General features: G+C 35.7%; 2 protein-coding genes across 4 annotated transcripts in view; one reads left to right on the plus strand and one right to left on the minus strand.

The window, feature by feature from the left end:
* The window catches only part of LOC112030141 (uncharacterized), a 4,649-nt gene extending 4,557 nt beyond the window's left edge, over positions 1-92 (minus strand). The window contains exon 1 of the mRNA XM_024062827.2: positions 1-92. This exon is cut by the window's left edge and continues 170 nt beyond it. The gene's annotated coding sequence lies outside the window, so the exon portion shown is untranslated.
* Positions 93-25,782: 25,690 nt separating this feature from the next.
* On the plus strand, positions 25,783-57,602 carry LOC112009351 (ABC transporter C family member 2). 3 transcript variants are annotated; one of them, XM_024041682.2, is made up of 28 exons: positions 25,783-25,920; positions 26,858-27,322; positions 28,769-28,947; positions 29,315-29,354; positions 29,950-30,106; positions 30,515-30,629; positions 30,718-30,798; positions 34,243-34,267; positions 34,501-34,557; positions 35,682-35,747; positions 36,954-37,028; positions 38,745-38,852; positions 39,123-39,257; positions 41,441-41,547; positions 41,642-41,735; positions 42,180-42,347; positions 43,325-43,465; positions 46,142-46,342; positions 46,587-46,685; positions 47,168-47,320; positions 49,321-49,706; positions 50,628-50,808; positions 51,032-51,355; positions 52,025-52,781; positions 55,193-55,314; positions 55,577-55,822; positions 56,056-56,482; positions 57,195-57,602. In XM_024041682.2, exons 2-28 carry the CDS (start codon positions 26,990-26,992, stop codon positions 57,290-57,292), a joined length of 4,875 nt encoding a protein of 1,624 aa, XP_023897450.1. In that variant the 5' UTR covers positions 25,783-25,920; positions 26,858-26,989; the 3' UTR covers positions 57,293-57,602. The 3 variants fall into 3 exon arrangements, with proteins under 3 accessions (XP_023897450.1, XP_023897451.1, XP_023897452.1); XM_024041683.2 differs by lacking the exon at positions 25,783-25,920 and adding an exon at positions 26,148-26,168; XM_024041684.2 differs by lacking the exon at positions 25,783-25,920 and adding an exon at positions 26,446-26,465.
* The last annotated feature ends 14,487 nt before the right edge of the window (positions 57,603-72,089 follow it).

The raw sequence follows: 72,089 nt of genomic DNA on the forward strand, positions 1-72,089 counted from the left end.
TTTGCTTTTTAGTTCAAACACACTTTCAGCCTTTGGTCTTGGTAGGCTAAGCTTACCTTATTGGGCTTGGATTTTATTCTCAGAGCCCAACTTCATAATGCCTAGAAGCTGGACATTCTAATCTTTCTTTTTTCTTTTTCTTTTTTTGTGAAGATTCTAATCTTTATCTGGACAATGAAAACCAAAATAATAAGTCTGTGTGTGTGTGTGTGTGTGTGTAACATGATTTTCATGTGCACGATAGTCAGCTAGGATGATTAGACAAAGGAACTTTTCTAGCAAACAAACAAAGTTGGTCTCGTTGGTTATAGCTTCACTTTCATGATTGAGTGAAATCATTCTTAAATTTCCCGTTTATGCATGTGGGTTTGTGCATTGAATAACATATGAAGTACATAATAAGATTGTTGAAAATTGAAAGACAAGCAAACAGGTTGTAAGTCCTAGTACTAAGAACTAACACAAATGCCACCATTTTCATGATTTTTTGTGGTTGAGTGGGACTCACGTTCGTCACACCTAATCAAACTAATGTGGGAAATTGTATTTTGAAAATCGGTTTATATAGCTTCCCCTCGTAATATATGAGTCTCATAGGTCAACACGGTCGTGAGGAGAGTGTTGTATAAGATAGTGTCATAAGATACTTTCTCTTAAGTGAGTTACTTAGTGTTGTATGAGCTTACAATACATTAGTGTCTAAATTTACCTACATTAACCATTCATTGATAATAAGATTGTCCATGTAAACTTGGAGGAGTATGATGCGATTCAAAATGAAATAATTGGATGCCCCCCACCATTACACCCCCCACCCCCCCCCCCCCCAAAAAAAACCAATTTTTTTATAAAAATTAAAAAAAATAGTTAAAAGAATCAAAAAAGTGAGAGGTTTAAGGTTTAAAAATTAGATCGGATTCAACTATAAGTTAAATCATGGTGATGTCAAGTCTCACCTTGAAAAAAAAATGAGAGGATCTTTAAAATATATATATTCTTTTCTTTTTTCTTTTTTTGAGGAAAAAAAAAAGTATTCTAAATTGTTTATTCACTAAAAAAAAAATTATAAGTCTCATTTCGAAATAACGAGGAAAAGTGCTATAATTCTTCCTTTATAAATAGCACATTCATTCAAGTATTTTAAGAATTAATTGAATATATTAACTTTTGTCGAGCTTGTGATTCTAAAATTAGATAAATAGTTTAGTTCTTTTTTATCAATAATTATAATAATAATGCATGTGGTTTTTCTTAAGCAACAAACAAAAAAAAAAAAAAAATTTGGTCAAGACCATTTTAGGGTATGTTTAGTAACTGTTTTTTCCCATTATTTTCTATTTTCAAAAATAATTTTTTATTTTTGAGACTAAAAAACTTGTTTGGCATCTCAAAATGGACAGAAAACAAAAACTGTTCTCAAAACTCAATTTGTGAAGGAAACTAAAAACATGCAAAAGGCTGTTTCCAATTTCTAATTTTCAAAAGTGAATGAAAATATGCGTTTAATTTAGTGAATTTGTCTCATTTAGTGAGTTAGCATTAGAGTTCAAATCCTAGTAATAATATATTTTAGTATTTTTTTTTTTCTTTTTTTCAAAAAACTACATTTTTAATTTCAACTAACCAAACATATTTTCAATTTCAAAAATACAAGAATTTTTTTTTTTTTAAAATTCCCAAAAACAAGTTTTTGAAAATAGAAAACAAAAACTGTTATCAAACATAACCATAGATTCTTGGGATTAATTGGTTTTGATCCTTGGGCTTGACTGTTTTTCATTGGTTTTTATCGATTTTGGAACAATTTTTACAGTGGTTGGTTTTTAGTATTGGATCAATCTAGACATTAATTCTCGATTAATTCAATCAAGCTGCTGGTCAATTTGTTTGTTTGTTTGTTTTTCAATGAGTCAATTTGTTTTTTAAAACCATGAAAAAGTAGCATTGATAGTAAAGCATACACATCAATAATAAGATATCATCAAATATTCATATTACAATCACAATTCAATGAATCCATGAGGTACATGCTCGGTTGGGAGAGTTTACTTTCATCAGTTTATTGGACTAAAAAATAAACTCAAGTAAAATATTGCTCAAGAAAAAGGAAAAGATTATAAAAATGTGCAAAAACTAAATAAAACAAATGCTTGATTATTGTCATTGGCAAAATATATGACATTGTAAAATTGCGAATAACATGCATTGAGGTGGATGTATCCAATTTTTTTGAAGCAAGTTACTAAGTATTCATTTAGAATAGCTTATGTAACTTAAAGTCTTAAACTGAAAATATTTTGCTGAAAGTATAAAAAAAAATATTAAAAAATAAGTTGAATAGTATAGTGGGATTTATAAATAATATCAAATAATGCAGTTAGACTCATGAAACGTAACAAAAGTAAGATGAAAGTAGAGATAAGTTGAAAATTTTAGCTCATCTCAAACACACACTAAGGTTGTGTTGGGATTAGGGCTTAAAGTCAGCTTATTTTACTATTTAGTTTATTTTTACTACTATTCATGACTCCACTTCATTTTTAGTACTATTTGTTGTGTATGCTAGAGTGGTTGTGTTGGCATTTTTAGTACTCTGATACCATGTTAAATGGACAATATTATCAAACATAATGTGTTATACCATGTTGTGTATGTTAGAGTGGATGCGGAAGAGGAAGCATAGAATAGGAACATCAAGAACACGAGAGTTACGTGGTTCAGCCTTGATGGCCTACATCCACGGAGGAATCCCTTAAGGCCTACATCTTTATTGTATAAGAGTGTAGTACAAAACCTGTGTTACAATGAACCCTAACATGAGTATATATATGCGACTAAACCCTAGACTACTAGTACAAGCAGGAATGAGCTTGAGCCTACTACATTGGGCTAATATATGTTTAATATATATCTCTAACACCCTCCCTCAAACTCAAGGTGGAAGCTCGATAAAGACTTGAGGTTGGATAAGTATGAAAAGATCACTTGGAGATGCCTTGAAGAATGCCTTTGAAGAAACCAAAATGAAGAATGTGCCAATTGACCAATTTAGGAGTTTCAAATGAAGAAACGGAGTCCAAAATTGGAATCTACACGAAAAACTGAGCAGGATAGGCCATTTCAGAAATTTTGACTTTTGGTCAAAGGTCAACGCAAAAAGTCAAAGTCAACTGGTCAAAATCAACAGATCAGGGTCAAAGTCAACGGCTACATGGACCAGGTCGGTTCGGGTTTTTCGGGTAGGGTCACGGATCAAGCTGCAGAGACGCTGACTCATCCTGATGACGTGGTGCTGACTTGGATTAGGGCTGATGTGGACGTGCTGCGTGGCTGCTGACGTGGAGTGATGACGTCAGATGACATCAGCATCAGTTTCCGACGCGTGGCAAAGCGTGTGATGTTCACCGGCACGTGGAGGAGAAGCCCGAAATCCTAGAGGCACGTGAGGGCGCATTCAGGGTCAAATGGCTACCGAAATTTCAGGTTCTGTAGAGCGGTCGACGAGGAGGCCGTAGGGGCGGCGCGTGTACCAAGAAGACGATCTAAAATTCAGGAATCTGAGGCAGCGCATGGGAGAGTTTCGGAGTCAACTACGGCGCGTGGAGGCGCGTGGCAGGGCTTCTGGTGACCGGATTTCTAGGTTTTCCACACGATAGGCCGTGGAGCACGTATGTGGGGTTGATTTCTTCAGGCAAAGTCTTGATTTGCACAGATCTGATAAGGAGAGGCACAGATTGCTTGGGCTTGAGGATCTAGACACAGCAGTGGGTCATGGCGGCTACATGATGCCGTGGGGTCTGGATTTGAAGCTAAGCGGGGGCATTGTGAATCTGTGCTATGCATGTATGAATCTTCTTTGCTGTGTAGAGATGTTTGTTTGATACTAAAAATGAAGTTTGGCTCTGATACCATGTTAACAATATTAGCTCTGATACCATGTTGAATATTAGCTCTGATACCATGTTAAATGGACAATATTATCAAACACAATGTGTTATACCATGTTGTGTATGCTAGAGTGGATGCGGAAGAGGAAGCATAAAATAGGAATATCAAGAACACGAGGGTTACGTGGTTCAGCCTTGACGGCCTACATCCACAGAGGAATCCCTTAAGGGCTACATCTTTATTGTATAAGAGTGTAGTACAAAACCTGTGTTATAATGAACCCTAATATGAGTATATATAGGCAACTAAACCCTAGACTACTAGTACAAGCAGGAATGGGCTTGGGCCTACTATATTGGGCTAATATATGTTTAATATATATCTCTAACACTATTCACGGATCTCACTATACTATTTCAACTAGTTTTTACATTTATCTATAATATTTTCAGTAAAAAGTTTTCAGTTTCAGCTTAATAAATTGTTCTCCCTAAATATTTATGTAAGAGGCAACACTCATGTACACGATGCATAATATACCTCCACATATACTGGACCCAATAAAATGAGATCACATACTAAATATTAAACACTTGTCCACATTATACGGCCCAAGCCTGTTCCATTAATAAACGGACACAACAATTTTGGATTTTGTTCGTTATTAACAAAAAAAGAAAAAAAAAAAGAAAAGGTGTAGTACTTCATTTCCTTTCCCAAATATAGCCTGAGCCACAAAAATTAAAGATAGAATGTGGATAAATGGCACAAAAAGATGAATGGTAATTAAGAAGCCTGTTTTCAAATGATGATAGCAAATATCAATCTCTCAATTATATATCAAGACAACTGACAAATTCCTATGAGCTTTTCGTCTCATCTATATGAATTTTGTGAAGGCAGTAAACTTTGAACGGCATCCTTTCATGAGAACCTCTAAACAAGTCACGTTGTTTTTGTTCTTTTCCCCAACCCCCAAAAAATAATTGTCACACTCTTTCCTACTTTGTCATTTGAAGATTTATTATATATGAAAGTTGTAAATATCTATGTACTATAATCTATAAAGGGCACGTAGGCATGTACTATTCTTCTTTATATAAGAGATAAGAGATTCCATTCTGCAACTTTGAGATCACCCTTTAGGCAACAATTATCTTTTAAGTAATAAGATAGGAGTATAATATAAGAGAAATCTAACGTGCATGCTATTTTCACGACATTTTCATAATAAATTTTAAGTGGTAAATTGTTATTGGTTGTTATGGATGAGCAAAAAAATAATTTAAATTGTGACTTCAAATTTGAACCAGTAACAACTTACCATATATTATTTTATTGTAAAAATATTATGAAAATATTATGAACGTAACACTTCTTTTTAATCATCCAAAGTGCACAGTAACTTTAGTTCAAATAATGAGATGTAGAATTAACCTGGTTAATTTTCAAAAAAATTGTGATATTTTTATGTGTTTTAAACAAGAAGAATATACTAATATTTCATAGAAATTGATTACTTGATCTGAACCAAATTCATAAAAGGGCATTTTGGTTTACTAGTGGTGATCATTGCACTTTGAATAATCAAGAAAAGGCCCATTTGTAGTCCTCACTCACTACATCGAGTTTTGAATACAATAATAAAACAGGGTAAACTAAAAGCTTAGGTGAAATCCCAGTGGTTTTGTGATTATCTTTTAGCACAGCTTTAAGTGAGTCAAATCAAGCCGAATTGAATATTAAAATTTGAAGTTTTTTATTTAATTTATTTTGAATTTAATTCAAAATTTTCCATTCTTTCAATTTGTAGTTTGCATGTTTCTTTGGTGAGATAATCATATTTTGTGAGGGTGTTTTAAAAAAAAAAAAATATATATATATATATATATATAAGTATTTGAGCTTGTGCATGGCATGGGCCGCGAGGAGACTATTTGTATTATTAAAATGTGTCTTAACTCTTAACACATATTTTGTTTATGTCATGTTTGGAGCACTACTTCATGCTTAATAGAGTTAGAGGCCTTCTTTTTCTTTTGGTTTTTTGAACTGTTTGTAATTTTGAATGATTTTTTTTTAATAAGATAATAAAGGGGCAGATTTTATAAGAGTGTTAATTGAAAGTTGAAGGCAATGAACAAAAAAACATCATAACCCAAAGAAAAGCTTTAATCTTAAAAGATATTAAAAAAAAAATGGCTAGCATTTATTTAACAAAGACTAATTATTATTTTGACATAAAATTTAGCATAAATTTATGGTGTTGCAAATACAGTATTAGTACATTTTGATTAATATTTCCAAATACAACTCTCTATAAAGATAATAAAAAATTTATAATTAAAAAAAAAGGGAGAGAGAGAGACCTAGCAAGACACGTGCATTTCATGGTGTAACTGAGGGGTTGGTCATAGGAAAATGCATTATAGAGAGGGGGAAGACCATTTTTGTGATTCTTATATATCATGGAAGATTGATTAAGAAATGAAAAGACAAATCCATCTATCTAAACGTTAGTTTAGAAATGAATATAAAACTCTTAAAATTCCCAAATTCATTAATTGGACAATAAAAATAGAGTAGTTTAATAGTGAAATAAGTGGAATTCAAAAAGACAGAAAAAGGAGTAAAGAAATCAAAGCTATAAATTATATTGAAATCCGTTAATTGGTCTATAGGAGTAACTCATCCCCCTTACACGTGCCACATGCCTATCATTCGATCGTTGAAAGATGAAACTTAGCCCTATCGGCTGCAACCTCATTTAATCGAGCATTACATTGCTTAAAGTTACTTAGCCCCATCAGCTGCACCTCATCTAACGGAGCATGACATTGCTTAAAGTTACACCTAGTGTAACTTTAAGCAATGTTATACCAATCAATAGTTTTTAATTTGATGTAAATTTTGACAAATTCACTGTTAGATGACATTATCTTTGTATATTCTTCATGTTTGCAAAATTTCAAGGTGATTAAAGATCAATAACTATGTCATCAATCAATTGTTTAAATTCAAGTTTTTGTAATTTGACATAATACATAAAATTTTAGTTTATAAATCGAATGGTAAATTACATATGATTGGCATAAAATTTGGCATGTACATTAAGAACATATAGAACATGTAATTGAATAATTGAATTTTCGAAATATGAATTCAATAATAAGTTATTAAGTGATCTGTGTGTGTGTATATATATATATATAGATATTTGGTTGAGTTCAAATTATACTTAGCGTAATTCTAAATAATGTTACACTACTCAATATTTTTTAATAGATTGTTAATTTTGATAAATTCATCAATTGATTACATTATCTTTATATATTCTCTATGCCTGCGAAATTTCAAGGTGATTAAGGCCCTGTTTGGTTTTTTTTTTTTTTTAATTACTCATTACTCTTCACTCAATTTTCGTCACTCATCACTCACACTTAAAATACCCCAATTTCCCCAACCCCACCCATTTGGCACATGTTTTTAGCTTATCATCACTCAATTTTTTCTACTTTTTATGGGACCATACCTGAGCACCATGTCAGGCATTCCTGTTAGCCTACCCGTCTCACACCATTTCATCATTTCATATCACTCACTACCCAAATTCATTAATTGGACAATAAAAATAGAGTAGTTTAATAGTGAAATAAGTGGAATTCAAAAAGACAGAAAAAGGAGTAAAGAAATCAAAGCTATAAATTATATTGAAATCCGTTAATTGGTCTATAGGAGTAACTCATCCCCCTTACACGTGCCACATGCCTATCATTCGATCGTTGAAAGATGAAACTTAGCCCTATCGGCTGCAACCTCATTTAATCGAGCATTACATTGCTTAAAGTTACTTAGCCCCATCAGCTGCACCTCATCTAACGGAGCATGACATTGCTTAAAGTTACACCTGGTGTAACTTTAAGCAATGTTATACCAATCAATAGTTTTTAATTTAATGTAAATTTTGCAAAATTTCATGTTAGATGACATTATCTTTGTATATTCTTCATGTTTGCAAAATTTCAAGGTGATTAAAGATCAATAACTATGTCATCAATCAATTGTTTAAATTCAAGTTTTTGTAATTTGACATAATACATAAAATTTTAGTTTATAAATCGAATGGTAAATTACATATGATTGGCATAAAATTTGGCATGTACATTAAGAACATATAGAACATGTAATTAAATAATTGAATTTTCGAAATATGAATTCAATAATAAGTTATTAAGTGATGTGTGTGTGTGTGTATATATATATATAGATATTTGGTTGAGTTCAAATTATACTTAGCGTAATTCTAAGTAATGTTACACTACTCAATATTTTTTAATAGATTGTTAATTTTGATAAATTCATCGATTGATTACATTATCTTTATATATTCTCTATGCCTGCGAAATTTCAAGGTGATTAAGGCCCTGTTTGGTTTTTTTTTTTTAATTACTCATTACTCTTCACTCAATTTTCGTCACTCATCACTCACACTTAAAATACCCCAATTTCCCCAACCCCACCCATTTGGCACATGTTTTTAGCTTATCATCACTCAATTTTTTCTACTTTTTATGGGACCATACCTGAGCACCATGTCAGGCATTCCTGTTAGCCTACCCGTCTCACACCATTTCATCATTTCATATCACTCACTGTTCATTTCCTTTTCCCTTTAGCCCCCAATATTCTCCCAAAACCAAAGACTTCAACTCAAGCATTCCTTCTTTTTTTTTTCTTTTTTTTTTCTCCCTTCAAACCCCAATAAACACAACGACCACTTCAATTCTGAACTTGAAGCACAAACCCAAAAAATTCATTAGCATCCTTGAAGCACCCAGAAAATTCACAAACCCACAACAACCAATTCGTTGCCCCAATCGTTGATTTTTTTTTTTTATGGGTCTGAGATGAGAAAGGCGAAAAGGAAGAAAAAAAAGAAAAGAAAAAAGAAAGAACGAACTGAGATGGGAAAGGCGAAAAAGAAGGGGAAAAAAAAAAGAATGAACTGAGATGAGAAAGGCGAAAAGGAAGAAAAGAAAAGGAAAGAAAGAACGAACTGAGCTAAAGAACAAAGAAAGAAGAGAGACAAAAAGAAAGAAAAACGGAGAAAGAAAGAAAAAAAGAAAAGAAAAGAGAGAGTAACCAGTGGGAGAGAGAAGGTATGTCTGACTTGACAAGACTAAGTGGTCCCTTAGTGCGTGTTTAATTACCAAAATGCCATTAAAAACTGAGTTTTGGAAACTGAAAAAACTTAAAATGTGTTTTCAGTTTCCATAACTCATCACTCAAAAATTAGAGAATTGAGTGATGGAAACAAAAACTGGAAATAAATCCAAACATAGTTTTTTTTCGTGGGATCCACATATTTTGAGTTATGAGTAATGAAAACAGAGTTATGAGTTATGGAAACAGCAAATCCAAACAGTTCCTAAATATCAATAGTCATGTCATCAATTAATTATTTAAATTATAGTTTTTGTAGTTTAAAATAACACATAAAAAAATGAGTTTATGAATGAAATGGTAAATAACATCCGATTAGCATGAAAATTGACATACACATTAAAAACATATAGAACATGTAATTCAACGGTAAGATTTTCAAAATATGAATTTAATAACAAGTTATTGGATGATGTAACATTACTTAGAGTTACACTAGGTGTAACTTAAACTCAACTCATGTATGTATGTATATATATATATATATATAACTGTAAGTAAATATATTTTAGAGTTTTTTAAAGTAAATTTTGGACTGTCTATCTAATGAAATGAAGCATTTGAGTTTGGTAAGAATTTGGTGTAAAACTCATGTTTTACATCATTCAATAAGAGATTGTCATATCAACATTTTACTTAAAATTTAATACATCTTACCATACCTAATAACATTTCAATAAACTCCTAATTTGGTTAAATTTATATATGAGCATTAGAATTGATTGAGTATGATTGTACTTATTCTTAAATACGTAATAAAATAACGTGGCTTGAGATTGGAGGAGTAAAACATAGATTTTATACCACATCTTTACAAAATATAATTTATGAAAGGAAATATTTTTGGAAGTTTTTTTTCCTTCATTGGTTTTTTAGGAGTAATTATTTGATTAGAATTTTCTCTATGTTTTTCTCCTTATGTATCTCTAGATTACTCTTCTTTTCTTACTCTTATTTTAATTATTTCCTATTTTTTCCCATTTACCATTTTAAGTTCTCACCTATACAATGATTCCATCATTGCTTAATTTTCATTTTTTCGTGGGTTCTAGTTAGCTCAACTGGTAAAGTCTCTGATGGTTGTATAAGAGATATGAGATTCAATCACTGCTTGCACAAAAAATTGATTGGTGTCTCGGTCTGATGATAAAGAGTTATCATTAGGAGCAGACGCCATAAGTTGAAACGCTTTAAAAAAAAAATCCCTTCCCCCATTTAAGGAGACCCATTAACTCTTAAAATTATTTAAGCAAAAAAACTTTACAAATGTTAAATATGTATAATGGTAATTTACTTATTGAGAAGCATTTAAGGAAAGTCATTTTGATGTGACAAATATTTTTGATGTGTACAAATTGTTGTTTGCCATGCGGGGTTGTAAGTTTACATCACTCTAAAAGATCACACATGTTTGTTATAAGTTTTGGCAAAGAATTTCATATCCTCATAGCATGTATTTATCGGTTTCTAAATCCATCTTTTATAATATATTTTTTAAAAAAACTTTTATAATATATTATAAATAAATAGATAGATTTTAGGGTTTTTTTTTTTTTTTAGAAGAATAGATACATCAAAATGTGTCCTGTATAATTCATTGTAAAACATATAAAGTTAATTCTTCTTCTTGAAAAAAAAAAAAAACCTATAAAGTTAATTCAAAATTTTGACTGATAATTAATTATTGTAACCAATTATAGTCACTCCATAATTCATAACTGCTGATTCTCGGTCTCCCAAGGTGACACTCTCGTGTCTAACAGATTCATTAAAAATAACAAAGTTTCTCTCCAAACTAGTTTGGAGAGAAACTCTTCAAATTTCTTGTATATATATTTTTTTTTGTAAATTTTGAAATCTAACCTTTAATTTCATGTTCCTTATATTCTTAACATGCATATCAAATTTGCTCAAATTAAATATTATTTACTATTTGATCAATTAACTTATTTTTTTTATAAACTTTAGATTACAAAAACTTGAAATTATAACATTTATTTGATGACATTGCAATTGATCTTTAATTTTTTTTGAAATTTTGTAAGCATTAAGGATGTAATAAGAACATGCAATCTAACGGTTAAATTTTTAAAATTTGCACTCAATATAAATATATATGATAAGTTTGTAGGGTTTCTCTCCCAATTAGTTTGGAGAGAAACTTTGTTCCATAAAAAATAGATAAAAGTGATGCCCTCGTGAATTGATAGGATTTTACTTTTACAATCAAAATTATATCTTACTTTTGGTCTGTTTGGGATTCGCTTATTTTGCTGAAAATGAAATCCTTTTACTAAAATTACTATATATAAAATAAAAGTTAGTTGAAATAGTACAGTAGGATCCATGAATAATATTAAAAGTGTAATAAAGCCTATGAATAATAGCAAAAGAAGTTAAATAGTAAAATAAATTGACAAAATTAATTATGTCAAACAGAAACTTTGTATTTAGACGATGAAATGGATTTTTTTTCAAAATAATCAAATCTCTTAAACTATTTTATTAGTTAGTCAAGATTTAAAACTATTTTGATATATAACAAATTGGGTGTAAAAAACGTGATTTTGCTAGGTAAAATTGCACTTGAAACTCAAGTATTTTTAGATACCAAATAGTTTCAAATAAAATNCCCTTATGATTAACTTTGTCGACATTTTATTCCATCATTTTTTTAAAATGGAAAATTCAACCATTTGGTCCTCTTTCTTCTCAAATAAATTGTTACCCCTGATTCTCTCCAGCCCACATTTAATCTTCAATTAAAACTCAACTCTCATTATTCCCATTACTCTCTACCCCTATATATATATATATATTTTTTTTTTTTTTTGCAAGTAATCTTTTTTGTTGAGAAGATGGAATATCCGTCTAATTATATGAAGTAGTCGTCAGATTAATGTAATGATAATGAATTTTATTGGAATTTTTTCCTTCATTGTTTTTTTAGGAGTAATTGTATTTTCTTAGTTTAAAAAAAAATTCAACGTTTTACTGCTTTTTTTATTTTATTTAAAACAGTAGTTTCTAGGCATTAGGTGACAACCCAATTAACGTAAAAATGAGAGGTATTTTCGGGAGTAATTTAAGGAGACACATTAACTCTTAAAATTATTTAAGCAATAAACTTTACAAATGTTAAATATGTATAATGGTAATTTACTTATTGAGAAGCATTTAAGGAAAGTCATTTTGATGTGACAAATATTTTTGATGTGTACAAATTGTTGTTTGCCATGCGGGGTTGTAAGTTTACATCACTCTAAAAGATCACACATGTTTTGTTATAAGTTTTGGCAAAGAATTTCATATCCTCATAGCATGTATTTATCGGTTTCTAAATTCATCTTTTATAATATATTTTTTAAAAAAACTTTTATAATATATTATAAATAAATAGATAGATTTTAGGGTTTTTTTTTTTTTTTTAGAAGAATAGATACATCAAAATGTGTCCTGTATAATTCATTGTAAAACATATAAAGTTAATTCTTCTTCTTGAAAAAAAAAAAAAACCTATAAAGTTAATTCAAAATTTTGACTGATAATTAATTATTGTAACCAATTATAGTCACTCCATAATTCATAACTGCTGATTCTCGGTCTCCCAAGGTGACACTCTCGTGTCTAACAGATTCATTAAAAATAACAAAGTTTCTCTCCAAACTAGTTTGGAGAGAAACTCTTCAAATTTCTTGTATATATATATTTTAGATACCAAATAGTTTCAAATAAAATAGTTTAACTTTTATAGCTATTTTCAAAAAAAAAAAAAAAAAAAAAAAATCCTGGTGAAGCTATGAAAGTTCTTCAGCATTCTCAAAAACTTTCTTGTTTATCACTCTAATAATGGAACCATTATAATAAAAAAGTACCTACTACAGGTTGATATTGACTGAACTTTTCAATCAAGAAGACTGAAATTTTAAATCCAGAAAAGCGACTTTTGATGGTGTGATTGATTGGGATTCATTTCTGCTGGTCAATCCTAACAGTCTAACCAAACTAAAACAAGTATCCTTAATTCCCAATGATATGGTCGTGTTTGACTACAACCGATGCACTTATTTTTTTGTTTTTTTTTTTTTCTTGGTTTCCAAGAAAGTCTTTGCCTCATCGTTTTTTTTTTTTTTCTTTTTTTTTCTTTTTTCCCGCATATTTGAGTCATGTTACACTAGGGATGAGTTTGGATTGTACTGTTCACAAGACTTGCAAGTATAACTTTTAGCAAATTTTCTTTAATATTAGGTTTCACAGTACTATTCATACATTTAAAAATTATTCTGCTACAGTATTTTTTGTTTTCAGTTTTTAGTAATAAGCAGTATTCAAACAGACCCTAGGTCTAACTTCTACCAATGCTTTTTTTAAAATCCCCAAATGTATTTTGATTAATTTTTTTTTTAGAGAGTTTTAATTTATAACGTCCGCTTGTAATGATAGCTCTTTATTATTAGACCAAGACACCAATTGATTTTTGGTGTAGGCAGGGATTGAAACCCAAATCTCTTATATATCCATCAAAGACTTTACCTATTGATCTAACTGGAACCCACTATTTTGATTAATTAATTGAATTAAATCTAAAGAGTATTCAACTAAATTACATAAAATATAAAGTTTCCCTATTGGACTATTGACTTTTAATATTTCCAATTGTAATGCGGGAGGAGTTTAATGTATATGAGCAAGTATATAAAAAAAAATTTGAAAGTTTAATATGGGTATGAAACACCCTTGAACGTTTAGATCTCAAATTATAAAAATACAAATTCAAGCTTTATATCAAACAATTAATGTGCGGAACATGATAATAAGCCAATAACAAAATTGATAGACAATCTAAGCTAAATATAAACACATCCACAGCAGTAAATATAAGGCAAAGATAAAGGGAAGAATGATGCAAACACACGGACAACAAACGATTTGTTATCGAAGAGGAAACCGAAATCCTCGGCGTAAAACCTCTCCGCCGCCCTTCAAGCGGTGATAAAATTCACTAAAGAATGTAGTTGGAATACATAAATGGCAGAAAGACCCTAAGCCTAATCTACCCAGGTACCTAAGCCCTCCAAGCTTCTTGCTCCAAGAGGTTACGCCGAACCTATTTTTCTTTAGCTTCCGGATTCTGCTACTTGACCATAGCATCAACCAATGTATATTGGTTCCTTCCAAACTGCTTCCCTCAGCACCAAATAAATCTTCTCACAAACGTTGGTGTGGTGAGATAAGGATTTGGTAAAAGACCTCTCAAGGATATGACAATGGAGAGGAAGAGAGTAGAGGAATTTGTAGAGTTTCTTAGATGAAGATTGGGGATGAGGCAATCTTGTTTTTCTCTAGGGTTTTCTCTCACAAAAATTCTCTCTGGAAGCTCTCTACATTTAGTGGGTATAAGAGTCTATATATAGTGAGGTGATATGAGAGTACGAAGAGACAGATTTTTGCCAAACAGGGTAAATTAGCGGCTTGGTCTCGCAGCTTGTCCAAATCGCGAAATCAAGTCGCGACGTAACGGCCTGGCCAGCCTGGGACTTTTGTCCTGTAGTGTGACAGCTGGCGCGACCCTTCAGCTTCCCTGCATGCATCTCATGTGCCTGGAGTTTGCGACTTGCAGCCGCGAGCCACCCGCGAGTCCTAGCCGCGAAGCTCTGCTTCTTTGCACATACTTGAGCTTTTCTTCACAACTTCTCACACACTACCCTTATAATAATCTCACCTAAATACAGGGTTACTAAGTGCTTAAATTACAAGCAAATTGACACGGAATAAAGCCAACAAGATGGTTGATAATTTTCAACCTTACAATCTCCCCCTTTGGCTATTCCGTGACAAAACCCTAAAACAAACTCTAGACTTAATATGTGAGTTGAGAACAGTTGGAAAACTCACTCACACCTAACTCTAGAATCTGCGAAGCTTTAGAACCATAAGAACAAGTAACTTCTGAAACACAACAACACAATAAGTTCATTGTATACAGAAACTTGTAATGCATATGGAGTAAGCACAATACAATCATGCACAATGGAATAAAGCAATAAATCATGGCAAGACCAAAACAGGTAATCACTATAGCCAAGTGATCACAATGCTTATTCACACTTGAAATGAACATTCGGACATTCAAGACAATAAACACAAGGTAAATTGCTTGAATAACCAATACTCAACCAATGCACAATACATGAAGTATGTGCATCTAGGAACAATCCTACAACGGGCACAAGAGTGACAGTACTTAGAAGAAAATGCAAGACATTTAGTTAGAAGTACTAATTTAACAAAGCACAAAGGCTGCATAAAGTATAGCACAAACCACAAAGGCCTACAGACATGCATAAACAAACCCTTAAAGCTTACATAAGCAACATAGGTACAAACCAAAACATAAAGTGCTGAAACTGAATACCATCATATTATTATATATGCTGAAATAAACAACTACCACCATAGTATTTTGAGTTATCAAAGTTTTATATACAGAAAATCAAATGAAAAAGAAATGATGAAGAAATCTCCCCCTCAAAACGAGCACTCCCCTTCAAGAGCTGGCCCTAAATGTTCTCCCCCTTTTTGACATGAATTGCCAAAGGGTCAGTGCTGCAATTTTGTGAAAATGCCATCAACTTGAGCTGCCAAGACATCAATTTGGCCCTGCATAGCGGCCAATCTCTCTGACTACTTTCTCTGGCCATCACTGAGGGTCTTCTCCACTTCCTTAAGATGTTTGTGGAGGTTATCAAAGAACATTTTCAACTTGTCAGGCTGAGAAGCATACTGTGGTTATGTAGTGCTTGGTTGCTGTGAAGTATGGATGGCATGGATAGGTGAATCTGGCTCAGGAGTAGAAGAGGTAGCAGAGATAGATGTGCACTCTTTGGAGTTTTGGATGAATGATTCCTGTTGGCTTGTAGAGTGAACATAGAAATCGGTCGAGGACGAGCGATCATGTTCCCAACTGAGGGAGGAGTAACACCTTCTCTTAGAATGAACTTCATAATAAGACTACAGAATGGAAGGCACCCTTGTGCTACTGTTTGGGTTGCTGTCTTTCTTATGATGTGATAAATATGAGCACAAATGTCAATGGTGGTGCTTGTGATGAGATCACATAGAAATTGTGCCCTTCCAAGGTTTATATACATTGTGTTGGTCAATGGATAGAGGTTTGAAAACATGATCAGCTTCAATGTTGTCAAATCAGGTGAAAACTTGGTAGTACTAATGGATGTGCCGGCACTGAAAATGTCATAGTCAGGACCAAGAACTTGGAGAATGTCTTGAATCACTGGAGTACGATCATCATACGGAGTTAGATCGACATCCGCAGGTTGTGTGATTTTGAGAAGGTCAGCTATGGTGTCTAGACTAATGATGAACTCTGTTCCTTTTACCAGACAATGTAGTTCTGTCTCAAGATCAACTGTGTTGGCAAAACACTCCTTCACTAGTTCAATCATCGGATCAACAAAATTTCCAAATAATGCTGCCCAATCTTTTGCCTCGAAGATCCGAGGGACAAAAGTGGTGTCCAAAGTGTCAAATCTGACCTTTCATTCTATTATAGGAGTTCCCAGGTCAAAAATGCTTAAGTAAGCATCTCGATGTTGAGGAGTTTTGAACAACTCAATATTGAGTTCAGTAGATGGCTGTGAAGAAGACCGTGTTCTTTTTGCAACAGGTAATGTGTCCTCTTCTGTCATAACCTCTTTTCCTTTAGAGGATTGTCGAGACATCTGTAAGAGAGCAAACACACAACAAAGTACCAGATGCAATACCACAGGGAACCAACATCAACTTGATTAAATTCAGTTAAGAATGTGGGGAAAAATTTCACTTAATCACAAACACAAGAATCAGATTAATCATTAAGAGAACAAATGGTTAAAAAGATACACACTCCACACTGAAGCACACAAACATCTCATGGAGTACAAACTCTCTAAAGACTATAGAACCATAAACAAATGACCCAAAGCTACAAACCGAATGTACCACATAAACCCCAAACCCATATGTCAAATGAGTAAAGAGAAACTCTATCAAACGAATAACGTTCAGACAAGAGACAAGCATACTGAAGTACATACAAGATACAAAATAAACTCAGCAACCAAAGACAATAACCTCAAACAAACATATTCACCATATTAGGCAAACCCATTTTTGAACACAGTATATTGCAGAACACATGTGCAAAGTTCAAAACAAGAAGGTAATGGTCAACATAGAAAAAAATGAAATGAGGGAAAGAAAACTCATACTTATTCTTGATGATTGATGAAGACATGATGCAGAAAATGAGAGCTTTTTTCAAAGAACCACGGAGTGTTGAGAAAGAATTTTTGAAGAGAAGATGAACAGACACTGAACTTCAAGGGAAAAACTGAAAAACAGTTTTAAAATTTGTCTTTAAAATGCAAAACATGCGTTTTTCGCGACTGGATCAAGTCGCCAAGTTAAGCCGTGAAACACTGTGAAGAGACAAAACTTGAGAAATTTCTCTAAGTGTTTTTCGCGACTGGAAGGTCTACCCGCGAGATAGTCGCGATATGAGCTGCGAAATTCTCTGAGTACTTCTCGTGATTGGACCTTCCACCCGCGAACCAGTCGCCACACTGACCCACAAAAACAAGAAAACTTAAATTTTGGAAAAATTTTCTAAGTTTTTTTCACGATTAGGGCATTTACTCGCCAATTAGCCTCAAACAATCTCTGAGTGATCTTGCGACTAGGACATGCGACTGGGCCAACTTGCGACTTAGTCGCCAAAACAGGGTAACACTGTTTTTGAAATTTTTTGACATTTTTGTAAAAACAAAGTACTTTCCAAAAACAAATCAAAACACTCAAAAATCTTTTTGTGTTTGACCAACAAAGATTGAGCATGTGAAAACACATTTAATCAAGTACAATCACACAAATGAATAAGACATTCATTGAACATAGACTTGTGTGTTGTGTGTGGATATCAAAAATGAGATAGTTCTTAGTCCAATGTGAAGCTTCAATGATCAATTCAATCACGGCATACACAACTAGCACTAGATAATGTGATCTATCTCAATTATAGAAACATGCACATATGACCTCCTACAAGTACTTGATAACAATTCTTTGAAACTTTACATTTGACACCATATTCAACATATCATTTGCAATTTTTGAGCAAATAAAATCTCATTGAGAGATAGATGCCTGAAATTTTTGATATTTCAATTGATGTGTTAGCCTTTGGCTTTTTAGGCATCATTCATACATTTTATTTTGGTCGCTTTCCCTTTTTCCTAGTCGAATATTAGTTTGTGTGACAGACTTTTGCAACTCTATATCTCTTTTCATTTGGAGATATACATTTAGAGAGTTCTTTTAAGCATAAAAATAAAAAGGTGGGAAGATATATAGGCATGAGTCTATGCATGTCTCAAGATCATCACAACCATTCACTAATCATTCATGACAAGGTTGAAGATCTATTTATAACAGTCACATAGATTTCAGAATTTCTTCCACAATGATATGAGTGCATGAGAGACAAGCTAAACTCGTTAAATGCACAAAGCCATAAGTACAAAGGTACAAGGCTAAACATGCTCTGTGACAAAAACTCAACAAAGTGATCAAACTTTTTAGATTTTCTATTTTTTATGTGTTTTTGGATTTTTGACACAAAAACAGTAAAAAATTGATCAATAACATAACATAAAGAACAATGTAAAACATTTGAACCAAAGACAAACAAAGCCTAAAAACTAGCAAGAAGCACACAAACAAGCATACACACACATGGGAAGTATTGATGCATGGATACGTTGTAATGCTTATGCATGAGTACCCTTCGTCATCCACATGTCACATGCGTTTAGGGAGATATCCTTGACGGATCGGGTACGAGAGTTAGGGCTGCTAAACCTTCGTGTGAAGCTTTCCAAGCAATTTGTGAACGCACCGATTATCTTCATCACGTCCACCATTCCTGGATCACGTTTTTGGCTTCTTGGTTGCTCACCACCCTAAGTCCTTATATCATTTCTTCTTCCTCGTGACCGAGGAGCACTTGTACAGTTGTTTGCTCTCAGCTTTTGACAGTTGGGTCTGGTATGTCCTTCCAATCCGCAATAATGACAAACATACTCCATTCTAGGACCCTGCTGCTGTCTTGGAAGTGATCTTCCTCTAGTTCCATATCTGGATTCTGATTGATTACTGGACTTATGTAATACCCGTTGATCAGCCACATTCTTCTTCTTCTCAGCTTTAATTTTCTCAGGACTGGACCTATCCACAGTCGTCTCCTTAGCCTTTACAAACTTCACTTCTTTGGTGACATTTGCTGATGAGCTATTTCCTCCGGCGTATCCCAATCCGGATTTGTCTGAGGCATGTTTTTGAGATGAAATAACATCATCTAACTTCTTGGAAGAGCCCCTATCTATCTTGGCATGAGCTTCCACTACCTCTTGCTCAAAGAATCTCACTTTTGTGTAAGCTTTTGACAGCTCACCATTAAGTGCTTCAATCTCACATTTTGCCTCCTTGTATCGTGCCAGGAGACTTTTGTAATCTTCCTCAGCCCTCTTCATCTTCTTAATGGCTGCATTAGCCACCTTAGCATATTTACCGGTTTTCTCAAGGAGTGAGTTGTAAGTCTCTTCTAATCCCACTGCTTCTCCAACTTCCTCATCTTCAGACTCCTCGACTATTCCAATAGACTCCAAATCAGAATGTTCACCAAGCTCCTTTACAAGAATATCCAAATCCTCTGAGGTCTCCACATGAGCAATGGTCATAAACGCGGAGTAATTTCCTTCTCCGCCACAGCTCTCTTCCGAGTCAGAGTTTGTGAATCCGAGTCACTCAGAGTAGTGGCATAGACCTTTCCTTTGGACTTCAAATAGTTGGGACATTCCTTTTTGAAGTGTTCGTGTCCATTACACATAAAGTAAGTGATTCCTTGAGATGATTGGGAATCTTTATCATCCTTCCTTCGGAATTCTTTCTTCTTCCTCCCGGAACTCTGAAATTTTCCTTTGCCACCAAATTTTCCACCATTCTTGAATTTCAAGAATTTTCGGAAGTTTTTTACAAGATACGCTACATCTTTATCTACTCTATCTTCTTCGGAAGGATTATCCATTCTTTCGGTGATGGTTTTAAGAGCAAGCGATTTACTCGTCTTGTGGGAAGGTAGTCCAAGCTCATACGTTTGAAGTGATCCAATAAGCTCTTGGATATTAATTTCATCCAAATCCTTGCTTTCCTCTATGGCTGTGACTTTTGCCCGAAAGCTCTTTGGTAAGGACCTCAAAATTTTTCTCACCACCTTATTATCCTCAATCTTCTCCTCAAGATTGAATTTCGCAATTACAATTTCATTGAGCTTCCCGTAGGATAGGATGAATCAAATGGTTCATCATCCCCCATCTTGAGCTCTTCAAATTTGGTGGTAAGCATCTGAAGTTTTATGTCCTTAACTTTCTTTGTACCCTCATATGTCGTCTCCAAAATCTCCCAAGCTTCCTTGACTACCGTCATATGAGAGATCCTGTGGAATTCATCAGGAGACACACCACAAAAAATAGCATTTAACGCTTTACTATTGGCATTGACTGCTGCGAAAGTTGCTTTATCCCAAGTGGACTTAGGATTCGTCGGCTTGGTCCAACCAATCTCAACCGCATCCCAAATAGTATCATCTATAGAGCATAGAAATGCTCTCATTCGGACTTTCCAAAATGCATAATTATTACCATCAAAAAATGGTGGAACAGTGAGAGATTGAGACCTACCCATCTCAACAAGGGGTCAAGAATCACACTCAGGTATTAAAACCACAACAAGTGTACCTGCTTTGATACCAATTGAAAGTTCAATATGGGTATGAAACACCCTTGAACGTTTAGACCCCAAATTATAAAAATACCAATTCAAGCTTTATATCAAACAATTAATGTGCGAAACATGATAATACGCCAATAACAGAATTGATAGATAATCTAAGCCAAATATAAACACATCCATAGCAGTAAATATAAGGCAAAGATAAAGGGAAGAACAATGCAAACACACGGACAACACACGATGTGTTATCGAAGAGGAAACCGAAGTCCTCGGCATAAAACCTCTCCGTCGCCCTCCAAGCGGTGATAAAATCTACTAAAGAATGTAGTTGGGATACATAAATGGCAGAAGACCCTCCAAGTCTAATCTACCCAGGTACCTAAGCCCTCTAAGCTTCTTGCTCCAACGAGGTTACGCTGAACCTATTTATTCTTTAGCTTCCCGGATTCTGCTACTTGACCATAGCATCAACCAATGTATATTGGTTCCTTCTAAATTGCTTCCCTCAGTACCAAATAAACCTTCTCACAGACGTAGGTGTGGTGAGATAAGGATTTGGTAAAAGACCTCTCAAGGGTATGACAATGGAGAGGAAGAGAGTAGAGAAATTTGTAGAGTTTCTTAGATGAAGATTGGGGATGAGGCAATTTTGTTTTTCTCTAGGGTTTTCTCTCACAAAAATTCTCTCTGAAAGCTCTCTACATTTAGTGGGTATAAGGGTCTATATATAGTGAGGTAATATGAGAATACGAAGAGACAGATTTTTGCCAAACAGGGTAAATTGGAGGCTTGGTCTCGCGGCTTGTCCAAGTCGCGAAATCAAGTCGTGATGTAACGGCCTGGCCAGCCTGGGACTTTTGTCCTGTAGTGTGACAGCTGGCGCGACCCTTTAACTTCCCTGCATGCATTTCACGTGCCTGGAGTTGGCGACTTGCAGCCGCGAGCCACCTGCGAGTCTTAGCCGCGAAGCTCTGTTTTTTTGCACATACTTGAGCTTTTCTTCACAACTTCTCACACACTACCCTTACAATAATCCCACCTAAATACAGGGTTACTAAGTGCTTAAATTACAAGAAAATTGGCACGGAATAAAACCAACAAGATGGTTGATAATTTTCAACCTTACAAAATTATATGGTACTATCATTATGACAGGTCATTTTAAGATATAACAAAAAAAAATAGTTAATACTTTTCTAAAAAATGTAGCTGTCCAAGTACAAAGCTTTCATAATGATCTTCCTTATTCTACCACACTTCAAATGTACATCACATTTTATTTTCTTCCACAAAATTTTTTTTGAGGTAAAATTGGTACAAACAGAAAGCTTAGTATTATATTCTACTCTCATTTATTTGAAAAACCAAAGATTTTATTTTTCATATTTTTTATTTATTTTTTTTATATAAGATAGAAATTCTACTCTAACCTAATCTAAGTGTTATGTGTGTGAAACTCTCTCTTGAAGACTTGAACCTCAACCCTTGTCCCTTACTCTCTATGAGCACTTATATTTTTAGAGTGACCATCGCGCCAAGAGTGCGTGGTGGTCGAACAACCAAAGGTTGAATCTCCTTCTATATTAACTAACTGAAGTGTGCATTTAGTGAAGAATACATTATATGTGTGAAAATCAGAGTTTGAAGCTTCCTCTATTTTATCTGAGTGAAGTGTGCATTGTGAAGTATACACCATGTGTGTGGAAAGCAAAGTTCCCCATGCAATTAGTAAAGTAAATATCATATGCATGGAAAGCAGAGTTCACTTACCCCTTTTTCAAAAATAAAATATTTTCTTACACTCGTATACATCTATTTTTGAATTTCAATATTCACGGTTAACGTAAGAGCTGCTACATTTTTAAAATATCCATGTATAGAATCAATTGCTAAAAGTGTAAGATAGTGAGTGATTGACATTTTAGCAATTTTTATAGGTACATTTTAACCTTTTTTATTTAGCTTCAGTGAGAAATGGAGTAATGATGTAAAAGTTTTACTCTTGCAGCATTAGTTAAGAACGTGCATGAACATCCCTCGTGAAAACTGAAAAGTGGTGTACAAGTTGTACTTGGGAATCCAAATTTGCTTTTAGGGGGAGGGGCCTCTGCGATTTTACCAGAAAATACAAAAGGGTATACATTGGTATGGTGGTTGTGGTCCACTATGGGACTATTCTTTGCATGAAACTATGGAACTAACTTTGGCATGCCATTGATGTGGTCCATAAGATACTCAAAATCCCCATCATATAAATGGGGAAAAAAATCAACTCCTAGAAATCCTGGATCCATGGTGTTTTGAATCAGGAATCTTTTACATTGATGCAAATAATTTTTTTTTTTTTTGAGAAAGTATAAAATGTTGTTAAAAATAGGGTTAAAAGCTTAGTAGCTTAGTAACATTGCTTGTTCTTTTTTATGAGGAGAAGCAAGGTTCGAATTCCCTTTCCCCATTTGTTGTAACAACTTAATTATAAAAATAAATTACAATCATGATTTCTCCAATTACATATTGTTAACTAATCTAATTTTCCACCGCGCACCATTGATGTGATAGTTACTTAAATATAAGTGCTTGTGGGATGTGAAAGGGTAAGGATCGAGGTTCAAGTTTCCAGGAGGAAGTTTCACACACATATATACTTAGATTAGGTTAGAATAAAATTCTATCTGAGAGAAAACCAAAAAAAAAAAAAAAAAAATCAAACTTGAAGGCCTAGACTCCATCAAAGACACCCTCCTACACACGCGCGCGAGCGCACGCGCACCACACACACACACAAAAATAAAAAATAAAAATAATATCTTGGTTTTAAAGAACAATAATCATGAAGTGGAAGTAATAAATTTTAACAAGTTTAGAGAGCTCTCTCTCTCTCACAAAAGCTTTCTATCTTTATTAAAAAAAAAAAATTTGAGATGTAAGGGATTGTCTAGTTGTAGGGATGAAAAAGTAGGAAGATAAAATAAATTTTAATTTTTTTTTTTGCATAGTTTTGGTTGGAAATAGTGGTGAAAAGTGAGGGATAAAAAACTCTTTTCTTTAGTTGCAAAGAATGAGAGGATATAAAAGATAAATTGTTAAATTTATTCTTATGCCCTAGTACCAATAAAAGTATTTAATATTATATAAAGAAAAATAACTAAAAGTTAATGTGAAAAAAAAAGACTAAAAGTTAAGCCAAAAAAAAAAAAAAAAAAAAAACTAAAATGTAACATAACTAAAAAAAAAAGGAAAAGACAACAACATCTAAATAGCGGAGGGCAAATGGGTGATTTCCCATCAAACCTACTCACTCCCTACTTTTCTCCCAAATTTTGGGAGAAAACAATTTTTTCCGAATCTTGCGTTGAGGAGAAAACTCCTAGGCACTAGGCCTTACTATTTTCTCTCATATTTTTTCTTCTCTTCACTTTTTTTTCCAACTAAACTGGTGCTAAGGTGTATTTGGAAAATGGATAGTTGAATTTTTTTTTCTTAACTAAGGGTACTTGCATTAATGCTTGTATAATAGAAAAAAATATCATATTTTAGGCAATCAAACTAAAAATTCACCCACATCAATCTATGTAAAGTTGTGGAAAAATATATGATGGTTATAGTAACAGCGTAAATTTATATTAACACTATTTATTTTGCATTAAATTAAAATTTTTTTTCTTTATGTATTTTGATGATGAAAGAAGAGAGTGAATGGTGACTACTGTATATAAAGAAAGAGAATGAATGATGGTTTTACAAGTGAAGAAAGAGAAAAATTAAAAAATTAAGAAAATTTAATATACCAATAAAATATAATGTAAAATAGTTTATTTTTTTGGAGAAACAAACACACACAATGGAGAGGAAATGGAGAGGAAAAGAGATTTTAAGACAAAGACACATCACAATTCCACTCAAAAGCCATGATAATGTTTAAGAGAGGATGGAGCAAGTTATATTACATACTACATTCTCTTATGCAATGTGGGACAATTATCTATTTTTTTTTTTGAAAAACAAACACACATATAAAAGAGAGAGAAAGAGATTCTAAAGAGCATAGTATTGTTGGTCTATAATTTTCCTTTTTTATTGCTCATAGTCTATAGATAGCTCATTGACCAATGCATATTCAACATATATGCTCCCAAGAATACACAAACCTTCTTTAAGGGCAATAAAATTTACCAAAAGAGAGAGAGTAGTAGAGCTTATAGTAAGTAGCCGAGCTGTGAGACAATGAGAGAGCCTCTGCATTGAAGGAAAATTTTTTTTTCCCTAAAATAAAAACAGCGATACCTGTCAAATTTTTTATTATAACTTATAAATGGAAAAAAAAAAAAAACCATTAACTTAAAAGGGCGCAAAAATCTTAAAGAATGAAGGGAAGCCAGCCCACCACCACAACCACAATCTCCCAAATACCAAAAAAAAAAAAAAAAAAAAAAAAAAAAAAGCAACCGACCAAAAAGTGACCACATCCATTTCATTCAATAGGTAAAAGACAATCCTAACCCTATTATAAAGTGTTCACATTTATAATGTAGAGGGAGCCAAAGCCAAACACAATGAGAACTCCAATAATTGTCTCTATTCTTGCAATGTCCCAAGTTCCATGGTCCCCCTAAATTCTCTTCCACTTTGGAGTTTGGATCATGCTTACTTACCTACCCTTTACCCTCTAAATTCTTCTTTTAATAAAATTAAAAAAAAAACCTACCCTATTAATCCCATATAAAAAAAAGAAATAGTGTTTTGACTTTATTGAATGCTACTTTTTACAGCAAAGAGAAATTTTCAATTGTTGTCGTAAGCCGTGACGCTTCTTTTGTTTTTTTTTTTTGGTTAAACCGAGGACCAGCTCGCAGCTACGTTGGTCTCTCTCTCTCTCTCTCTCTCTCTGTGATATGTGCAGAGCATTTGATTCGCCGAGAATCCAATTCCCATTCCATTTCCATCATATCCAGCTGAATAAAGGTTTGTTTTCTAGAATTTCTTGCTCAGGTGTACTTTTTTTTTTTTTCCTGAAGAACAGTGCTTGAAAGTGCTTTTTTCTGTTTCTATGATTTTTCAATTTTTTTTCTTTTTGGTTTTTTGTTCCGTGAAGGTAGTGTTTTGATTGTGGAAAAAGTGTGAAGTTTTTTTTTTTTTTTTCTTGGTTGGGGTGATTTTGACTTATTTTGGTCCATATGTCAGAGTTTGAGTGAAAAAAGGCATAACTTTTGGTAAGTTTTATTAAGAGGTAATCTTATAATGGTTTTGTTCTGTGTTAATATGGTTGTTTTTATCTTAAATATTTAGTTTTGATAATTGGGTATAGTTTTAATTTTTGTTTCAACCACTGCTTCACATCCTTCCTTCTTCTTTAGTTGACTTTTGGGTTCCTTTTTGACATTTTCTTCAGCTCTTGTTTTTACTTTTGGTGTTGAATCCTGTTTATTGCATTTGAACAGAGATTTAAATTTTTTTTTTTTGGGGTCTAATTTTCGGTTTGGAAACTGAGAAAATGAGCAAGAATAAAGGTGATTGCAAACCTGATTGATATTGAAAAAAAAAAAAATTTTGTACCCAAGAAAGCATAGGCTTTTGTGCTGACTTTTGCTGTATTTCTTACTTTTCAGAAGGCTATTATACTCTGATTTTCTTTGTGTTAAAAGTCTGAAATTCAAAATTTAACAGATTCATGTTTGTTTTAAGCTTAACTTTTTTCCTTGGATTAAAATGTTCAAAACCTTCGAGACTTGTCGATAAGGCTAAGCAAACATGAAAACCCTGGTTAATTATTCCAACTATTGTACAATTTACACTTAAACTAGGCTCACTTGAGTCCAACGTGTTTTTGTTTTTTTGTTGTGTGTATTATTTGATAGCAAGTCTTTCCTATGAGGCTGAATATGGTTTAATTGTATTGCAGGATATCGCTTAGTTTGTTGAAACTTAGAAGCATTGGACTCATATCAGTTGTGAAAGAAAACTCCATTAGGGGAGGGAGAGTATATGTACTTCTAAGCTTGGAACTTTTCCTGGGGGAGGAGTGACACAAAAAATGGCTTTCAAGCCACTGGATTGGTATTGTCAGCCAGTGGCAAATGGGGTGTGGGCAAGGACAGTGCAGAATGCATTTGGTGGATATACACCATGTGCTGTTGACTCTCTAGTAGTCTGTGTTTCTCATTTGGTTGTTCTGGGTCTTTGCTGCTATCGGATATGGCTGATCAAGAAGAATTTCAAAGCCAAGAGGTTCTGCCTGAGGTCGAAGTTCTATAACTATGTGTTGGCTTTATTGGCTGCTTATTGTACTGCCGAGCCATTGTTTAGATTAATCATGGGAATTTCAGTCTTCAATTTAGATGGGCAGTCTGGTCTTGCTCCATTTGAGGTAAGCTTGTTTTAAGTTGTTTGTTTTGTTTCGTTTTTTTCCTCATAAGCAAGGTAAAAATATTACTCTCTTAGGGGGTTCTGTACATGCATAATTATACAATTTGGCTTCTTTGAACTTTTCACTTGTCTCCTTCACCATTTTGTAAACTTCCTTAATGGCTGAGACATGGGATATTGATAATGATGATTAGTTTTTGTTTTTTTGGTAAAAATGATTACACGGCAAGTTATAGTTCAGAAGAATGATATTTACTATTAGTACTTCCTACTTCAAATAAAAGTTATACTAAATTTTCTTAAATTGAGCTGGTCAGAATGCTGTGAATTCTATATATAATTGTTTGAGAAGTTAATTTGTATGAAGGATAAGAAAACAAATTTCTTCTGTTACCGTTCTCTGTTGTTGAATGGATGTCTGTACAGTAATAGGTGAAGATTTACCTATTCAAGAGAGAGAGAGAGAGAGAGAGGAACTGGGTAAGAATCTGTGAATGAACACTAAAGTCTATGGGCCAATGAGCTATAGCTCAATAGGTCCTTCCTCCTCTCAAAATAATGGGTTGAAGGGTGAGGTCAAGCATACAAGACCCGATGGAGAATTATTTTTGGTCATGATATTAAACTGAAATTACTTCTCATTTTTTAGGAGGTATATTATCATTTTTTTTTTCCTGTTGAAAGACAAATGAGATGTATAAAATTGCATTTGACATGATACCTTTGGGACTATTGAAAGAAAATCTTACTTGGTCACCACCTGCTAAATAGAAAAACAGAAAGAAACAGATCATTGGGCTTGAACTCTCAAACGCAATCTTGAACTCTCAAACGCAATCTTGAACTCTCAAACGTAATCTTGAACTTGGTGCCGGAGTGCATGATGTGGTTAGTGTGGAAAGAGCGTAACAGTCGTACTTTTGAGGAGAGTGTGAGACCTATTCAGCAATTGAAGTCCTTTCTGCTCCCTACCATGTTTGATTGGTCTCGAGCATGGAATTTTACCAACTGTACTTCCATTTTTGATATCCAACTCTCTTGGATCTTCTAATTGATTAGCTTGCATTTTTTCAAGGTGCTTTATGTTCATCGTAAACATAGAGTAATCCTTTTCATTTGCATTAAAATTCTATTACTTATAAAAAGGAAGAAACTAATCTTGGTTTAAACCCATAATTTTAATTTCTTATCCGAAGATTACTAGTTGTCAGTCTTCAAAATAAATAAGAAAATTTCAGTTATTTAAATCCACTCACCCTATGTTTGGAGATATTGGATTTCAGTTTCATTTTTAGTTTAATTTGAGTGTTTTATACGTTGACACTTAAATTTGTTTAAGAAGTCATGAATAATTCAAGCACATGTAAGGTTTGTTAAATTGTTGCAGTATTTATTTATTTTGGTTGTTTTCAATTCAAATTATCTTAATTTTATCCTCTTTTTGCAGACTGTTTCTCTGCTCATTGAGGCTCTTGCTTGGTGTACAATGCTGGTCTTGATTGGTGTAGAAACTAAAGTATACATCTCTGATTTTCGATGGTTTGTCAGATTTGGAGTCATTTATGCTTTAGTTGGTGATGCTGTGATGTTCAATCTTGTTCTTTCCATGAAGGACTTCTATGATAGGTTTGTGTTTTCTGGTTTTTTGAAGTGGATCCCTCATTGGTTAAAGATGATATGGTTGTTTTTTTCATCTCTCTCTCTCTCGTTTAGAAACAAAAGAAAATATGCACATGTAGCGAATGATATGCTTGTGTTATTTTTAGGAGTATCTTTTGTAAACTTCCAGTGTATATGAAGTGTCTCCTTTTCTTTGAATAAAAGATATTACTTATAAAAAAGAAGAAGAAGAATATCTTTTGAGCTCTTACTTTTATTTCTTGCTGAAGCTCAAACTTCCAATCTTGTTAAAGAAAGTCATAAGTTCTGGAGTAGAAATTTTGAACTTTTTGGTGGGACAAGACCTATTAACAGTTGTGTGTTGTCTGTGCAGCTCTGTACTGTATTTGTACATCAGTGAGGTTGTTGTCCAGGTTGGTTGATCTTGATTCTCCTTTTAATCATTTACACAACATTCATGTTTTACTTTTTCAACCCAAATTTTAAATTGCATTGCATATTTGATTTTTTTTCTCAACCTAGTAATTGGCACCCCTAGCTTGTTAATCTGCAAGGTTAGTAATGAAAACTTAATTTGGTCAAATAGATATGTTCATGCGCACACATTTACCCTTAAGATACATGCACACACACACAAATTTATAAATATGCTGTAGCTCAAATGACTCTTCCTCCTCCCATAATTTGGATAGAGAGTGAGTTCATGGATTTGAGTCTTTGAAACCCACTGGGTGCATACCAATAAAGAAACTGTATGTAATATATGCACAAAGATGGCCAAATCAAAGTATGGTCTAAATACAGGACCCAAGGAAGACTGAGAACAATAGCATTCGTTGCGATTTAAACTCTTTAATTAACACTCAGCTACATTGCAAAGCATTACAATAAATTTTGACATATGCTAATTGTTTCTTGTACTTTCTGTGAACTTTGACTCTGGCATTCTCTTCTTTTTGGGATAACATCCACTTATCAAAGTAAGGATTAATGATTATTTTAATGCAGGTTTTTTTTGGAATACTTTTACTTGTATATGTTCCTCGCTTGGATCCCTATCCTGGTTATACCCCAATTGGGGCTGAATCAGTTGATGATGCTGCATATGAAGAACTTCCTGGAGGAGAGCAAGTTTGTCCTGAGAGACATGTCAGTGTATTTTCAAGTATGTATATATCAATTTACATGACCTGAATGCCTGTCACTTAGAAAATCTCAAATGACCATACATGTTGACGGTGATAGAAATCGTTAGTGTTGGAATTAAAAAAAATTAAATCATATGTCAGCTAGTCAAGGTGATTTCACCCATGTTGTACTATCTAACAGGCTAACAGCTATCATCGTGCTAAATGCTTTCTTATCTTTGTTTATGATGGCATTAAAAACTTGTTTAAAGTACTTAATACATAATTTGCTTAAAGAGACATATGGGGGGAAGTAATTAGATCTTTCCATTTCTCTTTTCCCCATTGCCATTTTTCTGTTGCATGCTAATTATATCATGGTGTGATCACTTTAGACCAATTTAAATTACTTTATTAACTCTTTTTTTTTTTTTTTTTCCTGCCAGAAATATTTTTTTCCTGGATGAATCCCATAATGAAGCTAGGCTACAAAAGGCCTCTCACAGAGAAAGATGTCTGGAAATTAGACTCTTGGGATCGAACTGAAACATTGCACAATAAGTCTGTGCTCATTTTCTTCTTAAGTTTTTTTTTCTTCTTGAATCTTTTTATATTAAGGTTGCATCAAGGTTTTTATTTAACATTGTAGGTTCCAGAAATGTTGGGCTGAGGAATCACAGAAGCCTAAACCTTGGCTTCTAAGAGCCTTAAATTATAGCCTTGGGGGAAGGTAAGTTTTTGATAAACTTGATGATGGCTTTTTTGTTTTATACCTGGTTACATTTGAGGCAAAAGGAACTCAGTTAGATATCATTCCAAATCATTTTTAGGATATCTCCTTTTTATTTTACATTTCTGGCCTTCTAATACAATGGTCACACCAGGGACATTCTTTCACTTTGCATATAAGAGGCTCATGAATTAGATCTAATGAAATGCAAATTAATTACGAAAGCTACAGAGTTTATTCATTAAGTTTCTCTCTGTTTTATTCCTCTCCATTGCATCTTTGTTTGTCATAGATTTTTCAGTGCTTCTGCCAGTTTTGTAAGCTTCCTTGCTTTCTTTGCTCTTTCTCCTCTTAAATTAAGTTGCTCTTTCTTAGGTGTGAATTCATCATTCTTCATATGCATGGCCAAACTATTTCAAGCATCTTCCTCATCTTTCCTTCAATAAGGGCCCATACTGTCAATGAAAGGATGACTTCATTCGTTATCTTTTCATCATAGTATTCCCATTCCATCTTCATATTCTCACTTTAGCTGTACTTATTTTATGAACATGCTGCTTTTTTATTGCCCAAGCTTTGGTATATAGAGCATAGCTGGTTTTATAACAGCCTTATGAATTTTCCTTTTAACTTACTGGGTATTATATGATCACACAATACTCATGGGTATTTATTCACTTCCTTCTGCCTGGTCAGATTTTATGACAGTATCTGCCTCAATATCTCCCCCCCCCCCCCCCTTTTTTGTAATAAATTACTAATTCAAGATATTGAAAATGAATTTGATTACTCTTTTTAAAGCAAATTTTGTTGGTTGGTTTTAACTTAACAAAAAGCATACAATAAAAAAAAATACTGGAGAGATATATGCAGTATGAATGATTATGGTAATATTTTCAAAATGATACTAGAGAGATACATCTAGTATGAATGATGATGGCAATGTTTTTTGATTTTTTTTTTTTTTTTTTTTAAAATTTGAAAATTCCTTGAAGATGACTTCCATCACTTTGATTCTTAAGAAGAATGGTGCTGTTAAAATTAAGGATTTTCATCCTATTAGTTTGGTGTGTATCTTTTACAAACGTTAAGCAAAGGTGCTGGCTAATTTTTTAAGGAGTGAAATTGATATTCTTGTGTCAAACGTTAAGGAAACTTTTTGTTGAAGGTTGTCGAACATTGGACTCAATTCTCATTGTGAATGAATGCCTTGATAGCATAATTTGGATTGGTATTCTTGGATTTATTTGCAGGCTAGACTTTGAAAAGGCATATGACCCTACAAATTGGGATTAGATTTATTTTTTGGGCAGATCTGGTTTTGATGGAAAATAGAGAAGTAGTTGTGGTTTTATATTTCAACAGTTCAATTATTTATTTCTGGTAATGGTAGTCCCACTGGTATTTTTTGGGTAGTTTGTGAGGGTTGAGATAGGACACCCTTTATCTGCACTCGTATCATTCTAGTTATGGAGGTTCTTAGTATGATGTTACAGAAAGCTGTTGGTGGTGTATTTTTAGCTGGGTTACACATAGAGGGAGGAAGAAACCTCTCACTTACTATTTGCAATGATACAATTCTATTTTTGTTAGGTGAATCTAGAACAACTTAATTAAATTTGGCACATACTTTGTTTTGAGGCATTGTTAGGCTTTTAGGTTAATTTGAGTAAAAATGAGTTGGTGCCAATAGGTGATATTGTAGGAGCATTCCTTGGTTGGCCTTTGGGTTTATCTTTCAAGGTGTGAATGGCTTGGAGTGCTATTATTGAAAAGATAGAAAAGCGATTGCATGTTGGAGGAGATGTTAAGGCTATGATGTTATTAAATAGAGATGCTTGGGCTAGTTAGTTTGGAAGAATGACGGTATAAATAATTGTGAAATATATATTGTGAGGGTTGGATTCTAAACATTGAAGAAATCAGGTAGAATCATGCCATTGTCTTGCGAGTTAGCAGCTTCTTTCTCCTTTCTTCACTTGATCCAATCTCAAGTTCCTAGGGGTGGTGGAAGTGACAGTCTTTGTTGGAGCCTCAATGGAAATGGGAAGTTTGACACTCGGTCTTTTTATCATAAGATTCGAGATTTTACTCCTAATTTCCCTTGGAAGGGCATTTGGAAAGTAAAGGTTCCTAAAAGGGTGACATTTTTTATGTGGACAATAGCTCATGGCCAAATTCTCACTTTGGATAATCTTATGCTCCGTGGTCACCCCTTGGCAAATCGTTGTTGTATGTGCTGTTGTAATGAGGAATCTGTGGATCACCTTTTTATTGTTTGTCCGTTAGCTCATTCAATGTGTATGCCTATGCTTCAGCTATTTGGGATTGATTGGGTTATGCAAGGTTCGGTTGCAGACTTACTATGTTGTTGGCACTATTGGCTTAGGAAATATAATTCCGATATTTGGAATTTGGTACCAGGCTGTTTGATATGGACTATTTGGACTGAACGTAATCGGCGTTCTTTTGAGGATATCGAGAAATCACTGGCCCAGTTGTTAGATTTGTGCCAGCAGACTCTCTTTAATTGGTCTTGTTGTTGGGGTCTTTCGGATTGTTCTACTATTATTGATTTTTTTTTTGTCTCTGAGAATAAGTTTTTGATTCCTTTATTTCTTTTTGTTTTCTATGTTGTCCTTTGTTCACTATCGTGAACTCTGTGTATCTTTTTTTCTTTTCTATTAATAATATTACTTTCTTACCTATCAAAAAAAAGAAACCTTGTGTACTGCCAAGAGGAGCTTTCCTCTTGTGGTCTGTAACATTAGAAAAGACCATGACTATGGATAATCTAAGGAAAAGAGGAATGATTATTATGTACTGGTGTTTTCCGTGACACTTTCTCCATTGTGTGGTGGCTCACAAATAATGGTCTTTGATCTTTTGCTTGTTTGGTGTTGCTTGGATTATGCCTTATTATGTGATGGAGCTATAGTCATGTTGGAAAGGTCATTGTGGTAAGAGAATTAATGGGAGCAGTTGGAATGCGGCTCCCTTATGCTTAATGTGGCATGTTTGAGGGAAAGAAGTGCTCGTTTCTTTGAAGGCAAAGAACAAGACTTAGTTAAGTTGGAAGTTCTTATCGAAAACCCTTTATGAATTGACCTCAACTTGTATTTTCACTGCCATGGACTGCTTAGAGTTCTTGGATTCATTAAGCTTCTGATAGTTTTCTTGTGTGCCTGTGTTTTCTTCTCTCTTCCTCTTCTTCTTCTTCTTCTTCTTCTTCTTCTTCTTCTTTTTAAAATTTTTAATTATTTATTGATAATAATTTATATATAAATTTGGGGGCTAGAGCTGCTTATCAATCACCTCTCCTGAATGTCTCTAAAGGGGAACTTTGTGCATTGGGTATGATCTTTTTTTTTTTTTTTTTTTTTTTTACCTCTGTCATTATTATATACAAGCATATTATTGATATCCTCTTTTTGCAACCTGTAGGTTTTGGTGGGGTGGCTTTTGGAAGGTAACGAGCATATGCATTTGGAAAAGTGTAGTTACTCCCATTTTTCACACACACACACACATGTATATGTTTTATTATTACTGTATTGCCATGGCTGCTGACGTGTCAAATATTATATGAAGTCTTGCAGCATTTGGTTGACCTATTTGTTTTTTTATTTATATATTATAATTTGTAAGTTATATAAATATATATAAAATTTTACATTTTGTTAATGTATTTTCAACTTGTAGATTGGCAATGATCTTTCCCAATTTGTCGGGCCACTCATCTTAAGTAACCTCCTACAGGTTTGTTGGTTTTTATCAATGCTTTACCGGGTAAATCACTTAGTTTTATGGGGTTTCTGTGACAGCTAACTCTAAGATGCACCTTGTTGCAATTTACAAGATTGATGTGTGCATGTATTTGTCATATGCATAAATGTAGATGGTTAATTGAATTAGTAATAGTACTCATCCATTTTTGGTGAAGTTAATCATGTTTATGAGTTCAATTTATTGTGGTCAGGACTCATGATTTTCTGATTGCGTGGATCCTTAAATTATTACGTGCCCCTTGGATAAATGAGATCTAAATGTTCAAACATATCATGTCTTGAGCAATTTACCAAACAATTGGCTGGCCTACCAACTTGTTGTCTTGAAAGTTCTTCTATTTGAATATGAAACTATTTATTAATATATATAAAAACTAAACTATGTTTCTGTACAGATTTGAGCTTTATATGTGCTTACTGCTGCCTGAAGCTCTTACGATCTTTTGAATAATGAAATGAAGGCTTGACCTTGTCTCAAAAGGAATGAAGCATTAAGTTTAGATGAGTGACTAATAAGGGCCAAAATGGAATTGGCAATTTCAATTTTAAAGACCCCTCTCACTGAGCAGATGAAAAATGCAAACAATGGTTATATTATTGTTAATGTTTTATTAGACAAGGATGAACAGGTTCGCCATCCATGACTGTAACAATGCAGATATTATGATTGCGAGGATTCTGAGAGATCTTTGCCAGATCTTAAATTATTTTTCTTTAAAAATATGTTGGATTGGATGTCAGTTGTGGGAAAATACTGTGTTCTGTTTATGATTTGATAGATCATCGTAATTTGGGCTTGATTATTTTTTCCCCATTGTATGTATACTTGGGTGACTCTCTTTTTTGGTCTTAATAAAATTCATTATTTATTAAAAAAAATGCAGATATTATGATTGCTCTTAATTAATTTATCTTGTTAGCGATTTGGGTTAGTTAGAAGACACTACTTCATGGTGGGATGTTTATGTCCTTACTGTAACAGTGTCAAATCAATTCTTTATATATTTAAACTTGGTAAAAAAGTAGCATTATGACAGCCTTGTCAAATGCTCCTTCAAAGTATACAACTTGATTTATTTGATGAATTATCTGCAGTCAATGCAACGGGGGGATCCGGCATGGATTGGGTACATCTATGCGTTCTCAATATTTGTTGGAGTGGTATGACACGAGTCCTCTCTTTTTGTTTCTTCATTATCTATGTATGTGAAGATATTGATTCCCTTTAACTTTCATGTATGCTTATCATAGTATTGCTGCTTTAATCACATATGCATGGTGAAGATCCCATGCCTCGTGAATTGATGAGAGCCACTTCGTTGATTTAGTTTCTAGCTTTCTGTTTCTTTTCTGACTCTTGCAGGGCCACATTGACAATTGATCAAGAACTAAAAAAAATTATTATAATGCAGTTTGATAATGCATTAAGAATTTGTTGGACTAAATCAAACTTTTTTGTTCTGAACTGTGTTCATTCGTCATTAAATTCAGTTAAAAGAACTTAAATGTTATACATTTAAACCTGTAGATGTGAAGTTATTGAATTTGGTTCTACACATATCTCTGGATGTTACCACCTTTTAGATTTCTATTTTGTGTGTTTGAAAGTTCTCTGTTGTTAATGAATTTCATTTACAGAAAATTTTCATGTAATTTTCAGTGCCTCTGCAAAATGGTAAAGCTGAAAATCTCTCTCCTAAGCTATTCTTTTACTCTCATCTCATGATCTCTCTAAATCCATTTGTCTTGGTTTTTCTAAAATTTGGATCCTAGATGTAGAAATATAAGAAGGCAGGCCTCCTTCCTCATCAAAAGAAATGATATTATCGAGGATATAACTTTCTTTGTAGTGACTCCGACTCCGTTCCATGCCTTATTCCATAGGGAACCTCAAAGTGAACCCTTTTTGTGATTTCTTTCTATCAAAGGATCATACAAATGGTTTGATTCCTGAAGTAAGCCGTTCTTGTATAGACTTTTGGATATTTTGTAGGTTTTGTAATACATTTCATCTTCGGATTTCTAAGGAGAAAGATCATGGCATGTCCTGCTGTTTTATTCTTACTGCAAGAGTCATAAAATAATAATGCAGGTGCCTTGGAAAAAGTATCTATGTGGCTTCATTAATGTTCCTAAGCTCTTTCCTTGTCATTTTAACGGCTTTTTCTAAACATTTGTTGTCTTGGTAATTTCATCTTATAGTCAACATGTCTTACAATTATCTACTACTTGCTTTTAATAAGAAGTAGCGCTTTCTACTATTGGCATAACCTCTTTCCATAAAAGCTTCGTAATATAAGCTGAAAATTTGGAATAATTGACTTATCAAGAAGCACATAGAATTTCTGACACTGTAATTTTCTCCAGGTTTTTGGTGTGTTGTGCGAAGCCCAGTATTTTCAGAATGTAATGCGTGTTGGTTACCGGCTGAGGTCAACCTTGGTAATTTTTTTTGTTTGAATGGTTTTTTTTTTCTTGATCCTCATGACATGATTTTGGTGCTTATTTATGTATTTCCCAATAAGCTTTGCCTCTTTTGCAATATCTTACAGGTTTATTTTATTGGGGGTTTGGGGGGGAAGTAAGTGGTTGGTATTGTTTCAAAATAATTTGGATTTGCAACAAAGCTCAGCTCATACTCTAGGGGTCTCACTAAACCCTAAAGCCAAGAAAGGCACAATAAATAAGTCTCTTGTGTCATTGAATAAGAGATTTGGAATTCGTAGCCCGCCTGCACCAAAAACCAATAGGTGTCTTGGCCTAATGATAAAGAGCAATTATAATGGAGCAGACACTATAGGTTAAAATTCTATCTTTTTTATAAAAAGAAATGACTTGGACTTAAAAATAACTAAATGCATAGTATAATTAAATATTTTTTTTATTACTTCCAGTTTTGGTGCTATTCAGATTTTTGTTTGCTAGCTTATCTTCTTACCTCAAACTATTATCCATGAAGTTTTCAAATTAGACCTCTGGTTTCATATTGGATTTGTCACTATTTGAGCTTGCAGCAAGTCCTTTGATGAAAACATGCTCATTCTTTGTTAGGCAAAACTAAGGTACAGTTCTTTGCTGTTGTACTTTAGGTTCCCTAAGTGAAATTAACCACATGGTTGTATTGACCAATGCAGCAAAAACAGTGTTTTATTTTCAAATGGCAATTAAATGCAACCATGTGGTGAATTTGTCAATGCAACCATGTGGTCAATACAATCACATGGTTGAATTTAATTGGGAAACCTAAGGTACCATACCTAGAGAATTCTACTTTAGTTTTACCCCTCATTGTCTCAGAGTTTCTTGTAAGCTTCACCTATTGGTGTCAAACAGGCTGGCCTTTTTAATTTCTTTAGTGGAAACTGTAGTAGTTCATGGATCTGTTCTTGCACTTAGTGGTGTCTAAAATTTGGAAATAAATATATTTATTTATTTATTTATTTTACCCAGGTTGTAATTTGTATGTTTGTATATTTATTGAGTGAGAAAGGGGATGATCTTCTTAACAACAAAAAATTCAGTACATTGGAAAGGTTTTGGGTTTTGTACATTAGACACTTGAACCCTACTTGATTAACAATTCAAAAAATTATATTGAATTTTCAGTATTTTTTTAGTGGTTTGAACATAATGAATTATTATGACAATTGAGTGGTTATGGTGCCTGTTGATTTTGGATCGTACTATTAATATTGTTTAATTTAGTACAAAGTGCTGATTAATGCTTAAATTTAGTTAAATAGTATTTCAGATGTTCGCAATTAGGTTAATCTGACCCAACTCATCGGAAGATAAATGGGTTAGTTTGGGTTTTCCAAATGTAAACAGGATGTAATTCTTTAAATTTAATACATTTTGGTACGGGTTTGGTATGTAAAATATTAAAGGGATTGGGATTGGAAATGCTTTCTCCTTCCTGATCCCAACCCATTGCAATTCGTAATATTAGGCAGTTGAAGGTTCCCCTGTTTCTCTTTTACTGTTTGGGTTGTGTGGTCATATTTTACTGGATCATAAGCACAGGGGTAAGTGAAGTTATAAGATGCCAGTTCTACTAACGCTAGGCAAAGTTGAACTCACTTTCTTATTAAGTTTCATGCCAGTGCTGAAGGTATTGATGGTTTGCATATATTTATATATGGTTCTTAATTTATGCAGGTTGCCGCTGTATTTCGTAAATCGTTAAGGCTAACTCATGAAGCTCGCAAGAAGTTTGCATCTGGGAAAATAACCAACTTGATGACAACTGATGCAGAATCACTTCAGGTTTGCTCTCTTTACCATTTGGTATACACTATATTGTACAAGTTAACATGCACTGTTGTTACCCCTTTGTGTTTTTTAATGAAATATTTACTTATCAAAAATTAAGAGTTACCATGCACTGTGGTTTTAGATGTATAAATTGATGAAACTTTGGATACTTACATTAAGGGGTACTACCAGACTGATTATTTAAAGCCTTGTCAGGGTCTTCTCTCTTTTTGAAACTAAATTGTTTGATTTGATGACTAATTTGTTGCTTTCCTTGTACAGCAAATATGCCAATCGCTTCACACTTTGTGGTCTGCTCCGTTTCGTATTGTTATCTCTATGGTTCTTCTTTACCAGCAGTTGGGTGTTGCTTCGCTTCTTGGTGCATTATTGCTAGTTCTTTTGTTCCCCATACAGGTTCAAGAGTTACCTTTGCATACTTTCATTGAAAGAACAATATCAGTATCATGTCTCACACATTTTATTTTTTTGTTTGGTTTGTCTTTTGACTTTATCTAGTCCTATGGTGTTCTGTTAAATTTTCTTCTGTTTCATTCTTTCTCCAGATATTGGAATATAACATAATGGCTTAATCACCTGTAAGCTGGGCAAAATTGAGCATGGTATTGGAAGTGGAATATTTTGGATTTTGTTATAGTCAGCACTAACACTGTTATATAAAAGGAGTAGGCATTTATAAGAAATGGAGGACATTTGTCATGCTGAGATAAAAAAAAGTCAAGATAATATGTTCTCTAGTTTACCTGTAGTGAATTAATATGTTGTAAAGGGTGAGTGAAAAGGAAATGAAAATTCAAAGCAAATGGCTTTAGGAGAGTGAACAAAATTACATATAGTGGTGTCCTATTAATTGAGAATGTTGCCCAATTGCAAAAACCTAAATTGTGTAGCTGATCACAAATAATTGGAATTGAAATTTGTTGGCATTGAATGTTGAATCTATCTTTGGGATTTCAATTTTCACTTCCAATTTATCTTTTTAAACTCTGGTTTAGTTGTTGAGAACTAGAAAAAAATAGGATAAGAGAGAAGCCTGGCATCTGTTAATAATATCTTGTGAAACTTTCAAATTGTGTATGTTGGAATTTTACTATTCTCCTATGGAAAAATTGGTTTTAAAATTGAAACACTTCATATGATTTAGCAAAACATTCATTTAGCCTTAAGAACGACGGCAAGAAGATTCATGTTTATCAGCTTACCTGCATGTTGGAGAACATGCAGTGGTCTATAAATGCTTTAATTAAAATGGTGCAGAGGCACAACTCATGCAATGAAAATAATGATGAGCCTCTGAATCAACAGCTCCAAGCTGATAGTTGATAAGGAAGCCTTAGTTGCAAATGTCATGCAATTCTGCAGTGGTTCTGTTCATTTGGGGGTTGAATTTAATGCGAACAGTGCATGATTGGGAGTTGGAGTCCATATTGTTATTCTGAGTACTGTATTCTGCATCGGTCGCTCCAAAAAAAACCGGGGGGGGGGGGAGAAGAATTGTTTAGAATGGATTTGAGGTAGATTTTATTATAGAGCTATCCCCTTTTGGAGTTGTGAGGATTCCCTTGGAAAAGCATTTGGAATGTTAAATTCTCAACAAGAGTTGAATATTTTTATTTGGGTTGCTTCCTGGGGGAAGATTTTAACTATGGATAACTTGAGGAAGAGAGATTATTTTGGTGAGTTGGGGTTGTATGTGCAAGGGGGGATGGGGAGACAGTTGATCATTTGCTTCTTCATTGTCCTTTTGCCGAAGAGCTATGGGATATGGCCTTTGCCCTTTTTGGGGTTCAATGGATGATGGCTAGAGTGGTTGTAGACTTACTAGCTTGTTGGCAAGGTCACTTCAGGCAACATTGGAATGGTGAGATCTAGAAGGCCATCCCTCATTGCTTGATGTGGTGCCTTCGGTGGGAAGGAAATTGTAGAAACTTTGAGGGTTGTGAATGGATAGTTTTGGACCTGAAATTGCAGTTTCTTAGAACCCTATTTGAATGGATGACAGCATCGGGGAGTTTTTCTTTTTCAAATTTATTAGATTTTAGTGATCAAGTTAATTTTGTCTCTTAGTTGTGATGTAGTCCTAATGTATGCACTGTGTACTTGATGAGACAGTCTCATGAGACCACCCTCTTATAGATTGTGGGACCCACACATGGGAGAGGGAGGCCTCATGAGACCTTCTCATTCGATACTTTTTTGTGTACTTGGTGCTTTCTTTCATCAAATAAAGCTTATAAGAAATAAAAAGAAAAACTGAAAACGAATTAACTCATATATTTGCTGCATTTTGACTTCTATGCTATTCTGTCATAATATATGTGAAAACTTTCACTTAAAGACACAATAAATCATGTTAGGCTCATTCATTCCTGTTTCATTTGGGATCAAGAAATATGGTTGGTTGGTAATCTGAAGTGAGTCTGGCTGAGCAGTCTGAGAATCTAATGGGTTTATGCTTCTTTTTTTCATTTGGTTTGATGATACTGTAGCTCTATTTTGTTTTACAATTGTGCATCTTACATTAACTCTTTCTTAAAATAGATTGTCCATAATTTGTGTAAATTATTTTGTGGGAACAGACATTGGTGATAAGCAGAATGCAGAAATTGTCTAAGGCGGGGTTACAACGTCAAGACAAGAGAATTGGTCTGATGAACGAAATTTTGGCTGCCATGGACACTGTGAAGTATGATTCATTTTGAGTGCAGCTATTCATGGGTTTTTATGTGATATTAGACATTTAATGTTCTTTTTGATTGTCTATGCTGAAAATGGCTCAGGTGTTATGCATGGGAAGATAGTTTCCAATCTAAAGTACAAAGTGTTCGGACTGAAGAATTATCTTGGTTTCGTAAAGCATCACTACTAGCAGCGGTATGGCATAAGACATATAGAAAATTATTTGTTTCTTACTATATGAAGAATGCAAAAAATATAAATTTGCGGTTATTTTTCTTTTGCTCCAGTTTTTTTTTTTCTTCATATTTTAACTGTTGTTGCACTCGCTGAGTTACACATTGCTGTACACACTTCATTAATTTCACAATTATAATTGAAATCGTGTTTTCAAAACATGATTTCAGCTCTCTCATATAATGTGTAACTATCATTACTCTTTTTCAAATACATTTTGTATATTGTAGTTCATTTTTTTTTTTTTTTCATGAATAAAATTACTATGCCCATTGGTAATTATATTTTTGTTGGCATATGATTTGCAAGTTGGATTTGGGCCTATCTATGAATGTAGATGGTATGCATGGGGACCACTTCAGTGCTATCTTTTTCATGTTCTTAACCTTTTCCCTTGTTTTGCAGTGCAATGGATTTATACTAAATAGCATCCCAGTTGTGGTGACCGTGGTTTCATTTGGATTGTTCACTTTTCTTGGGGGAGATCTAACACCTGCAAGAGCTTTTACTGCCATTTCTCTATTTGCTGTGCTTCGCTTTCCACTATTCATGCTTCCTAATATAATAACTCAGGTTCTTTCTTCTTCACCTTGGTCATATCTCATATACTGCTGAAATATTTTATATGCCATTTTTGCATGTAGGGAGGACAGATAATCATTTTCTGCTTAAACTAACTACTTCTTTTCTGCTTCATGTTAATTAATCTGAGTAGTGTTGTGTATGGCTAGGAACATTCAACTGGCAGATCCTTAAAAAGATATTTAGTCATAACTTTTTAATACATACATTTTTAACTTGCATTTCTCAGTTGTACTTATAATGCAAATTTAAACAAATTCTGGTGCTAATTGGTTATTAGAATATGAAATATCTCTCCATCTTGAGTGTTAAGTTAGCTTCATTGGACGGTGAAGAAAATTTAGATTCTTTTCTGGAATTTGGGGCTTGGTTTGTTGGAGTGGTTAATTTGAGTGGATCAATTTCTTCCTAAAGCCATTATAAGTGCAAGTGCATTTTATAATCAACTTATAGTGTACTCATTTACATCCTAACCATTTTTTTAAGCGCTGAGATATTCTCATAACATTCTCACTATTGTTTTAAGTAATCACGTGTACTCAAAATTTAGTCTCTTTATTGTGAATAAATGAGTGCATTGTAGTCATATCCCATAGAGTGCCTTTTAGTCATCTAAACAAGGAAGCTTGTGGGAAAAGAAAGTTTGCCAAACTATTGTATATTTTCAACATATGTTAATTATAAGGATATGGTGGATGGGACTTCAAATATTGTAGCTAAACTTTGTCCTTTCTAATGGAACGCTATTTAATATTGTAGCCTAACATTCCTTGTATGTACCATATTGGCTTGAGTTCTAGCTCAAAAGGCTCCTCTATTAACTTTAAGAATGGGGTAGAGGGAGTGGTGTAGATTAAGATCCACTGAGTACTTAAATGGGTTTTTTTTTTTGTGCTTCTATGCTGCCTTAGTTTGACATGTAATTTATGCAAAGTATTTTTTCTTATAATGCTGCCTTACTTTTGCAGGCGGTTAATGCAAATGTATCCTTAAAACGTCTAGAAGAGCTACTCTCAGCTGAAGAGAGAATTCTTCTCCCAAACCCACCTCTAGATCCAGTATTTCCAGCCATCTCAATCAAGAATGGGAGCTTTTCATGGGATGCAAAGGTCTTTATATTTAATGCTATAGCCTTTTAGTGTGTGTGTGTGTGTGTGTGTGATATAAGTATATACATAGATTTTTAGAAATGAACATGTGCATATATATAATTATTTAATAATTTATCTCATAAAGAAGGGAAACCTCATGTATGCGAGTTATACACACGCAGTGCCACTAAAGAATTACAATATATTTTTTTTGATAGGTAATCAGAAAACTATTATTAATGAGAAAAAAAAGGAAAAGTACAAGTTGTTCATGATGATGAACAACAAGAAATAATAGAACAAATGGCACAGCAAAACGAGTAATCAAGAAACTAAGCAAAGGGAAGACATAAACTCAGAGAGAGAAGAACAATCAGTAAAACCCCAACAATGAGACCACTCCAAAAGACTACGCTGGCATAAAACCTTTAACTCATCCAACATCTTCTCATTATCCTCAAAGGAACGACGATTTCGTTCCAACCATACAATCCACATTAAGCACCCTGGAACCAAATTCCAAATGTCCGAATTATGTTTCCCAAGCCACTGATGCCAACAAGATAGCAAATCCGCTGCTGATCTTGGCATAACCCAATGAATACCAAAAGCTTGAAGCATAAACGTCCAAAGGGAATGAGTAACAGGACAATGAAGAAGAAGGTGGTCTACCGACTCCCCATAACAACAACACATACAACACCAAGTTTTTAGTCTTCAACAGATTGTATGTCACCAGTGCCAAGAATATGAGACCAGTTAAGCAATGATCTCAAGAGGTCACCGACAAAGTTTTTATTATCTATATGCCTATATATATATCTGTTTATTTGTAAATATAAATACTCCTTGTAAAATAAATATGAGAACTACATAATTCATGCCATCTAATTACCAACATGAACAATAACCAAATCATTGCATATATCCTGGTAGAAACAAAGTCTTTATCCAGAATGGTTGGAATAGAGCAAAATGCCTGGAACACCTCGGTATGGCCTGGTATTTGAGTTGATACAAAATAAAGGGTTGCTATGTACTGGTTTATGCTCCTGTATTGTAACTACCAGCCAGTATGGAACATAATTCAAAACATGGATCTCCACTGCATTGATAGGAGGGTCTATCAATTTATATAACAAGCTGGACATGAGAGACAGAGAGAGAAAGAGAGAGAGAGAGAGAGAGAGAGAGAGCATCTACCAATGGTAAAAGATTATACGATTGGAAAAAAAATCTATTTCTAAATTGATGAGGAAAGTTGATCCACCATTGTCTCCTAGGCATTACCCAATGAAAATATATTATCCACAACTCATGGGCAGGTATGCAATGCATAAACAATTGATCCTCAGTTTCAACAGTACTTTTACACATACAACACCTATCTGCCATAATTGACCCCTCCTAATAAGTTTAATGTGTGTTTAAATTTTCCCCTATGCTTTTGTCCACACAAATTTCCACTGTCAAATTTTACTGTGTATATTTTGATGATATGCGTGTTACTAATTTAGGGTTGAGGTTTGCCTTTTGCTGATAATTGATGATTGCTTTCATTTTGAGTAACCTGTAATTCATGCTACTATGGTGACTGCATCTAAGAAAAACTGGCATTCAGATGATTCAAATTCTTTTGCCTGAGGCACCAAGGTAAAAATGATAGTTTCATTGCTTTCAGCAATGCCAATTGATGCATAGTAATTGCTGGATTGATGCTTCATATTGTTCCAATTTAGCACATTATGACATGAAATAAGTGTGGTAGATATCATGCTTTCTTATATAACATTGTTAAAAGAGGTCAATGCCGAGTTTATCATTATTTGTTGGTTTGTATTAGTACCATTTGTTGTTTTGAAACTTAATTTGATTTTTTTTTTCTTATCAAAAAAGTAAAAAAAACATTTGTTGTCTTGAAGCTTTGCTTGCTTGTATGATCACTCTACATTTGTCTTATGATTAGTGACATTTTAAATACGGGAAACTTTCTATACTTCCTTCTCTCCGCTTGTATCCTTATTGGTTGAGGGGTTACTAGATTTCATGGATTCTTTGTACATTAGTTAGCTGTTTTGCCGATTTTTTATTTTTATTTTTCTGTTTCTTGTTTTTGAACTTTTTTTTTTGTCTTTTCTGTACACGGCCTGTGTGTTAGGATTACACTATTGGGATTACACTTTTTTCAATGAATTTATTTATTTTTGGGTTGGATTCAAGTTACACCTAATATATCTTTAAGCAGTGTTATATCACTTAATATTTTTTTAGTGAATGTGAATTTAGTAAATCCACAATTGGATTACATCATCTTCATATATTCTCTAAACTTGCAAAATTTCAAGACAATTAAAGATCAATAATTATGTCATTAATAAAATGTTTAAAGTTCAAGTTTTTATAATTTCTATTACTTATCAAAATTTTTTTTTTTTTCAAATTATGCATCAAAGATGAGTTTATGGATTTAATAGTAAATAAAGTTTGATTGGCACAAAATTTTGCTTGTGTGTTAAGAACATAGAGAACACGTAATCTAATGGTCGGATTTTCAAATTATTAACCCAATAAAAAGTTATTAGACGGTGTAACATTGTTTAAGTAGGTGCAACTTGAACCCAACTCTTTATTTACGTATGTAAAAAAAAAATGTCTAGAAACTAGCAGTCCTTGAAGTTTATTTTTTCTTACCAGGCGGAGAGGCCTACATTGTCAGATGTCAATTTGGATATACCCGTTGGTAGCTTAGTTGCAATTGTTGGCAGTACTGGAGAAGGGAAGACATCACTTATTTCTGCAATGCTTGGGGAGCTTCCTGCAATCTCAAATGCTAGTGTTGTTGTGAGAGGAACAGTTGCGTATGTCCCACAAGTTTCATGGATTTTCAACGCAACGGTAAGTTTCAGAAATATTACATTGGTACCACTGAGTGTAATATAAATATATGTGATATTGTAAAATACAATTGGTTTCATGTCAATCTTACAAACCTTGCTGTTGGAATCATGGAGATATTAGTGATAATTCTGTTGTTGCGTAAACTAAAATGGCTAGGGTGGTTTGATGGATCAATTTAGCTCTTGTGGTCATTCCTTGTTATCATGTGAATTTGCTAACCTTCATAATTTAATCTTTGTAGGTACGCGATAATATTTTATTTGGATCTGCTTTTCAATCAGCAAGATATGAGAAGGCAATTGATGTGACTGCATTGCGGCATGACCTTGACCTACTACCTGTAAGTGTTTTCACATTGTCGTATAATGTTGCTGATTTTCAAGGATGTTTTGACATACTGTCACATACTAGAAGCACAAACATGGAAATGACATGGCATACAACAACATGACAATTCTTGAATCATTAGGGTGTGATGCTGTGGGGATATGGAAATTAATCAGTTAATTAATTAATATATTTGGGTATATTTTATTTTACAAACTTAACTAATATAGTTGGGCATATTTTATTATTTATAGGGATATTTTATGTTTATTTTAAGCTTTTATAATAAATAATAGCTATTAAATTTTTTGAAAACATATTGAAATTGAAAGTAATTTTTTTCCTCTCTACACACTAATGACACACAAGCAAGAGTGTCCCTAGCATGTTTGACATGGATGTGCCAGGGATTTTAGAGTGTCTGTGCTTCTTAGGTCACATGTTATTCAACTGTTGTGGACTAAATTTAACGTGCTTTACATGCTTAATAATTAGGGAGGTGATCTTACAGAGATTGGTGAGAGAGGTGTCAACATTAGTGGTGGGCAAAAGCAAAGAGTTTCCATGGCCAGGGCTGTGTACTCTGATTCTGATGTGTATGTCTTTGATGACCCTTTAAGTGCCCTGGATGCTCACGTGGCTCGACAGGTAACATATCCATGTTAGAGAATATTAATTCACATTAAAATTTATGTTGTTTAATTCTACATTCTATTTCGAGCTATATGCATAACATGATACAATCTATTGTCATGTTAAAAGCTAGTGGTGCCATATAATGTTTTCTAACATAGTTTATGTTTGGTTTGTGGTAAGCAGGATTATAGATTAGATTCCTAAAATCTTATTATATTGTAGGATGGATTGGAATGCTATGAGATTATATGAAGTAGAAGAGTTAATATTCACACTCACAAGTGCACAAACAAAGACAAAACATTTGTATTTAAGTTCCCCCCTCCTTTTTGAAAAATAATATTTATAACTCATGAGAAAGTCAATAAAAACTTATCAGAGAACTATTTTACTAGTAAAGTTATTCATTTCTTATTTAATTATGTCTATGTCACCTATAAAAAAAAAAAAAGGTCTATGTCTATGCATACACTAAAAATTGAGAACTTTTGACCAAGCAATGTTGGGTAAACGGTTGTCGCATCATGGTGAGGGTTTTTTTTGGGGGAGGGAGGGGGGGTCATGGTCGGGTTGCATACAAGCCCACCACTCAAACTGACCCTGTCGCATGAAGATCACCTCCCCATGTGCTGATAGAGGGGCCCGAGAAAACTGCCTGTAAACCACTTTTGTTTGGGAGGTGGAGTCTCAGGTTGGGCCTATTAGTTTGGGCTGCCTTTTTTGAAGGGGAAAAAAAAAATTTGATTGGACACTTGTTAGGCATGGTCTTGGGCCCATTTTAAAATAAAAAGAAAGTATTTTGGGCCATCAACTTCGACTGTGTTGGTATCAGTGTCAGAATTTTTTGTTAACAACCGATTGCAAGCTTTAACAAAGGAGGAGGGATGGATGATGCTAGATTGTATTACGAATGAGCAAGCGAGGATGGATGTAAGATATGGTTGGATGGCCAATGAACTTTTCAATATTGTCGACATTGTTCGATCGACTATAGGATATCCTAAATATGTGCATACGTGACCTTGACCTTATAAATATGTTGAGGATCCATAGTCAACCCCATAGTTTTGGGACTAGGGCTTTGTTGTTATTGTTGTTGTTTAGGCCATCCTTTTTATTTCAACTATGGGCCCTTAAAGTTAGATTTTTCTTTAAGTTTGCCTTTTGGGTTTTTGGGCTTAGGGTGTGTTTCGATATTGCTTATTTTGCTAAAACTGAAAAATTATTGTTGAAAGTGCGGTAGATAAAGGTAAAAGTTAGTTGAAATAGTACAGTGGGGCTCATGAATAGTGCCAAAAAGTGCAGTGGGGCCATGAATAGTAGCAAGAATAAGTTGAATAGTGAAATAATTTTAATTTTTCATTTTTACCCAAACGCACACTTAGTATGGAAAATCACGAAATGGAAGTAAACAATATGCCATCTGGCAGGCTGACTTCTAGAACTTTTGTTTTCATTAGCCATAAGCCATTATTGAGATTGAAATATATATATATATATATACATGCAGAGTCACATGTGCATCAGAAAGTGTGTTTATCATTACTTGCTTCAATGTTCTGTGGTGAAAGATTTATATATATATATATATATATTTTTTTTTTTTGGGTGTTTTTGGGGTTCTTTGGGTCATGCCTGAGAAGATAGACGATGTGTAATTTTGTTGGAAGGGTGGCATAGGAGTAGATTCATTTATAATGCAGCCCCTTTGTGCCTTATATGAATAATTTGGAGAAAGAAATAGTGTTTGCAGTGTTGCTGACCTGTCTATTATTGAGGTTAAATCTTTATTTGTGATTATTTTTTGAATTATCAGATGATTTTGACACCATTTATATTCCTTTTTTTTTGGGTGTTACATATATATATATATATATTTGCTTATTTATGAATTACATTTATAAAGAAAAAAAACAATGAATAGAACCATGTTTGCCTTGTAAGAGTTTTAGTTGAACTATTCTTTAATATTATCTTATACTGGTCTAACTTGCACTGCCAATACTCATCAGGTTTTTGATAAATGCATTAAGGGAGAACTAAGAGGGAAGACTAGAGTCCTTGTTACAAATCAGCTGCATTTTCTCTCACAAGTTGATAGAATCGTTCTGGTCCATGAAGGTATGGTGAAAGAGGAGGGAACATTTGAGGAGCTCTCTAGTAATGGCACACTGTTCCAAAAGCTAATGGAAAACGCAGGAAAGATGGAAGAGTATGAGGAACAAAAGGAAGAGGATGATATTGATAATAAGACCTCTTCGAAACCTATTGCAAACGGGGTTGTTAATGACTTTTCAAAGAATGCAAACCATACAAATAAACGGAAAGAAGGAAAATCTGTTCTTATTAAGCAGGAAGAGCGTGAAACAGGTGTTGTCAGTTTGAATGTCTTGATTAGGTAACAAAACATCACATTCATTTATATGCTTCAATTATATAACTTTTACATGTAAGTTTTACTATAGCAAAAGAAAATTCTAATTTTTTCTTTTTCATCCAAAAAAAAGGGCAACAATTTGAATTGTTCAATGGACTATGTAGTCATCCTTACAGATAATGAATTATGATTTTGGTGCTGCGGTGCTGCCCTTAAAATCTTGACAAACCTTGGTAGTTTATTATATATAAAGAAGTGTGGAAAAGAATTCTGGTTCCAACTGCAACATGGTTGTAGTGCTTCTGTTTATAAATGTATTAACATATTCCCTCTAAATCTGAACTACATTTAAATTTCCCTTTTTATGTGGCTTTTTTCCCTTCTTCCAGATAGAATCAAACCCTAGATCCTTTAAAACTATAGCTTTCAAGGACTAGTATCCCAGAGTATCCAATAGCGTTAAAAGGAGTATTTCAAAAACCATACGTCAAAAATGCAATTCTTAGGAAGCTTCATAATTTTTAAGGAATCCAATTCAAGCAGAAATTGCATATGAATTGGAAACTAGAAGTAATTGGCAGTTGTTTTTTGACGTGATCTCACTTAATCTATAATAAAGATTCAATCTAATAAGGATCTAAATTGAAAAAAAACGTATAAAACAATATAAATTGAGGGATTGAGATAAATAAGAATGATAAAAAATTAAAAAAAATAATAATAATAGGAATGAGGGGAGAATCAAGATTGGATCTCTCCAAGGATTGCTATTATATGGGCTAAAACATGTGCTGAATGGGTTTCTGTTGACATTGGCGACTTTAATAAAATCCCAAACTAAGGTACTGATGATCTATCAGCTAAACCTGTTTTTCATGGCTCTTTTTTCTATTTCTTCTTGTTTCATTTGTACATAGATTTGATTCAGTTTCTTGGGTACAGGTACAAGGATGCATTAGGAGGCCTATGGGTGGTTTGTATACTCTTTACATGCTATGTCTTGACTGAATCTCTGCGAGTTTCAAGTAGCACGTGGTTAAGCCATTGGACCGATGCAGGCATGTCAATGGGTTACAATCCTGGTTACTATAACCTGATATATGCAGCTTTATCATTTGGTCAGGTATAAGTACCGTAAAATGAGAATTGGCTCAAAGCTGTATTGTAAACTTTCCTATTTATTCATTTCTGACAGATGCTGCCCCTTTTTTCTTGTTAGCTTAGTTGTTTTATGTCCAGCTACTTTGAGAAGTTGGATGTGTATGTCTGCATACTATAATTTTTTTCTGATTGTCTGGTGAAGAAATTTAAATCTCTCTTTGCTTATCATACTTTTCTGGTTTCAGGTTTTGGTGACATTGGCGAATTCTTATTGGTTGGTCATTTCAAGTCTTTATGCTGCCAAAAGGTTGCATGATGCCATGCTTACCGCCATATTAAGAGCACCAATGGTCTTCTTCCAAACCAATCCGCTTGGACGCATTATCAATAGATTTGCAAAGGACCTAGGAGACATTGATCGGAATGTTGCACCATTTGTGACTATGTTTCTTGGCCAGATGTCACAGCTTTTTTCCACTTTCATCTTGATAGGAATTGTGAGCACCATGTCTTTATGGGCCATAATGCCACTTTTGGTTTTGTTTTACGCGGCCTACCTATACTACCAGGTGTGTGAGTGCTCATATTCCTGTTCTTGCTCTTCATTTTTATGGAAGTCAAAAATCGTATTCTAAAAATATGGAGTGATAGATCAAATTCATGTTGTGTAAATTAAGAAATGTTGCTTTAGTTATAGAAAAAGTTGAAGTTTGTTGGCAACAGAAAATAATGGATGCCACAAATGTTTCTTTGATTCTTTATAAACAAATTGTAAACATTCAGGTGAACTCAAAAGTCTTATTGATTAAAATTTGATTGGTGGTTGTACATTCTTTTCTCTCATTCTATTCATGTATGAGCATATCAATATATTCGTATTCCCTCATTGAACTTTAAAGTTTTCCTTGTGTCTTAGTAAGTTCTCCAACATGTAGCAAGTCACCGTGTTGCTGGTGCAGCCATTGATTTTCCATTTTGCATACAAACACAGCAATCCCCCACTCAAAGCCCTCCCCTCCCATGGTGGAATCCATAACACTTCCTTTTCTCCCCATGATGAGGAAAGGTACCACTTGGCTCGAAAGGCTGGTGGTAATTCCAAGTCCCCCAGATATCAAATAAATTGGATTAGATTTGTGTCCTTGGCTGTTGATACATATTTCTAGTGGTGTGCATTATTTAATTTTTGTGGATTGCAATGGATATTTATTAATGTGGGCATCATTTTATTTCTTTAGAGCACAGCACGTGAAGTAAAACGCTTAGACTCGATCAGCAGATCTCCTGTTTATGCCCAATTTGGAGAAGCACTGAATGGTTTATCAACTATTCGAGCATACAAAGCTTATGATCGGATGGCAGACATCAATGGGAAATCTGTGGACAACAACATTAGATTTACCCTTGTGAACATCAGTGGAAACCGCTGGCTTGCCATCCGTTTGGAAACATTGGGAGGCCTCATGATATGGTTTACTGCAACCTTCGCTGTAATGCAGAATGGGAGGGCAGAAAACCAGCAGGCATTTGCATCCATCATGGGTCTTCTTCTTAGTTATGCTTTAAACATTACTGGCTTGTTGACTGCTGTATTGAGACTTGCAAGTCTGGCCGAGAATAGTTTAAATGCAGTTGAGCGGGTTGGCACATATATAGATTTGCCCCCAGAGGCGCCACCTATTATTGAGAGCAACCGCCCCCCTCCTGGATGGCCTTCATCTGGATCCATCAAGTTTGAGGATGTTGTTCTACGTTATAGGCCTGAACTTCCTCCAGTCCTGCATGGATTGTCTTTCACAATTTTTCCAACTGACAAGGTGGGAATTGTTGGAAGGACTGGGGCAGGGAAATCTAGCATGCTCAATGCTTTATTTCGCATTGTAGAACTGGAAAGAGGTAGAATTTTGATTGATGATTATGACATTGCAAAGTTTGGACTCAGAGATCTACGTAAAGTTCTTGGAATCATACCACAGTCACCAGTTCTCTTTTCAGGTACACCACCCCAATCTTTCTTTATATTGGGATGACTGCTTAGTGTACTTGGTTGATTCTCCAATCTCTTCCTCATTTATTTGACTTAATTTTTCTCTTATTCTTAATGACAATGTTTGATGGATTTGTTGTTCCAAGATAAGTTTATAATGTGAAGATTGAGTTTCTTTTACTACTCTCATAAAGTGACTCAATTGTTTTAATTGTTTCCCATTCTAAACCCTTTTACCCAGATCAAGAGTGAGCTTAGTGGAGCTTCAGCTGGTAATATAAGAATACCTTAGCGTCCAGATCCATGTCCTAATTGTGTTAATAATCCAATATATAAAACTAACAACTAAGACAATAGTCATTGTGAAATTGGAATAGTTATCAAAACCAAACTGGAGGTTGACCTGGCTGAAGGATTGGCTCATTGGTTCTATTAGCATCATCAAAATTAATAACAACATTGACAGATGTGATCTTATAATTGGTGCCTCAAAGTTTCTTATTGTATTTTTAGACGAACATCCATTCAAATTGAACTTAAGTGAGTTTTAGATGGTTGGATTAAATGATAAATCCATAAACCCTTGTTATTTTAGTTTTGAACTTGGAGGTAGACTTTTGAAACGGTATGTGACTGGTTTAGGCATTGCCTTTTCTACCCTGTTTTGTCTGATGAGGTCAACACTTCTGGTGTGATTCTGTTGAGGGTTCTTTTCATTGGACCTGTTCTCCAATAATTAACCTGATGGAGAGTGTTGGAAAATGTTTATATATGCATAACTTATATATATTTTTTGTTTTGTATATGAATAGGATCTGGTTAGTTGTATAGGTGTGACAGCACTTGTCTTGACATAGGATAAGTCACATCCATTTTGGGAATGATTCTATGGGCTCAAAGTATACCCTTGAAAACAAAAAACAAAGTATTTTAAAATTATTATATTTTGGTGTTATTGTATACCTCCTTTGTTGCACAATAAGGATATGTTTACCTTTTGGGTTTGTCCAAAAATACATGAAACTTCCTTAAAATAAACCATTTTTCTCACAAAACTTCCCACCTTTGAAGAAAAAAATAAAAAATACCGTAATGCTATGGACACAACTTTACAAATTTCAAGATTGCTAATGTGGTTGATTGCGAGTTGTCGACACAACTGACACTCATGGACCCGTCACTTTTTATCCACCACTCATAGTCGACCATTTTAGCACTAGTGAGATTTGTTGTGATTAAAGTTGTCCCTAGCATTATGGAAATATAAAATCTGTCTTACACATTCAATTTTCTATGTTGATGTCAGCATGGTTTTCAATGTCAAAGAGAGGACTTCCAATGCTCACTTCTCTCTCTTTCTTTTTTTAGTTGTAATGCCCTAATGCTTGGTTTGACATGGAGCCATAACACTTCCAACTTTCAAGTCCCAATGCTCAGTTTTTCTTTTTAGTCATAATGCTCAATTGTTTCCTGTCGCATGTTTATTTTCTCCTCCATTGGTTTAGTCAAATATGGAAAGGAAAACTGGCAAAAATTCTGAGCTGTTAAGGGTATTTTATGAAAGGGATTACCACAATAAAATATTCAGTTTGGAAAGTTAATTAGGACCTGGGGAGAAATTTTTATTACCCTGTAGGTAAATTAGGTTTTTTAGATGATAACATTTGTATCATTAATGTCTGCATACATGTTTAATTAATCTTGTAAACTACTTAAATAAATATTTGGTGACAGCAATGCAATGAGTTTGTCAGTTTGATGTTAGTCTATTCTGCTTTAGAGCTCTCAAAAAGATTTTGTTATTTTTATTAAAATATATGGGGAATTCTAAGGGAGCATCCGAGCATGGTTTGACTGATTTGGATGAATTCCACATTTGCCAATTTCACAATTGATAGTGACTGGGCACCTAGCTAAGGAGTCTGAAAAGTGATCTTGTGGTCTTTCTTTGAATCTATTACATTTCAAGCAAAGGGGGAATTTTTGAGACTTGGTCTTAGATTGATCCATCTTTTTTTGTCTTTGAAGAAAATCAGCCAAATCTGGCTGCTTTGTTCTTAACCTATATTACCATTGTCAAAACAAGAAGAAAAGGCCTTAACAATTCAGTTGCTGTATCATACGTTTACTGATTTGAAATATGGCGGTCTTGGATGGTGATGCATGTGGTATACTTGATGGCTAGGAAAAGATGAAGGGCGTGTTTAAGTACAACTTATTGATTGTGGGTTATTCAGTGTCCATTACAACTATATATCATTTTTTTTTAATGAATGTTTACTCATATTGTCACCGATGCTTTGAACTCCCAAATATTGTACCAATGAGTCTTTGCTTTCCAAGTTGAATATTATGATTGATAAAAAAAAAAAATGATGAAGTCTGTTTTATACTAATCTGAACTTATTTCATTGTTTAGGATCTGTGAGATTTAATCTTGATCCTTTCAATGAACACAATGATGCTGACCTTTGGGAGGCATTAGAGAGGGCACATTTGAAGGATGTTATCAGAAGGAATTCTTTTGGTCTGGATGCTGAGGTAAATTCTCAATCTTTTTCTGGTAATTGAAACAATGTCTCATAAGTTCTCCATTCAGGATGATTTCATTGTTTGATATGTTTCTACCCTCCCTTTTCCATCAATAGATGGTCTTTAGTATTTCATTTGACTAAAATAGCCAAATCTGTGAGATTCATAGCCATAATAATCAATAGAAATGTTTTATATTATCCTTCTTTGAAATAACTTAAAGCAAAATGTTACTGTTAACTAGAGTGACATTCCTTGTGAACTGGTGAAGGTTTCGGAAGCAGGGGAGAATTTCAGTGTTGGACAGAGGCAACTATTGAGTCTTGCTCGAGCACTGTTGCGGAGATCAAAGATACTGGTTCTTGATGAGGCTACCGCAGCTGTTGATGTTAGAACTGATGCTCTTATTCAGAAAACTATTCGAGAAGAATTTAAATCATGTACAATGCTTATTATTGCTCATAGACTGAATACCATTATCGACTGTGACAGGATAATTCTGCTTGATGCTGGTCAGGTATGCCTTTAATGTTCAGAGCTTTGCCAGCTCATTTCTTTCTTCCATGTGTTATTTATTTATTTATTTTTATGAGAAGAATAGTTCTGTTTGATGAGAAGATAAACACTGCAACTTTGCATGAGTCAAACATGAGAATCCAGAGAGTTATTTAAATCTGGTTTAATTTGAACTTAGTCTTTGATTTCATTTTTTTTTTTTTTGGGTTAATACGGAATTTCTGTGCCTTTCAGGTTCTAGAATATGATACTCCTGAGGAACTTCTGTCAAATGAAGGAAGTGCTTTCTCGAAGATGGTTCAAAGTACAGGGGCTGCAAATGCACAATATTTACGTAGCTTAGTACTTGGAGGGGAAGGAGAAAACAAGAAGGGAAAAGGAGAGAAGAAGGCAGTAGATGGACAGAGGAGATGGCAGGCCTCTTCTCGATGGGCTGCTGCTGCCCAGTTTGCCCTTGCTGTTAGCCTCACCTCGTCACAGAATGACCTTCAACGTCTGGAAATTGAAGATGAGAACAGCATCCTGAAGAAAACAAAGGATGCAGTAATAACTCTACGGGGAGTTTTGGAAGGAAAGCACGACAAAGTAATTGAAGAATCGCTTGATCAATACCAGGTCTCTAGAGATGGATGGTGGTCAGCTCTTTACCGGATGGTTGAAGGTACAATTGAAATCCCTGGTTCCATCATCCATTTACATGAGCCTCTCTCATTTAATTTGGTGGATATATCCATGCATGTATTTACTAAATCGGTGCATTTTATGCATTTAGATTTTATCTATCTTTTTCGTTGTTATTTTTAGTTTTGCTTAGTTTTATTAGTTGGGGAGCGAGTGTCCAGCATGAATGATGTCTAAACTAGTTTTAAGATATAAAGCTTATGGTTGTGGGCAGCTGATTTTGGTTACATAAATGTGATACCCAGAATAAATGCAATTATAATTCTCAACTCTCAGCCTTTTTTTTTTTTTTTTTCAGCTTTTCCTAGAAACACCTAATATGCCCATGATGTTTTCCCTAAAATCAGCATTGCTACGGTCAGATTGTCTGATTCAATTGATGTTTTTCCGTTAAATTAGTCTACATTCTTATACATTTTAAATTTAAAACTTTTTGTTTTGGTCATCTTTTCTTTTGGCTGCTAATTGGCATGTCTTGTAGTTTCAATAAATGTTTCATGCCGCATGATCTTTTGCAAACGTTTTTGAGAGATTTCTGGCCTTAGGGTGTACCGAGTAGAATTTGTCTTTTAATCAAGGATGGAATTTATCTTGGCACTAGATTGTGCATGAAATCCGGAAGAAATTCATGCCACAATATGTTTTATGTTTCAAGTTTTTATCTCTAACATTTTTGTTGTCCTCGTTTTCAGGTCTTTCTGTGATGAGCAGGTTAGCTCGGAACAGACTTCAACAATCAGAATATGATATTGATGAAAGATCTATAGACTGGGACCATATTGAAATGTAGGGCACAATGTCTGTCTGTTTTAGTTAACAGGCTTCATAGCCTTACCTAGGACTATGCATTCACACAGTAGTGAGTGCTGCAACCTTTATATTTTTGTAATGTATCTCTCATACCTGTTCAAACTAAATATAAATAGTGATAGAAATGCAGGACATTATACACTATTTTTGTACACTTGACTAGAAGCTGGTCTTAGACCATATGTTAAATGTGTCCTGACCTTATGTACACTAGTTCTAGCACCTTTTTTGTGTTTTCATTTTTTTGTTTAATAGCAGCAGTTTGGTTAAATCCAATCGATTTTTATCAATTTTAATGGGCAACTTAAATGGAAAGATGTACTATGTAAAAAGGTGTTAATTAATGGTACCTATTGAGTTTTAGAGGGAGTATAAATATAAAATCTTTTTTTAATTAATTTATATGCCTGTAAATTAATTAGAAAAAAATTTGCATGGTATTATCTTTTGTTTTAAGGTCATAATATTAATGTTTTTTAAATTTTCATAATAATAAGTTTTTTGAGAGAGAGTTTCAACCTATGGTGTCTGCTCCAATAAGAGATTTTACCAATTGAAGTAAATGGAATCATAATTATATAGTAAGTCGTGGGTTCCATATGATTCAATTTTTAAAAGGTGGATATGAAAGTAGCAGGAAGAGTAAGCACAAGATCAGTGTCTAAATTGTGCTTAAAACACAACTTAATTATAAGCCTGGGCAGTAGAGAAGTCCATAGAGTCCCAAAACAAAGAGTCAACAAGTTGGCTTCCCTCAAGATATGCCTAATTGTCACCTTCCATGGCTGCCCAATAGGGATCTGCAATCCAAAATCAAGTTCATTAGTATCAAGTAAATTCCATTGTATTAGATACAATCCAAATTGCTAGTAATATTTGTGTTAGGAATGGAGGTAAATTAAAACTTTGTACTAATCCCATCCCCCGAGGAGATAATAAATCAGCTACAGTACTCTTGGATGAACAGGTTTAGATAGGCCCAATTAAAAGCTAGTTTAATCGAACCAAAGTAGCACTTTGTTTCTGTAGGGACATGTTTTCAAGCCCAAGCCCAAAATGTAAAGGGATATAGGTCCCGTGAGCTTAAAATAATAAATTTGTTAAGAGTGGGTTAGAGAACTAGACTGTAATGAATTGGACAACGGCTAAAATGAGTTTAAAAGATAATCAAATGAAAGTACGAAGGATTGATCCAAGTAAAATCGCTCTTGGCATGGTCTGAGGAGGTAAGTTCTAATATAAACCAATTGAACAGATTATTAATACAATTTGGATTGCTATAGTCTTTTCTCCCTCTCTCTCCCTCTTTTTCTCCCTTCTCCAGGGGTCCCTTGCATTATATATCCCTCTTTTCACGATCTTGACCCTTCATTCGTTGATCATCCAGGCCACTTCTTGAGTACTTGTTCCATCGGACACTTTCTCTGGCCTTTTGTGAGTTGGGATAGTTTACGCAGCACTGTTCAGGAGTTTTCTCCACATAAATGTGACCAGAAAGTTAGCTGTAAAGCATTCAATGCGGTGACAACAGCTTTTCCCTTGATACCTCTGAGCCCTTATACCTCTTGTATGTTTGTAATACACGCCCCTATCAGTTGAACCTCTTGGAAGGCCATTCTGATCGACAGGATATACTTTTGATCTGTGCTCCGTCCATCCGAGGTGATACTCCTCCTCAGATCACCTTCCCCAGCCTTACTGTTTACATCTTACTCATAGGATTCTTAGCTTGATACCCTTACTACCGTTTATTCGTCCTCGACCAACTAACGTTCTTGCCTAAGGCCAAGGCCCAATATAGAAATTTGGGCCCTTATCCCTACAATAGCCCCTAAAAACTCCGGTTTTTCCCTGTTTGTCCGAGGGGAAAAAGTGGGGTTTTGATTTTTAAGAGCCAAGGCCATTCGTTTCTTTAGTTTATACGTAGGGGAGTACCGTTTTGCGCGCCCTATAATTGTCACTGACGCTTCGTAGCCCACGACGCGTTATTAATTGCTCCAAGCGGCGCTTTGTTTCCCGCATCTAATGATGAGACGCAGATCCTACGATGGACATTTCTCTTTGAATTTTGAGTGGGATAACTCCCACTCAATTCCATCCCCTATATAAGGGACCCGGGGAAACCATTTTCCCTCATTTCACAAGTCTTCAAGCTCTCTAGAGATTCCCAGCTTTCAAACCTTCAAGGCTTCCTAAACTTCTAAAGTCTCCAAGTCTTTTCCTTTGAAAAATTCAAACCTCCAAGAAGTACCAGAAGTAACTAACGCCCTTACTCTCATAAGTTTCCTTTTTTCTAGGTTATTTTATCCTCGGCCAATCTCCTTGGCCTTCCATTCTTTACTTCATTTTCTTAAAAACTTCATCCATTTCCCTTTAGTTTGACCAAATGGATATGTTTAAGCACCTCGTAGACTTTGAAGCCGGTATGGAGGGTTTTAGAGTTAAGTATCACATTCCGTGGGGAGTAGCCCTGCGGTATTGTGCTCCGGACCAAATAGTTACAGACAGAAAAGAAGGGGAGGTTGTCATTCCTATGATCGCTTTCATAGAAGGAGGAATGACACTTCCTATGGGTAGGGTGACCCGAGACTACTTGATCAACCATAGGTTGACCCCCCATCAATGCGCCCCTAACCTATTTAGGGTCTTGGGTAGCGTAGACGCTTTCAACGAGCATTTGGGCCTGGGGCTCGGGTGGCACGATGTAGTCCATATGTATGAGTGCCACAAGCTCTCCGGCGCAGGATATTACCTCAAGTCTCAGTCCGACATTGTTAGATTGATATTATGTCTTCCCAAGTTCAACAAGGGCATGAAGGATGACTACCTGATCGCCTTCGAGGAATGGCATGATGGTCTTCATTGCCCAACTCGGGAGGGAGTTCCCGGTGGGGTACCCTAGGTTTAGGTCCCTCAGCATGTGATTTAGCTCCTTTAGCCTTTCCATATTTTCTTTTTAACACTTTGTATTGCTTCGGTGATGTATTTTGTTAATCTAACCACGGTTCAATCCTCGGATGTCATTGCAGATAAAGCGCATGTTGCTCCCAAACTCAGTCTTGTCAACGTCGCAGCTCTCAACAAGGTGCTGCGGTCCGAGATCTTTGTGAGCGAAGACGGGTAACTGCTAGCTGTTCACTTAGTTTTGGACTTCGAGCCCTTGTCAAACGCATTCCAGGACGCGGGCCAAGCAATAAGGGCAGGCAATCCTAGAATCCACTGAATAGACGTATCTTGGCCCGGTTTCTTGGCTCGGGAAGATCTTCCACCAGTCGTATTGCCACTTCAACGGGTTCTGCCTGAAGCAGCAGCGGCACTTGGGGAGGAGATCGCCTTTTCATGCTTATCACTTGAGGAGGAGATCGACAAATTTCACTTTGAAGAAGAGGAGACTCCTGGGGCTCAAATAGTTCATATCTCGAATGCCGAGGACGAGCTTGACAAGCACTCAGGTGTTCACGCCCCGATTCTTGTGATTGCCCGTCCAGACAACACTTCCGAAGAAAAGGAAGACGGGATGGCATTGAACGGGGGGAACAAGGGCCTAAGAGATCTCATGGCCGTAAGGAATAAGGTGTCAACTTCGAAAGAAGCCCCTAAGTCTTAAGTTCCTCCCACTCCTGCCCCTCTTCCCCCTTTACCCCTTACTAACCTTGGACTGCGCGCCATTCCAAATCTAAAGAAGAAAAGACCAATGCAGGAGCTTGAGGAAGGGGAGGTGGCCCTTTAGAAGGGCACCAAACAATAGAAAGTGGCCAAAGACCCTAGGGACAAGAGGTCCACTTCTGTGGACAGCCAGGAGGAGAAAACTAGGGCCGAGGTGCGCCTTCAGCAACGCACCTAGTGTCCTCGGCTAGAGGTGGATCAGGCTGCCATCCCTTGGAATGCCTCTGTCAGGGGGTTCCAACGAGGTCATGCCACATATGCAGCTGAGGCCTTGGAGCAGCCACTTCTTTTACCCAAGGATATGGACGCTGTGAGGAAGTTGAAGCAGAAAGACCTCTTCATGTCCCTAAAAAGGGACCTTGCCATGCTAAGTTCACAGCCACACACTTTCTATTTATTTAAGTACTAATGAGTTTTCTCTCTCTCTGTTGCTCACATGGGGTTGCTATATTGTTTTTATGTAGATCACCCAGAAGGTCTTTGTGGCCAAGAATTGGGTCAAGGAGGCTAGAAACGATGTTAAGAACGAGATCCTCCTCCGCCTTGAGACTAAAAAGGCATTGGGGGCCGCAAAGGAGGAAAACATTGTGCTGCTCTCCAAGCTGACTGTCGAGGAGAGGGACAGAAAGAGTGCTAAGGCAGGATTGAAGAGTCTCGAGACTCAAGCTGAGGACCGGCGCAAGTTGCTTTATCAGACGGAGATAGTGCTGGCCACTTCAAGGTAACTTGTGCTGGAGCTAAAGGCAGAGCTGCTGAAGGCTAATGAGGCAGCTCAGTTGGCCAAGGAGGCAGCAGAGGTTGAAAAGCAAGCATCCTATGTCCTCGGCGTGGAGGAAACACAAGCCAGGCTCATTGAGGAGCTAGTCGAGGTATGCAAGGATTACTGCAATGCAACATTGGCAGAAGCCCTCAACATTGCAGGAGTCCCTATAGACTCAGAGTGGAGGCAACCGAGGAAAGTATACTACCACTGCAATATCCGTGAAATCCCGGTTGGCCTCCCATCCTTTTTTGCCACTGCTCTTGAGTCTTCAAAGCAGCCTCTGACTGCACAGGCTGCTCTCCCCCTCCCTGAGGCTTCGAAAGTACCCAGCCAAGCTGGTGATCAAGGCCAAGGGGCTAAGAGGGCCAAAGACCAAGGTAAGGGTAAGGGGACTAAGCCCCTCTTAGAAGTCAAGGATGCTGTTAAGGACAAAGCAAAGGAGACAGAGGCCAAGACCAAAGAGAATGATCCTCAGGCCAAGGATGTCCCTGCCTCCCAATCGAGTTAAAAAGAAGACCCCCCCAAGGCCAAGAAGTAGGGCTTAGGACTTAATTTGTAGTTTCTTTTGTTGTTTTGTTTGTTTTTTGTTTTTTGTTTTTGTTTTTGTTTTTTTGTTTTTGTTTTTGTTTTTTGTTTTTGTTTTTTTTTGTTTTTTGTTTTTTTGTTGTAGTGGCATTCTGTCATTGTATATAATGTACTCCCTCTGTTTAATGAAAATGCTCATCTTTTTATCTCTTGCACCTTTACTTTATGTGTTTTGAAGCTTATTACTATTGCAAATAGCATTGAACTATTGCAACTCTGTCTTTAATAAAAGCTAACAATAATACACTGCTAACAATTTAAGTAATTTGATCAAATGCCAGCAATAAAGAGGTTTGCCACATACTTGTATTGAGAATCGAACCTTCTGCAATGAAGGCTGAATCTAATGAAGGTAAATATATACTTTGAAAAAATAAAAGGGCGGACAACCTTCATCCCGCTCACCACTTAGATAAATAAATGAGGACTTCAACTTACTCAAAGCCAATCAATTCGAGGAGTTGTGTATAATCCTGGACCTGTTTTGACTCTTAGTAAAAGACCAATAGATATCACAGTGTTAATTTTCCCCAACTATGTGATTTGAAAGACCAGTCATGACTAGGGTTCTGTTTAAACACTTAGAAAAGATATCATAGGGTGTTAATTTCCCTGAAGTATATGGTCTGAAGAGCCAAACATGACTAAGGTTCTGTTTAACACTGAGAAAGATGTCATAGAGTGTTAATTTTCCTCAAGTAAGTGATCTAAGGGACTCGTCATGACTAGGGTTCTGTTTAACACTTAGAAAGATGTCATAGGGTGTTAATTTACCCCCCCAAGGCCAAGAAGTAGGGCTTAGGACTTAATTTGTAGTTTCTTTTGTTGTTTTGTTTGTTTTTTGTTTTTTGTTTTTGTTTTTGTTTTTTTGTTTTTGTTTTTGTTTTTTGTTTTTGTTTTTTTTTGTTTTTTGTTTTTTTGTTGTAGTGGCATTCTGTCATTGTATATAATGTACTCCCTCTGTTTAATGAAAATGCTCATCTTTTTATCTCTTGCACCTTTACTTTATGTGTTTTGAAGCTTATTACTATTGCAAATAGCATTGAACTATTGCTACTCTGTCTTTAATAAAAGCTAACAATAATACACTGCTAACAATTTAAGTAATTTGATCAAATGCCAGCAATAAAGAGGTTTGCCACATACTTGTATTGAGAATCGAACCTTCTGCAATGAAGGCTGAATCTAATGAAGGTAAATATATACTTTGAAAAAATAAAAGGGCGGACAACCTTCATCCCGCTCACCACTTAGATAAATAAATGAGGACTTCAACTTACTCAAAGCCAATCAATTCGAGGAGTTGTGTATAATCCTGGACCTGTTTTGACTCTTAGTAAAAGACCAATAGATATCACAGTGTTAATTTTCCCCAACTATGTGATTTGAAAGACCAGTCATGACTAGGGTTCTGTTTAAACACTTAGAAAAGATATCATAGGGTGTTAATTTCCCTGAAGTATATGGTCTGAAGAGCCAAACATGACTAAGGTTCTGTTTAACACTGAGAAAGATGTCATAGAGTGTTAATTTTCCTCAAGTAAGTGATCTAAGGGACTCGTCATGACTAGGGTTCTGTTTAACACTTAGAAAGATGTCATAGGGTGTTAATTTTCCCAAAACATGTGGTCTGAGGAGCCAGGCATGACTAAGGTTCTGTTTAATCACTTAGAAAGATGTCATAGGGTGTTAATTTCCCTAAAGCATGTGGTCCGAGGGGCTAAGTATGACTAAGGTTCTATTTAAACACTTACAAAGATAATAATGGGAAGTACGATGTATTTACACAGTAAATGAGCATATGAGAAAGGAAACTTTCATTAATAATAATACATTTTCAGGTTATTTACATTCCAAGGGCGTGGTATTACATGTTTATCTAGGTCTTTGAGGAAATATGCTCCTATACCAGCCATCGAAGTGATGTGGTATGGCCTCTCCCAGTTGGGCCCCAGCTTTCCCCATGCTGGGTTCTTTGCAGTACCTAGAACCTTTCTCAATACCATGTCACCAGGCGCTAATGGTCTTAGCTTCACATTGGCGTTATAACCTTGCTTGAGCTTGTATTGGTAATATGCTAATTGGACCATTGCATTTTCTCTCATTTCTTCAATCAAGTCTAAGCTTCTTTCTAGTAATCCATTGTTATCGCTCAGATTAAAAGAACTTATTCTCAGCGTCGAGGAGCCAGTCTCTGATGACAGCTTCGGCTCCATAAGTCATTGAGAAGGAAGTCTCCCCTGTTGACCTACGAGGTGTGGTTCGGTACGTCCACAAGACATGTGATAGTTCTTCCACCCACTTTCCCTTCGCATCTTCCAACCTCTTCTTGAGTCCGTTCATAATGACCTTGTTAACAGCCTCGGCTTGTCCATTCCTTTGGGGATAAACTGGGGTGGAATATCTACTCGTAATTCTAAGATCACAAAAGTATTGCCTGAACCGAGTGACAATGTTCCTGCAAACAAACCTCTTGGCATCTACATCTTTGATATTCACCAAGGGTTTAGCCTCAATCCACTTACTGAAATTGTTCGTGCCGACTAGCAAGTATCTCTTATTCCTTACCGCTTTGAGGAAAGGGCCTACAATGTCTAAGCCCCATTGAGCGAATGGCTAAGGGCTGGACAGAGGATTAAGGAGTCCTCTCGGTTGGTGTGTGTTTGGTGCGAATCTTTGGCACTGATCACACTTCTTTACATATTCTTGTGCTTCTTTTTTCATGTTTGGCCATTAATAGCCCTGTGTGAGGGCTCTGTGCGACAAACATCTGCCATCGATGTGGCTTCCATAAATTTCTTCATGCAACTCCTCAAGGAGTAATTCTGTTGCCTCGGGGTGTATGCATAGCAGGTATGGCCCAGAAAAAGAGCGTTTGTATAACTTTTGGTCCTTGAATAGCTTGAACTGAGGAGCCTTTCTTCGTATCTTGTCAGCTTCTAATTTCTCCTCGGGCAGGATATCCTCATTCAAAAAGAGTACTATGGGGTCCATCCAGCTAGGCCCTACTCTAACTTGGTGAACATGGGCCAACTCTTTCTTCACCTCTGTGGGCTTGCACAAATCCTCTACAAGGATGACCTGACGCAGGTTCTGCGTCAAGGAGGTTACAAGTGTGGTTAGGGAATCAGCATGTGTGTTTCCACTTCTAGGGATGTGCGATAGGTTGAAAGATTCAAACCCTGATTGCAAATGTCTAACCTGACTCAAGTACCCTTGCATTCTTTCATCTCTCGTTTCAAACTCTCCCTTCACTTGACCAACAACCAATCTTGAGTCCGAGAACATCTCTACTGCCTTTTTGCCCATTCTTCAAACCATGGCCAATCCCATTAGTAGAACCTTATATTTAGCTTCGTTATTTTGGCCGAGAAGCGTAGCCTCAATGATTTCTCAATAGTAATTCTTTCGAGGGATACCAGGACTAGCCCTACTCTGGACCCCTTTTGATTTGCTGCACCATCAACGTATACTTTCCAGGATAAGGGCTCTCGTTGGGAGATCATACCAACCGATTTTCCATCCATGCTTTGCTTCTCTGCTTCTACCTCTAACGGGGATTCAGCAAACTCGGCTACTAGATTCGCGAGGACTTGACCCTTGACAAAGGTATGAGGCATGTATTTGATGTCAAAAGCTGCTAGGATTGTACCCCATTTAGCAATCCTCTTCGCGTAATCAGCACTTCGGAGCAGAGCTCTGAGCGGGAGTTAAGTTAGGACAACTATTGTGTGTGCCTGGAAGTAATAGGGGAGTTTACGTGTAGCATGTACCACTGCCAAAATGACTTTCTCCAATGGCAGATAACAAATCTCAACCTCATGTAGTGACTTACTCACATAATAAATTGGCCTTTGCATGCCGCTATTAACTCGTACCAAGATCAAGCTTACAACATGAGGGGCCACAGCAATATAAGCAAGCACAACCTCATCCACCTTAGGACTAGACATGATAGGTGGCCGAGAGAGATAATCCTTAAGCTACTAGAAGGCTAAGGCACACTCCTCGGTTCACTCAAATCCCTTTCACTTATTTATCAATAGAAAGAAGGGTTTGCATCTATCCGTTGATCGAGAGATAAACTGGTTCAAGGCAGTAGTTATTCTGGTCAGCTTCTGGACTTCTTTGGGATTTTGAGGTGGTTGTAGACTGTTGATTGCCTTAATCTGGTCGGGTTTAACCTATATTCCGTGATGTGTAACCATGTACCCCAATAAATTCCCTGATCCGACTCCAAAAGAACATTTAGAAGCATTAAGTCACAGTTTGTGTTTCCTCAAAATTTGAAAAATGTTCCCGAGGTCTCTTATATGCTCGGATACCACCTTACTCTTCACTACCATATCATCTATATAGACCTCAATGCTCTTGCCCAACTGTAGTTCAAACATTTTAGTCATCATCCTTTGATAGGTAGACCTTACATTTTTCAAACCAAAGGGCATCACTTTGTAATGGTAGTTTTCAATGGGGGTGACAAAAGCTGTCTTTTCCTGATCACCCTAGGCTAGTGGTATCTGGTGGTATGCTTGAAAGGCATCTAAGAAGCTTATTCGAGGATGGCCTATGGTTGCATCCACCCGCTGGTCTATCCTAGGCATAGGGAATGGATCTTTTGGGCAAGCCTTATTTAGATCTGTGAAGTCCACACATACTCGTCACTTCCCACTTTTCTTCTTTACTACCACAGTATTGGCCAGCCACTTAAGGTAGAAAACCTCATTGACAGCCCATTCCTGCTTGAGCTTCTTCACCTCATCTCCGATAGCATCAGAGTGATCCTTGGATGAGCATCGAGGCAGTTGCTTCTTGGGGGTGACAGATGGATTAACATTTAAATGATGGCAGATGAAACTCGGATCCACCCCCGGGGCCTCATAAGCGCTCCATGCGAACATATCAATATTGCTCCTAAGAAACTCTATTAGCTCTTCCTTCCCTGGAAGAGGCAGCTGAGCTCCGATCTGAAATAACTTCTTCGGATCATCACCAACAGCAACCGTTTCTAAATCTTCATATTTCGCCTCCTCAGCTAATCCCTAGATAGGAAAATCCAGAGCTTTTAATTGCTATAAGCCCCTTTCAGCAGAGGCCGAGGACTCAACTTCGGGCTGATGTAAGATTGCAGCCACTAGGCACTTCCTAGCCATTGATTGGCTTCCAAGAATCTCTTTAATTTGGCCTCCAGATGGATATTGCACCTTTTGATGTAGAGTAAAGGAGACGACTCCTAAGGCATGAAGCCAGGGCCTAGCCACAATGGCTGTGTAGGGGGAATAAGCATCCACCATGATGAAGTCCACCTCCACCACTTCTGAACCAGCTTGCACAGGTAGTCTAATCTAGCCCCTCAGAATGACAACCTTCCCATTAAAACTCACCAAAGGAGAATTGTAGGCTATTAAGTCCTCAGGTCTCAAGTTCAGCAATTTGTACAAGTGGGATACATGATCTCAGCACCACTACCCTGATCCACCAACACCCTCTTCATGTCATTCCCCCCAGTCCTGAGCGTGACTACCAAAGTATCATCATGGGGCTGTATGGTTCCAATTTTATCTTCGTCCGAAAAACTTAGTATCGGTTGGATATCCATTCTAGCCTTCTTCGGCTCCGGATTGTTGTCCTTAGCGAACAGCCGAGCCACAAACATCACTCTGGATTTACAAGAACTGGTCCTTCCTGAAGCGGCAAAGATGAAATTTATCGTACCCAAAGGAGACCTTGAAAGAAGCACCTCTTCAGGATTTTGGATTTGCTTGTCCTTGCAGACTACTGGAATGATGCAAAAACTGCTTCAGTTTTTCCTCTCAGACCAGCTGGTCCAGATGATCCCACAAATTCCTACAGTCCTCTGTAATGTGTCCCTAGTCCTGGTGGTACTGGCAGTAAAGGTTTTGATTGCGCCTCATGGGGTTTCCTGCCATCTTATTTGACCACTTGAAGAATGACTTGTTCTTGATCTTCTCTAGAACCTGGTGCACCGGTTCTCGAAATACCGCAATAACTGCTTGAATATTGGCAGGCTTCGGCTACTCAACAAAATCCCTTCGAGGTCAATTGTTATTGTATCGGTCCGATCTGAAATCCCTCCTCTCCTGAGGGATAACCTTAGCCTTACCTTTCCCCTGCTGTTGGTCTTCCTCAACCCTCTTATACTTGTCAATCCGGTCTATGAGTTAGTGCACGCTAGTGACAAGTTTTCCCGTCAAGAACTTCCTTAAACCATGCTCGGTTGGGAGGCCAACCTTGAAAGTACTGATGGCCACGTCATCAAAGTCACCATCTATCTCATTGTACATCTCCCAGTATTTGTCCGAGTACGTTTTCAGGGTCTCCCCTTCTCGTATGGACGAGGATAGTAGGGAATCTAAGGGCCGATGAACTCTACTACAAGTAATAAAACGAGAGCCAAATGTTTGGGTGAGCTCCTTGAAGGAATCTATGGAACTCACCCTTAAGCCATCGAACCATCTCATTGCCACAGGTCCTAGACTGGAGGGGAACACCTTGCACATCAAGTTTTTGTCCTTGGAATGGACAGCCATTCTCTGGTTAAAATGACTCACATGTTCCACAAGATCTGTTCGACCATTGTAGATGGTGAACATTGGCTGACTGAATCGTCGAGGAAGTCTTGCCCCTTCAATCCTACGGGTGAAGGGTGACTTGGAAATCTAATTCAATGCCCTGCTCATAGCGTCATTTCCCAGACCTTTGCGGGGCGAGCTCTTGTACTTGTGTTTATGATGGTGCTCTTCATCGTAGGAGAAAGACTCGCTGGGTGGGGTTCTTGTCCTTCGTCTACAACTAGCGTCCTCTTCATCATCAGAGGAAACGTCAGAGTTGGAGGGGATTCGCCCTCGCCGTGCGTGGCGCAACTCCCTCCTTAAGCTATCAATCTCCAACTGCATGGCTCTGTTATTTTGCTTTTGAGAGACGTGACTTTTGACTTGAGAGTGGCTTCTATTCGTATGAGTGGTATGCACGCTACCCTCGCGATCTCTCCTGCATTCAAGGTTGAGGAACTCATCTTGTCGTTGAGACCCCCGTGGACTCTTGCTGATGGGGACCTGATCCTACCATAGTTGACAGTTACACTCGCTATCACACAAGTTCTTCTCACAGACGACGCCAATTGTGGGGACAAGTTTCCGAGCCCAAGCCCAAAATGTAAAGGGATATAGGCCTGGTGAGCCCAAAACAATAAATTTGTTTAGAGTGGGTTAGAGAACTAGGCCATAATGAATTGGACAATGGCTAGAATGGGTTTAAAAGATAATCAAATGAAAGTACGAAGGATTGATCCAAGTAAAATCGCTCTCGGCATGGTCCGAGGAGGTAAGTTCTAACATAAACCAACTGAATAGATTATTAATACAATTTTGATTGCTATAGTCTTTTCTCCCTCTCTCTCCCTCTTTTTCTCCCTTCTCCAGGGGTCTTTTGCAGTATATATCCCTATTTTCACGATCTTGGCCCTCCATTCTTTGATCATTCAGGCCACTTCTTGAGTGCTTGTCCCACCGGACACCCTCTTTGGCCTTCTGTGAGTTGAGATAGCCTAGGCAGCACTGTTCAGGGGTCTTCTCCACATAAATACGGTTAGAAAGTTAGATGCAGAACATTCAATGCGGTGACAGCAGCTTTTCCCTTGATACCTCTGAGCCCCCATCCCTCTTGTATGTTTCTAATACACGCCCCTATCAGTAGAACCTCATGGAAGGCCATTCTGATCGACAAGATATACTTTTGATCTGTGCTTTGTCCATCCGAAGAGATACTCCTCCTCGGACCACCTTCCCCATCCTTTTTGCTTGCATCTTACTCATGGGATTCTAAGTTTGATACCTTCATTACCGTTTATCCGTCCTCAGACCAACCAACATCCTCACCTAAGGCCCAAGGCCCAATATACAAATTTGGGCCCTAATCCCTATAGTTTCCATTACCTATAACCCATATGAATCCTTATTACTAAGAAATTGAACATTAGTTAAGTATAGGTGCCTTAGGAAGTTTGATCACAAACAATTTGGATGCTTATACTTGTATAGGTATATGGGTTCATGTAACGACCTAAGGAAAAGCACTAGCCACATCTGCGCTATACCTCAAAAGAATTAGTCACATTTGAAGTTTCTTGTAATTTTTAATAAAGCCCAGATCTACCCAGCAGATACCCGAGGTGGGACTCATCACACTTCCACACACATCACACAATCAATTAAATTGGGGCATCACAATCTCCCCCACCTAAATCCCTAACGTCCTCGTTAGAGCCCACTTTGTGGGGTAGTGTCTCTGAGCCCACACAAAGTTACTAGGTTGGCTCTGATACCATATGTAACGACTCAAGGAAAAGTGTTAGTCACATCTACGCTATACCTCAAAAGGACTAGTCACAATTGAGGCACTTTGCAGTTGTTAATAAAGCCCAGTTCAATCCAATAAATACCTGATGTGGGACTTATCACACATCCACACACATCACACAATCAATCAAATTGGGTCGTTACAGATGGTATCAGAGCCATGCCCTAGTCGGAAGTGTGGGCCCCACACGCGAGGACGCGTGTGCCTGTAAGGGGGGTGGATTGTAGTGACCCAAAAGGGAGGGTCTTGCATTTTATGGAATCCCACATCGCCTAGGGAAGCACATGGGGATGTGCTTATAAGGAATGACCTCCCTTTAATGTGTAGAGGCCTTTTCTCCCACTACTGTGTGCTTTGAGGGAGAACAAAACTGTGAGGGGCATAGGCCCCAAAGCGGACAATATCTAGATAGTTGGGGCGGGGTCGTTACAGTTCAATTGCAATTATCTGTATGGTTCTTAACGGGTTCCTTTCCAATTTCCAAATGGTGGTGAATGGTATCTCAACTAGGACCACATGACTTTAGCAAATGCCATTGGACTCTTGCTAATTGGACTAGTGTTGCGATGCTACACCTACACATATTCCACAATCTTTTGGGCAATAGGCTAGTGGTGACTCTTTAGATTTGGGACTATCAACACTTGGTTGTGGGTTACAGTTAGCTTAATTGCTAAAGTTTCTTGTCGTCAAATGGAAATATGGGGTTTGACATTTACATAAAAAAAAATTGTAATCTTGACCTGATGATAAAGAGAAATTGTCATGGAGCAGACATTATAGATTTAAATACTATCATATCTATCCCAACCAAAAAAAGAAAAAAAAGAAAAAGAAATTCTATCAACACATGATCATAGATTCCTACTTTTCTAGTGGGGATATGTCTAAAGCTTTGAATAGAGTTATGCTACAAACTCACCAATTTCATAATATTTTTATAACATTTGAGTTGGTAAGTTTTTATTGGTTCTCATAGCTCACAAATGATATCATCTTATTATTTATCATTAACAGCTTGTCATCTTAACAATTATAAAATACTAGATAATTTCCCGCGCAATGTGTGGATGCTTGGTAATTTCAGTTGAAAATAATTTTTACGTTTTTAAGACCTATATATAATAATCATTTTGTTATGTAGTATTTATGATGTTTCCCATAATATTGTTGAGTGTTTTGAAACTTAATTTTCTTAATTCATATTTTATAATTTTTCCTTATCCTAGAAGTAGTTTCTGAAATTCATAGGAGTCTATGCCATATTATAAATTTAATATTTAAATTAATAAAATAACATCTAGATAAAAAGGTAGACTTTATTTCTAAAACTGAACACTTCCTCAACCACTTCATTCTCATCACCAAATCATCTATATGAAAA

This window comes from Quercus suber, unplaced genomic scaffold (genome assembly GCF_002906115.3).
Source record: "Quercus suber isolate HL8 unplaced genomic scaffold, Cork oak 2.0 scaffold_164, whole genome shotgun sequence".
Lineage (NCBI taxonomy): Eukaryota > Viridiplantae > Streptophyta > Magnoliopsida > Fagales > Fagaceae > Quercus > Quercus suber.

What these genes read in the sequence shown, in the direction of transcription:
- LOC112009351 (XM_024041682.2), top strand. Translation starts at nt 26,990, where the DNA reads ATGGCTTTCAAGCCACTGGATTGGTATTGTCAGCCAGTGGCAAATGGG. An exon ending in TCTCAATATTTGTTGGAGTG is followed by an intron (nt 35,748 to 36,953) that starts GTATGACACGAG and finishes AATTTTCTCCAG; the next exon opens with GTTTTTGGTGTGTTGTGCGA. An exon ending in CTTTTGGTCTGGATGCTGAG is followed by an intron (nt 55,315 to 55,576) that starts GTAAATTCTCAA and finishes GAACTGGTGAAG; the next exon opens with GTTTCGGAAGCAGGGGAGAA.